Below are 72089 nucleotides of genomic sequence, written 5' to 3'. Positions count from 1 at the left end.
CATTGTCATAGTGAAAACAAACAAACATTGTCTTGTTCTTGAAAATACTTATATTAACATGCTTCTAGCATAATTACAATATTTTTAATAGACCACCATTTATATCCAGCACCCCACGTGAAGCAGCACCTCACAATGAACAGTGGTAGCACCTTATGTTATAGTTTTTTTTTACTGTATACTGTAGTTAATGAAGAATACAAAATATCTTAGACATTTGATTACATAATTATTAAAGTGCATTTTGTATGTTCATGTTTGTAGCTGAATGTGCAAAAGTGACAAATCACCTCTAATCACTGAGTTCACTTTAAAAAAGAAATGAGTAAAGTCTCTAAAAGCCATTATTAATGTGAAAGTAAGAGTAATTTCAGCATTACTTTGACATCTCTCATAAAAGGGTTACCGGTATATACTTTAATATATACACATGTGGTTAAATATATGAAAACTCACAAGTTCAAAGCACCTCCCTCCTTTAACCACATTGGTGGAAATGTTCCAAAACAATTCCAAAAATAGCAGTGAGCTCATAAATGGGCAATTTTCTGTGTACTTTGCTATAAGTATAAAATAGGGCTTTGACTAAAGCTTTTTTTGTTTAACTTAATTACCTCACTGTAAAGGGCTATGTGTTACTGGTGAGTCTGTGATACCACCAGTCAAAGCTACAATAAAAGATTTTTTTCAGTGCATGCTTTGGTTGTTACCATCACTGTCAGCATGCTGGAATACCAAATTCATGAAAAGCAAGGGTACACATGTCATGACACAAGACACAACAACTTGCATGGATGACACTCAATTGACAACAGAATCTTATTAAATGATGTAAAGGCTGTTGACTTTTTGTTTATATAGTATTTTCATTCCTGCCAGAGACAATGTTACAGACTTTGGAGAGGGATACAGTGGAGTGGTGATTTGTGAGAGATGGAAAGTTGGAAACTAGACTACAGTATGTATCTCAAGGGCTTTGCAAGAAGAGACAATTCCCCAAGTACTGTAGGACACACCAGCAGTGCCCTACGGTTCTAGGGGAATTATTCTATTCATTCAGTAAGGGCAACATGAGAGGGATGGCTCAAATTGTCACTGTGTAGATACTGTCAGTCACTTGTCCTTTGTAATCTTATAATAAATTAATTTGGAGAAGGCTTGTGTGTGTTTGTCTGTTTGCATTTCAAAATAAATAAATGGAAAACATTTATTTATGAACAATGAAGGACAAAGCACTCACATTTCCATTTTCTTATTGGGACACACCAATAAATGAACGCTCAATAATGTTAATCTATAATGTTTTTTACATTTCAAAAACCTTTGTGACAAGAACATACATAAACATTAATCAAAAATATCCTTCAATTCAACATTTAACTGTCACATTTACAGTAATAGGCAGAAACCATGGTATGAATGAAGGTTTTAGTTTTTAAATGGTTTGTCCTTTTGCTTTGAAAGCTCTATTCAAATATAATCTTTAAGTCAGATTTCTTTCCACTCTTGGAAATACTCAAGCCTTAATGGAGTCAACAACAAAAACCATCATAAGCACATGTGATCTTGCTTTGTGACCTTTGGAAGTGTTCATTTTAAGGATCATGACTAATCATTCTTAGTTTTTAGTTTGACACATACATGTCCTTCTAGTTATGTAATATTAGCAGTGGTAGGGGAGAAGAAGAAGAAGAAGAAGAAGAAGAAGAAGAAGAAGAAGAAGAAGAAGAAGAAGAAGAAGAAGGATAGTGACTGATTAGTTAGCCAACGCTTAGGCTACTGTAAGTCACAAACATTCTTCCTTGTTCTTCCTTGTGTCCAATTTATTTAACAACAATTCCTAACCTTAACCTAACCTTACAAAAAAACAACTATGCTGAACTGAACCTTAAACCTAACCATCATAACCTCATAAAAATGCCTACTGTAAATCAAACTTCACAAAAAACATGTCTAACCTTAACCTCACGCAACAATTTAGACATTTAGCAGACGCTCTTAATCCAGAGCACTATGTTTATGTTAAATTTGTCTGAACATGCGTTGTAGTCAAAGTACACCCACAGAGGGATTTAATACAGTAATAATAATAATTCATTGCATTTTTATAACGCAAGTGCCCAAGTGCTCAAAGCGCTTTACAATGGTTCATTCATTGGGAGGTAAAGCGGCGAACAGTCGACGCCAGCGTCCTCACTTCCCACACCAATAGTGGCAAGCTGACACCAACCGACTCATTGGAGGCAATGTGGGGTTCATGCTGATGATGAATCCTAAGGATTTTGGTGACCCCCAATGCAGGCACCAATATTATTGTTTTAATTTTCCCACTGGTGACAGCGAGCGAAATAGACTACGGTCAGAAGGCTTTAATGTTGGCTTTAGAGGGGAAGCACACCCACAACCTGCCAGCATTATTCAGGATGACAGCTTTCTACAACTGTTGTAATATTTTGTTTTGTTTTCACCACAGAACTGCCTGCATTGTATTCACTTTAATCAGAAATGTGCAATGAATGCTTAAGCATTATACGTGTGATTGTGTGCTTAAATGTGTGCTTCATTGTTTGAGAGCACAGTAATTGTTTAAAAGCTCAGATTCATTGCTATTCTTCTGGCACAGCATCACATTTTAGTGACTTAAGGCTCTATATACGGTACATTGTTGCACGAGCCGATACAAGCTCACAATGCATTGCTTGTAGATCGGATTTTGCAGATTTAAATCGGGATGCCATCATGCCAGGTTGAAAGTGGTTAAAGGACCATACTGGTGATTTGACATTATGCTGACCATTTACTAACAAAAGTTTAACATGTAAGAAGTACTAGATCCAAAATCCAACATGCATATCAAAAATAGGAATTGGTGTGTGCCAATTGGTGTGTGCCTGAAAAATGTGTGGAAATGTGATTACTTTGTCCTACATTGATTTGAAATTGTGGATGTGCTACCCTTTTGGGGATTTTTTCAATTCCTATTTTTGAATTGTTTATCATGGTTTGTTTGAATTTTGAGGAAGCCACTGGATACCCTTCATTTCAATTAAATTCAACTAGGAGCAATCATAATACAACATGCAAATATCATTACACAATATTATTGTGGATTTTGAAATGTCTAGCTGAAAATTCTAACTTTTTAACCTCTTTAATGATGTTAATGCACATTTACTCAGCTAATAACATTTTCATGACTTTCATAACATTTAAACAAACACAATATACAATATAATATGGAATATTTGTCAATGTGCAATAGGAACATTTAGACAATGTCTCTTTTAAAAGTATGATACAGTATAGATGGTATATGGCCCATTAACACATCAATAATATGAATTATCATGACCTTCAGATTGTTTTCTTGCCACAAAAGATCCTATAAGGTCTTTTTTCCTCCAAAAGTCCTTAAACACTGGTGCCTGACCTTAATGTCTCTGGCCTCCGCAGGATCCTGAACTGGAGGCTCAGACATTGTGTGGAGCAGCTGGTCCCAGTGTTCACTGTCATTTTTGCCCACCCTCAACCCCTATAAGGCCATACCTTCAGCTCATCCACTTTCACTGAGGAATGAGGTTACCTGCCTGAGTGACTTCAGGCCAGGTGTTAACTAAGTCACGATCAACACCTTTGAGTGCCTGGTATACTTGGCCTGTGTCACTGCCACAATGATGATGAACCCCCTTTGAATTGCATTCAGAGCAAACTAACCAATCAATGATTTATGCAGTATTGGCTTTTCTCTTAACACCTGTACACAATTCTTTTCTATTCTAGGATCCAATTTGCTCTCTCTGACACAACACCGTGATTCTGGACCTGCTCCATGGCAAACTGTGTACGCTGTCCCCTCATGCTGCAGATGGCTCTGGGACTTCCTGACAGATTGAGGGCAGTTTGTGTGGCACAGGTACACCACAAGGATGTGTGCTGTGCCACTCCAACCCTATTTTCTGTGTAGGCAATACACCAATGACTGGGCATCCGACCGCCTGTCCATCGAACCACTCGGGATTTGACTTTGCCGATGATTATCGTACACTCCTCGCTCCTCACAAACAATCAATCCATGTTCAGGACAGAGATGACTGGAAGTCTGGAAAGTCACTGAGAACCTGAACCTGAATGCTGTTAAAAATGAGTAGATGATGCCACCTTGTGAAAGAAACTGCTGTCCTGGGGACCTTGATGTCTGTCAGCTAACCTTGGGCCAATTTTGGATATCGATATCTCTATCTTCATCATACGTCTGATTTATACTTGGTCGTATGGTGTACGTACAGTATCCACTGCTGAAAATAGCTGATTTACAAGCTCACAATGTGGCATGATGCGTTGTGAGGTTGTAGATCTGCTATCCATCATACGAGTATAATAGGCAACAGCCAGATATAGCCATGGCTGTCTGTTCATGTTCCAAGGACATAGGACAAGCACCAGCATATTGTGTCCACTCCACTGCCATCCATTTAGAAACTCTATCATACCAGGGTGAAGCAAAAAGATCCACATAAACTATCTGTTTATTGTACTTCCACAACAGTATGGATAACAGTATAATAATAAGATAAGTCAAATAATAAAAGTGATAATAATAGAAGCAAAAACGCTAAATAGACACAGCCCCAGTCTATTTGTTGAATGTCCCTGAGCAAGTTATATAGGCTACAGTATATGTTTATATAGGGTTTAGCCTATACGGTATGTGTGTATAAAATGCCTATACATGCTATAGCATCTATGGCCTGTTTCTGCAAACTTTACAGTCCCCTCCCCTTCCCCGTTTAGTCTGGCCTGGCTGTGCATAAATGGTTCTGATGCTCCTGTACATTTGCCAGATGAGTGAAACAGTTCATTGCTGGGGTGACTACTTGACTATGACCTTTGATGATACTCTTGGCCTCACTCTACTCAACTCAACTGCAACTATTAGCAGTCAATAGAATAATGATGGTTGCACAAGTTCTCCACTTTAAATGGACTGCTTGATAGATACTGAGACAATAGTATGTTCATAGAGAGAGAGATGCATGTATGTAGGCCTGTTGGTCAACTAAAAATAATTATGATGACAAAAAAGACTAATAAGAAAATAAGTTAAGATGATAAAAGATCTTGAAATGATTAAAACAAAATGTTATTGTAAAGAAAGTTAGAATCTGGCTTTGAATGTGGCCTTTAGCTGCCACCTAGTGGTGGCATCCTAAAACTACCATTTGAAACAATTCTGCACTGCAGGTTTACAGTTAAACTGTATAAAAGCAGATGGGTGTTCTCTCTCTCTCTCTCTCTCTCTCTCTCTCTCTCTCTATCTCTCCCCTCTCCCCTTTCCCCCATAGACTGTAGCTCCCCCCTCTCTCTCTGCCCCCCTCTCTCTCTCTCTCTCTCTCTCTCTCTCTATCCCCTCTCTCTCTCTCTCTCTCTCTCTCTCTCTGTCTCTCTCTCCCCTCTCTCTCTCTCCCTCCCTCCCTCCCCCCCTCTCTCCCTCTCCCTCTCCCCCCCCCCCTCTCTCTCTCTCCCCTCTCCTATATATTTAGATTGTGACTTTTATTGATTCTGCCATGAATGTTAAAGGTAACAAAATACTAACTGATAGCTAGCCTAGTATAAAACAAAAGCATTGTGCCCTAGCCTAAATGTCAAAGGTTTGAATGTCAAATTTCACGAATTTCTGTCATAAAAAAACAAAGCAATAGAGACCTTTGTTAGACACACAGGGGAAATTCAGTTTCAGCTTCTCCCAGCTGATGGCTGCTCAGATGATTTTGATGAGTGGTTATGGGGAGAGCTGTTATGGGTTAAGTGTCTTTGCTCAGGGACACTTGGACACATAGGCCAGGGACCTTCTGTTTCCCATTCAGCTATGGCCACCATAGTCTGTAATAAGTATTAGGTATGTATTCATTTTTCTTTTCTTTTCTTACATCACAAACTTGAAAAAGTCAAATAGGGATTCAGCAACCCTTTCTACAACTGTTATTGCACTATATTGCCCAGCACAACACGACTCAAACCGTCATTCTAATCCGCCCAAAGATCTGGTTGTGACATCCAATATGCTGAGTGTCCAGGATGTGGTGCTCAGCAAAGCTGGCTGAACATGGAAAACTAAACAAAAACATGGAACATGGAAAACTAAACAAAAACATGGAACATGGAAAACTAAATTCTCATCACTTAAACCAAGTCAGCTGAAAATAGCAGATTGACAAGCTCTCTTGTGAGCTTGTCAATGGGTTATTTTCAGCGAAAACTTTACCCTCAATAACAGAAAACAAAACATCTTACTACTCTAGTAGGCCTATATAGCCCTGAGGAACTCCCCATACGCACAACCATATGGGGGTGTGGATGGCAACACCAGCAGCCACACAAACCTGGTAAAACATGGTGGAGGCTTGTCTTTTTTTTGGTGTTTTTATTTAGTTTATAGCCTATTTATTTTCAGCATGTTCTGTGAACATAAAGGACTGCACTTCTAGCCGGGGACCCAGTCACCAAAATGGGAGGGGACCTGTGATTTTCTGCCGTACTTTTTGTCTCCACCAGCCGAAGGCATGGGGGAGAGTATGTTTTCCCCTCCGTCCGTCCGTCCGTGCGTCCGTCCGTCCGTGCGTCCGTCCGTCCGTCCGTCCGTCCGTCCGTCCGTCCGTCCGTCCGTGCGTCCTCGCAGTTTGTGAGCACCTAATCTCAGTCGCCGTTGGCCCGGACGCTGCCAAAGTGAGCACACACACTCCCTGGATGCCAATCTAGAACCTCTGCCCTAAATTTTTCAAATGGGCCTTTTCTAGCGCCACCTAGTGGCCGATGTTCGCAAAACACATTTCGGTGCACTACTCTTACAGATTTTGGCCAAAAATCCTACAAATCGGTAGGCAGTATCTCGACAGTCATGTGATCGACACGGATATGTCCGATTTTGCATATTCCATCCTGATTGGCTAAGATTGGCTTCCAAAGTTTGTAGGATTGAGTCGTTTGGAACAAAATGCCTCAAATCCCAAACGCAAAGTGCAATCAACATGAAATCGCGCACACACGTTCCCACTAGGTCGAAGAAGAAATGCCACTTAACATTTTTGAAATCAGCCTTATGGTGGCGCTATAACAGGCCGATTTGTGGTTTTACCTATAACTCCACCGATCAGTTTCAAACTTTGTAAGCGCACTCCCTAGAGGCTAAGGATAAACCTTTGCCCTGCATTTTTCACATCAGTCTTTTATAGCACCACCTTTGGGCCGACTTATGTAAAACACATTTTTGGATATTACTTGTTCAGATTTTCTCCAAAAATAACACAAATCAGTACACAGTATCTCTATAGTCATGTGATCAAGTCTGATCCGTCTGATATTTCATATTCCATCCTGATTGGCTAATATTAGCTTCCAAAGTTTGCAGGATTGCTCCGTTTTTGAACAAAATGCCTCAAATCATCAATGCAGCTTGCAATTACCGTGAAATTTGCCACACATATTCCCACTATGTCAAAGAACAAATGCTTCCCTTTTCACATTGGCCTGTTATAGCGCCACCAGCAGGTAGACTTTAGCAAAACACATTTTTGGAACACAATGCTTCAAATCATGCATGCAGCGTCCGATTGCCATGAAAGGTCTAAGGTGAAGAACATATGCCACCCTTTTTACACTGGCCTTTTATACAGTAGCACCACCAGGACGCCTGGCCTGGTGGAGACCTGTGCTCGGAAGAGCACTGCTTCTAGTTATTTCTGTTTTATCTATTAGTTTAGTCATTAAGGTCCACAGAATGAGAGGCCTGCTCTGCTGGAAACATTGCGAAAAAATGTTATGGCCATGTGTATATTCACTGTCTCATTGACTCCACTAGAAATATAAAAAAAATAAAAATAAGTCTGCTTTAATTAGCATGTGAGGGGTCAAACTAGGGGTTCTTCGTGATTCTGAATCCATTGCAAGCATTTGTTTTGCATGAAAAACATTCCTTGGGCTAGATATCGGCCCACCAAAACAGTCAAAAGTGATGAGTCATCACTTTTTTCCACTTTTCACAGTTTTGGGCTGCCGAAAGTTAACCCAAGCAATGTTTTTTATGCAAAACAAATGCTTGCAATGGATTCAGAATCATGAAGAACCCCTAGTTTGACCCCTCACATGCTAATTAAAGCAGATGTTTTTCCTTTTTTATATATATTTCTAGTGGAGTCAATGGGACAGTGAATATACAAATGGCCATAACTTTTTTTTCGCGATGTTTCCGGCAGAGCAGGCCTCTCATTCTGTGGACCTTAATGACCAAACTAATAGATAAAACAGAAATAAAAAGTACGGCAGACAATCACAGGTCCTACCCTATTCCTTGAGCTTTTGGGCTTGTGGGTCCCCGGCTATTCACACAACTGGTTAATACTGTTTATTGCAAGTTTGATGATAAAGTTACAGTCTGGAGTGTACATCCATAAATTATCATTTGTCACGGTCAAGGTCAAGGTTAGTTTATTTGGTTTTTGTTGAGGTCTCAGTATCAGATTAGTTCTGGAGTTAGCTGGCCAAAGGACCATCTGCTTCAGATCTAGTTGTAAGGAGCTAATTAGACTGCACCATGTCTCCTTTGCATATGGGGATGGGCAGGGGTTTATTATGAGATAGAATATTTTAAGGATTTTGATATTTGATATGGTAAAAGTCACAGCAGTAATATCAAAAAATGCACAGCACACAACAAACACTAATTAAAAACTAGACCAGGTCAACCTGGTTGTGCCAGACCCCCTGTCTGTCATCATCATTTATGACATCATGCCTTTTGTAGGCATGTCATCATCATGTCATCATCATATATACCCTTTATATAGAAAACCCGGACAGACCGACATTTGCTTATGTAGGCCTACCCATTTCATGGGTCTGGCAACTAGACCAGGTCAACCTGGTTGTGCCAGACCCCCTGTCTGTCATCATCATTTATGACATCATGCCTTTTGTAGGCATGTCATCATCATGTCATCATCATATATACCCTTTATATAGAAAACCCGGACAGACCGACATTTGCTTATGTAGGCCTACCCATTTCATGGGTCTGGCAATCAAACCTCGGTTCGAAGTGAAGCGGTGAATCTTAGTATAGAATTGTCTGGAGAGCCGGTATGACAGCCGGTATAATAGGTTTTAAAAAAATATATCTTATGCGGCTATTTGTCATTGCTGCAATAGGTGAGACCTATTGCATGTACAAGACAGATAAAACCTGAAGGCCAAATTATCATGTGAAGCTTGACCAATCCTCAAAGTATCCATTCATCTGACCGGGAGGGACACCCACACATATTCTGGACGTACAGGACAGATAAAGCCTATTCATTCTGAACTGAAATGACCATATATGGACATGGGACACACATTTTGCTTTTTGAAAAAGCCTATTCATTCTGGACTGATATTTTGCACGTACGGGACAGGAAAAACCTGTTCATTCTGGCCTGGAGTGACCATATATGGACATGAGGTGACATACATTGTGTTTTTGAAAAACCCTGTTCATTCTGGACTGAGATCACCATCTATACTATAATTTTGCGAATGTCTGAGTGAGTGAGTGAGTGTCTGTCTGTCTGTCTGTCTGTCTGTCTGTCTGTCTGTCTGTCTGTCTGTCTGTCTGAAACAGCGTTTCTCCTCAGTGGCTGGAGCAATTGATCTGAAATCGCATCACCATTAGCATATGAACACACCTAACATAACTGTGAAGCCCGTTTGTCACTTTCACAAATCATATACTGTATATTAGCATTTTTATGGTGTATCTACTATCTATTCTGCATCTAGCATGAGGCACATCTATTCTGCATCTAGCATGAGGCAACATGTTTAACCAGCTCTCTCTGTGTGTGTGTGTGTGTGTGTGTGTGTGTGTGTGTGTGTGTGTGTGTGTGTGCGTGCGTGCGTGTGTGTGTGTGTGTGTGTGTGTGTGTGTGTGTGTGTGTGTGTGTGTGTGTGTGTCTGAAGCCATTAAACGAAACGGGTATTTCTTACATTGATGCTCCTACATATTATCATGCAAGCACCAGTTAAAGTTACTTTCCATCCCTCATATATACTGTATGCACAGTGCACATCCCATAACCCACACACTGCACATCATTTTGGAGCTCATATCTTTGAACGGGTAAGGGCTAGTATATGGTAATTAAACGGACATTCTGTTTTTGAAAAAGCCTGTTCATTCTGGACTAAAATGACCATATATGGGCGTGATACACACAAAGCCACTCATAGGAAGCGGTTTTCACCGCTTCAAAAAGGAGTATATAGCTGCACAGTGCACACTCATAGCTGTGATGCAAACTTTTTTATTAATTATAGGACAAAGAGAGGAGTGAACCAACGTTTTGGATTGATTGATTGATTGATTGATTGATTGATTGATTGATTGATTGATTGAAGAATTTATTAGAAGTTTGCAAAAGAAAAATGTTTCATGACAGCACAAATCACTGGTAGGCCTACAAGGTCAACTAAAAGGAGATCCTAGTAAGCTTTAAGGCTTATTTACACAACTTTATGTATCTCATATAACATTGAAAGACAGATGGATAGAACAGAGTAGCCTACGGAAGAGCATCCGTCCTCTCTTTAAACGCTTCCGCGAGTAGGCCTATACTGTAGATGATCTGGCTCCATCCATCAATGACCAAAGCAGTGGTTTTCAACCCTTTTCATAATTTATTCTGCATTTGAGCCATGGACCACCATTTATGTGATTTTGCCTCAGACCCAAAATGTAATTTGTAATCGTCGGATAATATTTGTGTCCACAATTCCATGCTGTATTGATGTGGTACCATAGAAGAGATTACAGGCAAACGTTGACCAAAATATAACATTTCCTAAATAATATTATATTGCAATACAAATAATAGACTATAACGAGGCAGGCCACTATAGGTAAAATATCACTTTGCATCATCAGTGGATCAGGAGCTGTTCCCATGTAAATTTCATTTTAATTAATCAAACCGTCAATGGTTTGCTTTCGTTCTCTAAGGTTTTTCCTAAAGAATGTAAAACAAAATCACACTTGTGTTAATTGAGTGTAAGTGAATGTTAATAATCCATTCTGTGCAAAAACAGAAGCATCTGTAGCTAAATATAAATATCATATACTTTCTGTATGTTCCTATATTGTCATTAATTTGTTACTAATAATGTTTTGATATTGTTTCTGTATATTTGTATGTTTTTAATTCAATTAAATGTTTGTGACTTTTTAGTTTTTCTTCCAAACGATCTCAAACTGACAGAATGGCACCAATGTCGAAAATCAATTCTGTGCAGAAATTCAAGAAGCTGTATCTAAACAAACAAACCAAACATTCTGTATCTGTGTCCCCTTTAGGCCTATCTGTCTGTCCATATCCCTTTTATATCCACTAGACTAGAGGCATGCACTGCCCGTGGCCCTTATATATGCCTTGATATTATGACAGTCCAATGTTGGCGAGCCTGGAAAAGACAAAGGGTAAAAACTATTTTCTCAGTGATGGGATATAATATTGGTAGCCACGCCTTTATCCACTTATTGTAGCCTAATTCTCACTCAGATAAATTACTTACAGTGTATAATTTATTACAAGGCTGCGGACTCTGCTAGCCCCCAATAATATTGACTGACGGATAGTCTACCCATGAATCTGTTAGTATTTTCCTACGCCCCACCCTGGGGAGGGGAGAGGAGGCGGAACCAATGTCTTTGACAATACACAGGACTCACATTAACGCGCGCACACACACACAAACACCCCCGCACGCACGCACGCACACGCACGCACACGCACACACACACACACACACACACACACACACACACACACACACACACACACACACACACACACACACACACACACACACGCACGCACGCACGCACACACACACACACACGCACGCACGCACACACACACACACACGCACACACGCGCGCGAGCCACAGCCCTGACGTTGCCATGGAAACGGCCAGTGCTGGAGACTTATATAATTGGCCACATCTGTCTGTCACTCTGAAATAACCCTTGTCGCGATTGGTTGTTACCACGTGGGCTGCGATCTGATTGGGGGCCTTGAGTTCAGAAGCCCGCCTCCTCGAATAATCTCACATAGAACGCACAGGCACACATTCACACAAGTTGCAGAAAAGCAAGCGGAGGAGTTGGAGGAGGAGGAGGAGGAGGTGGTATGTCATATTGAATAGCTGAGCTGCATTATAGCCTAACTTTTCTGTAGGTTCCCATCTGCCTTCTGTAGTAATCTGGAAGTGTGTGTGCTGTGCATTTTACGCTCTCCAGAGTTGGTGCACGAGGTTGTCTTCGACATGTAGCCGATTCCAACGCCGCCAGTCTTTACTTTATGCACGATGGAGCAACCTGCGACGACAAGGCAAGTGGTCGATAATATTTGCGGTCCGAACAGAGCAAGGGTCATCATCAATATGTCCATACGTACACGGACAACCTGGCAGTTGGCCTTGTCCGTTGCAAATTTTAAATGTAGATTGTACACACCATTAGGCCTATATCCTATAATGTTCTTATTTTGATCATAATATCCAATTACTCAATGTCAGTAGAGCTAGGCTTTCTTAGAATATGTATGGTATGCCACTGATATGAATATGATATGATATGTCACTTACTATGACACTATGGGTATGGCACATCAGGAGTCCACTTAGTACAGTGGTTCTTAAATGTTTTTTTTTTTTTTTTACATTACCAGACTCCCTAATCGGGAGCGTCAGGTCCCATACACAAACGTTAGAATGCAATGGTAGTCAATCAGGAGGGAATATGGGAAAATGGGACAGATCCATGTTGATGACATGACTTTAGAGATACTGTGTACCGCTTTGCGTGATTGTAGGCCAAAATCTGTAGGAGCAGTGTCCAATTTTTTTCAAGTCAATAGTAGAGTCGGGTTTGACCAGTTCATATTATACCGGACACAAGATGTGTCACTTATTTTGTAATTATGTGTTGTTGAAATTAATAGCAACAATTGCACCATCAACATTTTGTCCTCTGCAGAGACGAGGAGACGCAGTCCCTGTCAGAGGGAGCCGTCTCGGACGACGAGATGCCTTCAGCTTTACCCACGGAGGAGATCATCAGCCACAGCGAAAGCATCCGAAAGGTGAGACACCTGTGTGGGGACCCACAGTTAATGTAACTCAGGAGAGTTACACTCTCATATAGTTACAGACCTGTAAGAGCATGCACTACTGTAACTATAACTTAACTGCACACACACACCAACATAAATAATGCAAAGCTATGCCTGTGCACACAGAGATACAGACACGCACATTCAACGTGAGATCTAGTCAAGTCATGACACCAAGTCAAAACACACACACACACACACACACACACACACACACACACACACACACACACACACACACACACACACACACACACACACACACACACACACTCTCAGGCTCAGCATGCATGCTGGAGTGCATCTTTCCACCCAACGCCACCCATCCCGGTGGGGAGCTGCCAGCCAGTGCCTATAATCCACCCAGGCACTCTGAGGATTACTGGACATGCGCTTGCTAGACAAACACCTTAACTGGGTGAGAGGGAAGGAGAAAGATGAAGGAGTGAAATGCCGAGAAGTGTGGGGCAGCGCAAGTTGGCAGGGCCAGGGGCAGGGCGGGGGTGGTGGTTTTGTTGATGGTGGGGGGTAAGGAGAAGGGAGTATGCCTGCGGCGTGTTTACGATATGGCCCACTCCATCCATCATGTTACAGTACAGTTGTTTACCTTGTGAGCGTGAGGCGGATGGTTTACTCTATGATGAACTGATGGGATTCTAGAGAGCCATAGTTGGCTACGTACTGTACATGGCCTGGCGGTGGCTGTTGCTGTCACCATGGCATGAGGTCTTTCCGTGATGAGACTAAAGGACGTGGGACCTATAAGTTACGACTGTTCAGATGAGGTGCCCTAACTTGATTCAGTAATTTTGTTGTTAGTGTTAAAGTCGTTTTCCACCAGAAAGACATTTTATACATTTATACATACTAATGTAGGCCTATATACACACCACACAAAAGCTACAGTATGTTGTGCTGCTATGTGGTGGGACTGGGAAAGAGGTCAAAAAGTTCATCACTGCCCACTGCCCACAAAGCAAGTGCCACAACCACAACTACTGGGGGAGGAGAGGGGACTGATTCAAACTATATGTGTTTCATAATAAGAATACTGGACTATGTATGGATATGGATTATGAGCTGTCTGCCATTCGTACTATAGCGTGAAGTACTCTCTTCACTGGGCCCGCACATATCAACGTCCAGAGAGTCATCAATGTTTTTCTGAGAATTGTATTGCCAATTCATTCATAACTATCCGCAGGGAAAAGGCGCACTAAACCAAAGAGAAGTTTCTATTTCACATAAATATAATAGGCAGTAGGCCTTATGTGCCACGAGGCACAAAGTGGATAGGCAACATGTAAAGTAGTGAATTCTTATCTGATCTGGAAACACATACTGTATGACACCATTTGTTTCCAGTTCAAATATGCTGCCAAACCAATCAAATGAAGCTATGGGAAAATGAACCAGGACAGGTGTAAGAATGGCACGTTATAATGATATCACGTTCATAATAATATCACCTTCATAATTGTTCCTGTATGGTCTCTTTACTAGTAGTCCAGTGGCTCTCTAAGTTTTTAGCCCGTGCCCCAAAAGAGAAACATTCACCCGGGACCCAAACTAGTAAAAAAAAAGCAGATCTACAAGCTCACAACGTGTCGCGAACTAGACTGCCTATTTTCACTACTTTTTTTATGGAATTTATGGAATACTTTTTCTAATTTATGGAATTTAATAGATTTATTTTATTAATGATCAAATCACTTAGAAAAATCATGCTTTTTGGGGAATGTATTTTGAAAATGTTTTGAAATAATAATAATTAAATAAAAAAAAATATATAAAAATGGACCCATAAAAATGTGTCCGCAACCCACAAATGGGTCCTGACCCAGTTTTTGGGAAACAGTGGTGTAGTCTATTTTAAAGATTGTTTTGCTTCACAGCCAGTGCTCAGAAGGCGGGGCTTCACCGTAACTATGGTTTCACGTTAAAATGGGAAGACACAACCAGTTGTGGGAAGGTGGGGCAGAGGCCAAGATTAGTAGCAAACTCTTTCAGCAGCTCCCTCACCTGCAATACCTATTGCACACAGAAAATGCATTTTTTTTTAATGAATACAATTACATTTTGTACAATTTGTATGGCAGAGCATGTTAATACAATATAATAACTTATACAATTTGGGTGGTTGTATTTTTGTCTTCCTGCTCTTCTATTGAGACTAGGGATGTCCCGATACCACTTTTTTGCTGACCGAGTACAAGTACGAGTACTTCATTTTGAGTACTCGCCGATACCGAGTACCAATACGAGTACAATTAATAATACAAAATGTCTTATCAGATGTTCCTCACTTTCTGGCTGTATATAACACATTTTATTTTCAGGTTTAGCTCATGGAAATTCCTGTACTGTGCATGATCTTCTAGATCTGCTATGCTCAAACATTTTGTATTTTTACTTTTGATACTTTAAGAGAGAGAGAGAAAGGCGAAGTGGCGGAACACACAGGGTACTCGGGCGCTTTGTGAGATAGGCCGGTATCGGGGCGAGTACCGATACCGCATCCCTAATTGAGACAATTGGAATTGTGTGAGAGGTGTCTCACCTTGCAAAATATGACACAAATATAGACCTGATGGTCAAGATTCAGTTTATCCCCAGAGCAAGGCAGGCTCAATGGTAAACATGTCAGCACCAAATGCTATTTTGAAAAATAGTATAAAATGTCACCTTTAAGATTTTTAAGGCAACCGATTGCCTAGTTGTTTTTAGGAAAGTTCTGCTAACTTATTGGTGTTCACTTCACACACAGTGTGGTAGCATTTGGCATCACTTTAAATACAGACATGAGTTAAATGGACATTTGACTGTGTGACATTCATTTGAACGAGATGCCAACATATAGCGTATAGCTTAGAGCTGTACTGGTCTATACCGAGGCGTCTGTGACAGCTTGAGCTGCCGGCCTGCCGCTACAGAGTAGTGTGACCTGCTGCATTAGCATGGAAAATGCAGACTGTATCTGTAACACTGTAACACAGCTGATGGCTCATTGATGGCCATGCATGGCAAAAGTTTGTGTTGTGTGTGTGTGTGTGTGTGTGTGTGTGTGTGTGTGTGTGTGTGTGTGTGTGTGTGTGTGTGTGTGTGTGTGTGTGTGTGTGTCGTCAGACCAGAGCTCTGGTCAGCCTATATCAGGTGTTGTTGGGTGGAAAGAGAGAGTTGCAGAGGGAAGAGTGAGACTATGTTGAGAGTGATAAGCCATAACGTCAGACTGGGTTTTGGAGAGACAAGTAGTTAGGTTTGAGTGGCCTTCTGTCTGTTTACAGACAGGAACAAGGGTGTCTACCCCATTTCAATGCACTAGACCCTTTGGAGATGGATTGCTGAGGTGGAGCCCAACACCTACCATCAGCTCCCAGTACTTACCGCCCATCGTAGTTATCTAAGCCGTGCCACTCACGGCAAGTTGGCGGTTCCCAGGCTGGGATCGAACCCAGAACCTTGTTATCCAAAGGCGAGTGACGGAGTTACCTGGACACGTAAATAGACATATAGAACAACAGAGAGACAAATGTTGCACTGGGCGGTGACCAAAGAGAAAGGAGGACCAGAGACAGCCGGCCACGCTGCTGTGGCAGTCGGGAACAAGGTGTACTCCTTTGGAGGGTCCATGTACAACTTGGATCAGATTCGGGTGCACATCTTCAACACGTTGTCTTTGCACTGGATGCAGTTACCCATGGTGACCAATGGAAGAGGAGAACGTCCCCTTGAGGTCCCATCCATGCGCTACAGCCACACGGCTGTGCCAGTGGAAGATGTCATCTACATCTGGGGGGGTGTCACCACATGGCAGGACTGTTACACAAGGAAGTTCTGCAATGTCCTTTATGCATTTGATGTTGAAACCCACAGGTGGTTCCAGCCCAACGTTTCTGGGACTGTTCCAGAGGCGAGGTACAACCACTCAGCCTGTGTCTTGGGCAAGGTCATGTTTATCTGTGGAGGATACACCCAGCTTATACGCCCTCGACCTAATGATATTTACAAGTTGGACACTACCACAATGGTCTGGTCTTTAATTAACACCAGAGGCACACCTGCTTCCTCAAGTCACTCTGCCACTATCATTGGGACGAAGATGTTTGTATTTGGGGGCGTAGCGGAGGACGAGGACCTTTACGACAACATCAGCGTATTCGACACAGAGACCAACTGCTGGCAGAGCATGCCTTCTGCACAGCTTCTACCAGAAGGACGCATGTGTCATTCAGCCTTTGCCTACAATGGAGAGCTGTACATAATTGGTGGCGACAACTGGAACCAGATCATCACAGATTTTTGGAAATTCAATCCAGAGACCTTCTCCTGGAAGGAGGTTGGGCCCAAGGGGAAAGGCCCGTTTAGGATGTCTCGGATGTGCTGTTCCATGTTGGGAGATCGTATCATCCTCTTTGGAGGATACAGATATATATACACACCCGTTCCAGTGGATGGCCTGTACATCTTAGACTTAAATCCCAGTCTGAAGACCTTGTGCAAACTAACAGTTATTCAGTACGATCTGGATTCGTCTGGACTCCCACACGACATCAGGTGGGAACTGGCAGCCATGACTAGCAACAGCACCAATGACAACGTTCCATAAACCTCCATGAAGATATAATGTCTGTATATCTTTGTGTGTTTTTAGTTTGTATTTTTTAAATGGTTCTTTCATCATTCTAGGAGTCTTACATTTAACAAGCTGCCCATCTGAGCCAGTCATAAGCACAGACAGCAGTATTCACATCTGTGAAAACATAGCTGTTTCAGAATCTGTCTGCACAATACACTCACTGTGATGACTGATGGAGCAGTGCATGTAGAATAGAAACACACTCAGTAATGTTTTGGATTCTGTGGTAATTCCTCTCTCTGTCTCTTCTCTCTCTCTCACTATACCCAGGGATGTGACCCCTTTGCCCAGACTCAGCGCAGTAGGCTGCAGCATCGACGGGCCCGCATCAACCAGCAGATCAACAAGGAGATGCGCATGAGAGCTGGGGCCGAGAACCTCTTCAGGTGAGATGCCCGGACTATATTAAACCGAGGGTTCGCCTCTGGCTGTCGGGACTCAAACCGTCTGATTTATGGTGTCTGGCTTGTGTTGGTGGGGTATTGGTGCCGAGTGCTGTTGGCAACTCTGCAAGTACACACATTATTGCCAAGTATGAGTTACGTACAGAGGAATTGTTGGTGTGTCATACAGCGACGAGCCTTATATAAAACTGCATTTAAATATTGCATTATTACCGGTTTTCATGGCTGTACAGCACTTGGAACATGTGCACACAATAGACTACTAGAAATGGGCAAGTGTGGTTGCACTGACACAAGTCGCGAGGAATCTGCTGGGAAATTAATTCCGTCTTACCATTTATATTAGATTTAAGTGTTAACAGAAAACAGGTTTACTTTAGGTGACATAAAAGTCCTAGATCAATAGTCTGGTTGCCTATAGCTACCACACTAACGACTAGACAGCAGGCATATGATGAAATCCGTACCTACAAGTGCTATTTTAAATATTGAGGAAATCAGGTTGCAATTGTCTGCATCTGTCCACTGCATAAGTAACCAAAATGGGACACAGGGCTGTGAGCTAGCTGTTGTTGAGTAAGTCAACACAGCAACAAGTCTCTTTTTTTCATAAAGCATGGCTCGCTTTAACAGGATAGTAAACACTGTTGAACCAATCAGAGGTTAGACAGGAACTAGTATATTTGTAGTGGTAAAACCTCAGTATGTACTCCTCTCTGTATTAAAGGAGTAGTTCACCCCCAAAATGACTTTTTTTTCCTTTTGATTACTCACGCCATGGAGACTTGAGTTAAATCATAATTTTTTTGTATTTATCGCATTCCTAAGACAAAGAATGTATTACAAGAAATGTACCCCCATTGATTCTGGATGGGGACCCAAATGCATTTGGGTCCAATGGGGGTACATTTACTATAATCACATTTTGATTTAGGAATGCGACAAATACAAAACAAAAAATATTATTGAACTCAAGTATCCATGGCGTGAGTAATCAATAGAAAAAAAGTCATTTTAGGGGTGAACTACTCCGGGTACACATTTTAGTGTATGGGAGGGGCTTACAGTACATGTACAGTATGTTGCAACATATTTGTTTTTGTACGCTAAATTCTGATTTGGGCCTAACTATAGGTTAGGCCTAAATGGGTTAAGTTAAGGAACCTGTTTTAAGCTGTTTAATCTTTAAGGAAACTAGATGCATTATGTTTGAGTTGTTTTTGTTGTTGCCAGAAATATTAACTAGAGGAACTTGGGACGAATCAAAGCAGACCAGATCAAAGGTTGATGCCTATGGGGCTTTTAAGCCGTGACATCATTTTGTAGTCAGACCTCCAAGCAGATTTATTGTCAATATCTGTCCCTCGCTATTTCAACAGATCCGAGACAAAAATAACTACTAAAGTATAATTCTACCACTTTCCTTTCAATAACAAAGGGAAGAAAAATTTGTAAATAGTAAAAATAGTAAAAAGATTCGCTTTTTTGGGGGGCAAAAGTTCTCCTCTGCCTACAAAATGATGTCAGACTTAACAGCCCGGTTTAGACCTGCATCATTCAGCCATCAAACAGGATCTATTGTAGTGTCATCTGCATATTAAATTCCTGAGTGCTGCTAATTTAACCACATGAACCCCAGCAGATCCCTATTCTGGAAATGTCATAAGGGGAAGTTGTGTAGAATATAGCTGATCTACAAGCGCACGGCTCCTCTTGTAAACCAGACTGTTAATAATTATTATATGATGAATAAAGACCCTACCGTGCCTCTAGTTTTTGAGCGGTGCTGACCGTTCCTACATCCTCCTTTGTCTGTTTGTATGTACCTATGTCCCACACTTCGCGGGACGCTTAATGAAATGAACTCATAAAAGGCACAGCTCACTTCACTTTTTATTATTATCTGCTGTGTGTGACAGCGTTGTCGTCGTGTGCTAGAGCCCTGTGTTGTTGTGGCACTCTTGGTGGCAGAGGATGAGTCTGATGAACCAACAAACCCACAGTCCCATGGTGGGAAAAGGTCAGGGTTCAAACCCCCCCCCCCCCCCGCTCCTTCCCAGCACCACCCATGTTTTATGACACTTTCTGTTTCATTGTGTGACTCTTGTTTCTGCGCTCGTATTGTGTCTGTGTAATTTGCCTTTATGCATCTACAGTATTTTGCTTAGGGGGTCATTACATGAGGTCGATTTTTTTGTAGACGATAGTTTTTACTATTGATTCGGCCATTTTGACACACGGAGACGCGGTTTCATGACCCTAACCGATACTTTTCGGAATTCGGCTCTGAAAGTGCATTTCTGCGGTTTCGCATCAGTTTCGCAACGGTGTAATATCGGAATTCGGCCGTGAGGGAGAGTGCGATGATGTCATAGCACCCCCTCCTCTGCTCCCCTTCCCCTGCTGCATAAAGTGTCAGTCTGTCAGGCTAACCGAAAATGTATTATTATTATTTGTGTTGTTGTAGGCCTAATTAAAACCCAGAAAATAGCCCAGTGATCTATTAGCACAAACCTCATTTGAAAAATGTCAGGAGTAGTCTATATGAAAGCCTTTTAAAAATGTCTAATTACGCACAAGTCGTCGCACCTGGGCTGGTACCATAGCTGGCCTGTCGGAGTTGCAACAGCTCTCCTCTCCGCAAAGTTAAATTAAACCATTAGGCTATGGTATTCCATTCTAAGCAAAGCAAACCAATGATTAATGACTATTTTGCGTTCCCCTTTTTCAACTTCTCACCAAAAAATACTGGATTAATTCTTCATGCACCGCGCCACATCACAGACGCAGCGGACTTCAGGTAATGAGTGAGTTATTGTAATATGCTGAGTCTTGCTGACAGACAGACAGACAGACAGACAGACAGACAGACAGACAGACAGAATAAACATAACTGTCCAGTCAGTCAGAGACCATCACAAAAACTTCCTCCATATCCTCGCTCCCTCTCCTCCAGTCAAAGAAATCATGTCGCTTTTTCTCTCCAGTGCGTCTAGCCTCCTCTTAAGGCACGCATGTTGCTTCCAAACTAGGCAATTTACTTAAAGCCATAACGGAAGGCTATGATTGTGACTTCCAGTGAAATAACAGACTGCCAGTGGCGTATGGCGTCAGTTCATTAATTTATTCCGTTAGTTTATTTTGCGACGGCGACGGCACATCATCCTCCATTGCGCCGCATCCCAGTGCAGTGCGTCAGTTCAGTAAGAGCTAAGGTATGGCAACATGACTGTTGTCTGGTCTTGCACGTGCAAGGCACGCATGCAAGACAGTCATGTTGCCAATACTTAGCAACAGGCATGATGAATTTATTTTAAGAAGTAGGCTACATTTTATTATTTTCCCTTGTAATCAAGGTATGGTAGACTACCATACCCATATGTGCCTCTGTAGGCTACTCCGTTAGCTGCCTTGCATGGTGCGTTATAGCCTACTTCTGTGTTGCAGATAGAAGACAGAACTCACTTAATATAGCCCATCCCCGTAGATAATGTCCAGAAATATGCTCCATAGGCTATAAATGTTCCGACCTTCATCTTCCAGGTGACTTTTGTTGGTGTTTCACTTCACCTCGCTAAAAACCTCCTTTTGCGGGACTCATTGAATATGCGAACAGACGATAATAATATGGATTTGGGAGCATATAGCCTAATTACAAAGCATGTCTCATTAAAAACAATAGGCCTATATATTTTATAGTTGAAGGGTAAATACACAGTATAGGCCTATGTAGGCTGGGAACATGACACATTTTGCTTGAATTCATGCGTTGTCAACTTGTAGTATAAACACAGAAAAACGAACCAACAACAAGGTGTAAACGCGACGTTTTTTGGGTAATAAATCCAAAACGAGACCGGCAGCGTTTCCAATCGTCCTGGTATAAAGACCCCCTTAGACTGTGCTCCTGTGTGTATGCGTGTGTGTGTGTGTTGAGCATAATTTAGACGCCTGTTAATATTTTCCATACTGCGTCTGAACTGACACACACGAAACATGGCACAGCCCTGCTGCAGTTTACGTTGCATAACTCCACTGGCCTCGCGTCAACGCAGCCAGCTGTCACTCACACAGTTAACAGTTTTACTAGCGGAGAGAAAGGAATAAAAAATAAAAAATGAAGGGGCTGGCAGACCATCAAAGCCTTCTCTCCAAAAACATCAGCGTCATCTTTATCCCCCCAAGTCCAGCGGCAGCCTCCTCTGTCTCTCCGTCTCCGTCTGTATGTCTGTAGTTGTGATGAAGAGCGCGTTGGCTGCAAACATCATGTATCTGTTGTTAATAAATGACGCCTCTGGAGCAGCACACAGTCAGTGTGCGGAGCGAGCTTAATCCCTTCCTGCTGTTTGAAACTCTGTCCAGCACCTGTTGCAGTTTAGTAGGTACTGTATGTGTGTGATGGTCATTGCACCGAGTTGCATTAGTCTTCATACCGAGTGGTTCCCAAACTTTTCAGGTCAAGACCCAAAAGAGAGACTAGATGATATGTTTGCCCGGGACCCAAACCGGTGAAAATAGTCGATTTACAAGCACACTTGTGAGCTTGTAGATCGACTACTTCTTAATTATTATGATTTTTTGTTTATGGAATTCCTTAGATTTGTTTGTTCGTTTGTTTTAAAATGTTTAACATCATTAAAAAACACTAAAATATTTTAAAATTCATATATTTTTTTCAAATGTAGGATAAGAAAGTTGGATCTTTACTTGAGTTGTGACCCATATAACTTGGTCTGTGACCCATAAATGGGTCCTGCCCCATTTATAAAATAGCAGATCTACAAGCAGATCTACAAGCTCACAATGTGTCGCATCGTGACACATTGTGAGCTTGCACATCTGCTATTGCTAAGTGTGTTGGACTGTCACTGATAGCCCACCACACGTCAAAGCAGAGAAACAATGCCCAGTCTCTCTCTTTCTCTCTCTCTCTCTCTCTCACTCTCTCTCTCTCTCTCTCTCTCTCTCTGTGTCTCTCATTCCCTCTGGCTGATCTGCGTGTATACGTTCAAGTGGACATGTGACTCACTACTACTATGACTGTTGCTGTGTCAGGATCTAATATATCAACGCAGAAAACAACAGCGCCTCTAATTAAATGACAGCCGATCCCCAGGGGCCCACATCCCCCCACACACACACACACACACACACACACACACACACACACACACACACACACACACACACACACACACACACACACACACACACACACACACACACGCCCACACACATACCACCCACACACTTGTTTGTCTGTGCACCTTATTAAGTTTGAAGCAGAGTTTACTCATGGAGGAGGAAATCAAAGAATACCTCTGCAGGCTCATTGTTGAATCAGGGAGTGGGTTTGTGGACCTTTTCTTTTTTTTCTTTCTTTCGTTCCCCCGGCTATGTTTGTTTCACTTGGTCCCATCTCTCGGAAAGATCCATGACTCAGTTTAGGGGAAATAAAACAATCTTCCTCTCGCTCACACGCACACTCTCGCCATCGCGCCTCCCCCTTCTATTGGAGGGGGGGGGGGGGGGGGTGCAGACAAAGAGGCCCCCCGCACAGGCCTGCCTCTAATCAACAGGCTTTGTGTCTTCCTGTTGTTCCCATACGGAGAATCCCAAACAGAGCCATGGGAAGCTCATCCTTGGTTATTATTGGTCTGGAATGATCAGATCCTTTATGTTTTAACCTCATGTTTTAACCCTAGCCGTCCCTATTCTGTCCTGGGTGAACACTCTGCAAAAATAGCAGATCTACAAACCCATCCTCAAGCTCACATGTCGCAAATCGACGCGCGCTGAGAGCTTGTACATTGGGTATTTTTGTGAAGAGATTTGGTGTTGAGGTAAAAAGGAGCAATATCTGTTTTAACTTTTTTTTGTTTAAAAAGCTGTTATTTTTGGCGAGCAACTCTGTCGTACACCAAAAATGCTTTTCTGTTACACTCTCTCTTTGTTTTCCACTTTCTTCTGCTCCTCTCTCTCATTCTGCTTCAGTCTCTCTCTCTCTCTCTCTCTCTCTCTCTCTCTCTCTCTCACACACACACACACACACACACACACACACACACACACACACACACACACACACACACACACACAAAAACATAAACATCTCTGACTCTGGAACTGGGTCGAGGGGAGTTTAGATCTCTAATGAGACATTTGGGGTGGGGGGGTGGGAGTGGTGGTTGTAAATCATCAGAGCTTGTGATTGGCTGATGAAGACGTCATTGTGTTACGGGGGGGGGGGGGGGGGGGGGGGAGGGGGGGAGGGGGGGTTGCCTATCTGTGGCTACTCAACAAACTAATCTGGGTCTGGTTGCTGACACGCGCTAGTTTGTATAAAACAAAAACAAACTCTAACAGAAAGGGGTCATTTTCAGGTTATCTGGCACTTTTTCTTCCTTTCTCAGCAACGTCCACTCATAGAAACAGCAAGAGATTGTTTAATTATTTTTTACCCCTGAACAGTGTGTGTTGGCAATGTGTCGTATGTGTGTGTGTGTGTGTGTGTGTGTGTGTGTGTGTGTGTGTGTGTGTGTGTGTGTGTGTGTGTGTGTGTGTGTGTGTGTGTGTGTGTGTGTGGTGTGTGTGTAAAGGGGATATTTGGCAGGCCTTTTTTAAGCTGACTAATCAGATTGTCCTTGGGACTGACCCCAGAGAGGTGTGTGTGTGTGTGTGTGTGTGTGTGTGTGTGTGTGTGTGTGTGTGTGTGTGTGTGTGTGTGTGTGTGTGTGTGTGTGTGTGTGTGTGTGTGTGTGTGTGTGTGTGTGTGTGTGTGTGTGTGTGCTCGCTCTGCTCTGCTCTGGTACATCTTGTGAGGACCATATGAGGACCAAATGTCTGCAAAAACATACAAAGATGAGGAGGATTATTGTGGGAACTGTGCGTGGTGTGTGTGTGTGTGTGTGTGTGTGTGTGTGTGTGTGTGTGTGTGTGTGTGTGTGTGTGTGTTAGTGATGCGCGGTGCGGCCCGCGACCGCGGTCCCCCGCGGTCAGCCCGCGGGCCGGGGTTGAGCTGGGCCAAGAAATGTACACTTTATTGGCGGGGCGGGTTGAGGCGGTCTCGTTCGGTCTATAATGCGCACCAAGTGTCCTTCTATGCTCGTCAGCCAAACTGGTCCGTTGTCATGTAATTCTAATTAAGTCCATTACTTCCTGTAAGTAGACTTGAAAATAAAACCGTTGCCTAATCATATTATGGGAGTTTAACTATCTTATTTTGAAATCCACCGCTTGGGAGGAAGTGCTTCTGCTTTGTTAGTTTTTGGCTACTTGACACAGCCTATCTTCAGCTTAATGTAAACAGAACCCAGAACAACTCACGTGTGGACCAGTTTGGATTGTACAAGCTTTTGACTAAACTAAAGTTCATATTATGATATGAAAACAATGCTCCTTTGACTTAAACAACGTACACCCTTTGAAAGTTTGATAAACTTTGCACCTCCGCAGCAGATATAGGTAAGGAGCTGGTTAATTACCTTTTGCAGGTTGGATGCTGTCGTGCTGCGGTGAGAGCATAGATTGTAGGAAATAATATTTTCTCAACAAATTATGTTGAGAGGCGTAGAGCTGTTGCTTTGGTGTCTCGGCGCGGTGCGTGACTAATAGGCTTGTGACTCGATCCTCATCTCTCTGTGATACAGTAGTTGTGTTCCGTGTGTATAGTCATACTCATACAGGAGTGTTATCAATTAAAATAAGCATGCATGTCGTCACTCGTCATGCCGTCATCTATACTATAATTTTGCGAATGTCTGTCTGAGTGAGTGAGTGTCTGTCTGTATGAAACAGCGTTTCTCCTCGGTTGGCTGGAGCAATTGATCTGAAATCGCATCACCATCAGCATATGAACACACCTGACATAACTGTGAAGCCCGTTTGTCACTTTCACAAATGGTATGCTGTATAATAGCATTTTTATGGTGTATCTATATCTATTTAGCCTACAGTACCTTTTGTGACCACACATGTTAAGGGAGGGGCGCTGTTGTTCAGGCCATGCACAATCACACACAAACCCCACACACACACACACACACACACACACACGGGGGGGGGGGGGGGGGTGTGTGTGTGTGTGTGTGTGTGTGTTTGTGGCGGGGGGGGGGGGGGGGGGGGTTAGCCATTAAACGAAACGGGTATTTCTTACATTGATGCTCCTACATATTATCATGCAAGCACCAGTTAAAGTTACTTTCCATCCCTCATTATACTGTATGCACAGTGCACATCCCATAACCCACACACTGCACATCATTTTGGAGCTCATATCTTTGAACGGGTAAGGGCTAGTGTAGCTAATTAACTGTTCATTTCTTTTAAATGTATCGAACGATATTTTTGTATGGCTCTCTTGCACTGCACTGTTAGGCTATGTGCTCTAAATCAGTGCTCAAAGTTTCTCCTTTCTGTTTTTGCACAGCTGCCTTAAAAATCCACATTCAAAGACGTATTTGACATGTATTTAATGACGGCCGGGCCGCGGGGCTGAGCTGGGCTGTGAAAATCGATGCGTTGTTGCGGGTTGGGCTGGGCTGGGTCAGATAATTAAAATTGCGGGGGCCCGCGGTCCATAAAAATCACTAGCCCGCGCATCACTAGTGTGTGTGTGTGTGTGTGTGTGGTGTGTGTGTGTGTGTGTGTGTGTGTGTGTGTGCGTGTGGCGTGCTGCGTGCGCTGCGTGAACTACAGTACCTGTATACTAGAAAATAAAGTAAGATAATAGTGAACATTTTGCCCCATGTTTGTGAACGTTGTGCATTGTGTGTGGAAGTGTGGCCTTCCCTGAGTGTCTGTGTGTGTGCCAATGACATATTCAGTCACGTGTCCCTTAGTTACACATGTGACAATATGGAGCACTGTAGTGTACACAAAGGACAATGATTTTAGGAATATTATTTTGCCATTTTTAACCCTAACCCTAAGCAGAAAACAAGGCCTACAAGCGCTAAACGTGCCGTGCTGCCATGCACGGAGATGGGAGCTTGTAGATCTTCTATTTATGGTGCACGACACCTGTATGCCACTATAAATCAGGCCTAACTCTAACCCTAACCCCCCTAATCCTAACCTCTGAATGCCTAATATGAACCCTAATTCCCCTAATCCCATCCTCTGAATGCCTAATACTATCCCTAGTTCCCTAATCCCATCCTCTGAATGCCTAATACTATCCCTAGTTCCCTAATCCCAACCTCTGAATGCCTAATACTATCCCTAGTTCCCTAATCCCACCTCTGAATGCCTAATACTATCCCTAGTTCCCTAATCCCATCCTCTGAATGCCTAAATATTAACCCTAATTCTAATCCATCCTCTGAATGCCTAATACTATCCCTAGTTCCCTAATCCCATCCTCTGAATGCCTAATACTAACCCTAACCCCAACCTGAATCTTTCCCTTTTTAACTGCAAAACATCCATTTCTCTTGTGAGGATCAGGATGTACTGTATATTCGTTGTAGTAAAGGTCCACATTTCACACACACACACACACACACACACACACACACACACACACACACACACACACACACACACACACACACACACACACACACACACACACACACACACACACACACACACACACACACACACATTCCATATACATCAGGCCCAGAAGCCCGTCATATCAGGGCTCCAGTGATTACGTAACCACGGGGATTACCCTGGCCAGTGTATAGCATCAGTTACCATGACAACCTAGCAGTGCCTCAAGATTTCCAGGAACGTTTGTTAACATCAGACCCCCTAGACACACACACACACACACACACACACACACACACACACACACACATACCGCAACAGCGTAAGCTTTACACAAAAAAAGGCTCTCCTTTGTTTAGAAGAGCAGTGAATGGAGTGACGGAAGAGAGGGCGTGAATAACTGAGAGAGAGAGAGGTCTCAACCAAAAGGTTGTTCTGTGTGGCTTGTTTGTGGCTGGTGGAAAGTACATTATATAGTGTGTCCCTTTATGTGTCCGTTTCTTGGGAATGTCATCACAGGCAGCATTTCTTTACATTTTCAAAAATAGAAAGAAACTGTGTGGATCTACAAGCTCACAACGATGCGTTGTGGTGAGCTTGCTATTTGTTGGACAACATAGTAGTATAGGGCTGAACTTCTGAAGTGGTTAAGAATACCTATGGTTCTAGCTATACTATGTTTAGATGCTCATTTAAATCCAGCAGCATTATTAGCATAATTTACAATTAAGGCATTTAGCAGATGCTCTTTATCCAGAGAACTTACAGTAAGCAAGGTAAACACAATACATTATTGAAATGCAGAGAGACAGTGTAGTGTCTCAGTAATAGGATCATAGGCAAACCAATAACCTAGTATAAATGAGTCTTTAGCAAACTAGCCATAATGATGATCATCCATCAGTTAAGATAAGATTCATAAGACACATTTTAATGACACTGTGGCTAAAGAGAAATGGAGCATGTGGCTAAGTTTAGCAAGTTTCTCATGTCACTTTCTACACATTGTCTACTTGATGAGCACATAATGTTGCCTGAAACCTGCAGAACTCTGCTTGCACACTTCTGGCCTCTGGCTACAGTAAAGAGCTTCATCCAACACTAGCTACTGATTGGTCTACTATGATTGATTATGTGCTTTATCCAATAGCTATAGATTGCAAAGAGAACCATGCTGTTAGTGTCTTGTTTTATTCTGCTAGAATGCTAAAGCTGAGTTAGAAGAGCTGTGAGGCAGATGACAGCTAGCATAGCACCTGGAGCTTGCTGACAGCTGGGAACTAAATTGACAAATGTGATTATGTGAGTTTATAGGAAGCTGGATGTACACATTGTATTCATATAGACACTACAAAGCTGGAAGCAGTGTGCTGGATCTAAACCCCCAGCATCCATGATAATGGGCAGGTACTGTACTTCACCACTGTGATAAATCATGAGTGAATCATGACACCAAAATATTATCCTTGTGTATTTGGGTTAATCGTGTCACACATGTTTTGTGCTAATTGTATCTCTGCTTGTGTGCTGTCATGGATGGCTGTTGTTTTTGATTGATTGAATACTTTATTAACAGTTTGCAAATAGTACAGTGGTACAATAATACAATGGCGCTAAAAGTATAACACAAAAAGCCCTAAGGGCTTGTTTCCAGTGTGGTCCTGTGTTGTTATGGAGGGCTCTTTCTCCTGTTTTAGACTACAATTTGCACTAACTCTAAACCTTAACATGTAATTTCAACGATTGTTTAAAACTACAGTATGTCCATCAAGGGACTGCTGTTGGAAATGAGCTTATGTATATTGTACATCAATGTTTCTCTACCGTGCCAGTAAATAAGATCTGTGTGTTGTGTTGCAGGGCGACCACCAACAACAAGGTGAAGGAGACCGTGGCTCTGGAGCTGAGCTTCGTCAACTCCAACCTGCAGCTGCTCAAAGAGGAGCTGGAGGAGCTCAACAGCAACATGGAGGTCTACCAGACTGAGAGGTAGGGCTGCACGCACGCACACACACACACACACACACACACACACACACACACACACACACACACACACACACACACACACACACACACACACACACACACACACACACACACACACACACACCAGGGGTTGACACTAAGGTCTCAGAGGCACTTGCCCATCGGGCAAGTACAGGTCATGTTCTACTTGCCGAAGGTAATGCCCACTTGCCCGAAAAGTAAATCGTCCATTATAAAATGATAGGTACGATTTTAATTACCGCTCAATTTAACACTTATTTCTTTACTTTCTGGGGCTGTGCGATAAAATGTCATACCTCAATACCTCCAAATCCAAATACCAAATACTTTAGCTATGATTGAATATGTCTATGGTTTCACACTTGTTATTTTATATTTTTAAATGTAGCAACAGTAAAAACAGCACATTATAGGTAAATAGTAAATAGTGCTCTTATTTTATTTTACACACTCACTCACTCACTCACTCACTCACTCACTCACTCACTCACTCACTTTATTCCACGACCCCATATTACGAGGGACCCCACTTTGGCGACCCCAGTCCCCCCCCCCATCCCAACACACATTAATCTGTCATTATCGTACACGTCCAGTTAAACCGGCACTCAGGATTTTACAAACATAACGTCATCTGTATTGTTTCAATCATATTCCACAAAAACAACTACCAGTCAAAGGCTCTGTAGATCACTCTGTCTGCCATCACAGCCACATTGTGTCACATCATCCCAACACTACATGGCCTTGATCATTGTGTCCAAATTTGTGATTTATTCTTCATAGCGCATGAGTCATGCGCTGAAAGTAGCAGAGCTACAAGCTCACAACATGTCACATTGTGACACATTGTAAGCTTGTACAGCAGCTATTTTCCAAACTGTGTGTGTGTGTGTGTGTGTGTGTGTGTGTGTGTGTGTGTGTGTGTGTGTGTGTGTGTGTGTGTGTGTGTTAGCCAGGCATATAGGAGATTTTCCCTCTGCAGCTCAGGTTCAGAAGAGGGTCAAATCCCCTGATTAGAGCGGCATTAATTCTGCGTGTGTGCGCGCGCGTGTGTGTGTGTGTGTGTGTGTTTGTGTTTGTGTGTAATTGGGAGTATGGGGGTTAATGCTTAGCTTTGGATTGGCTTATTAGAGGGATTGAAGGGCGTGTGTGTGTGTGTGTGTGTGTGTGTGTGTGTGTGGTGTGTGTGTGTGTGTGTGTGTGTGTGTGTGTGTGTGTGTGTGTGTATATAGTTGACAGTTGTATTGATGACATGTTCAAAATAAGGATGCCAAATTGAAAGAGTGAATGTGAAGTACATTTGAGTGTTCGGAAAGACGCTATATAAATGCAGTCCATTTACAGTAACGTTTAATAAATGCTGCTATTTGTTCACATAATAAATCTGAGTACTACTACTGTCATAGATCTTTGAGAGCACAATCCAACCCCCCTTTGATTTTAATGGTTTGTTTTCCAGTTCATGTTAAAAACTACAGATTGAATACAAGTAAGCAATGCAGCTGCAGCTAAATGGGTTGTCAGATTTAGGTGTGCCCAGAGCCATGAGTGTGCCAGCCATGGTCAATGCTTGCATATTCACCCACCTAATATCTAACACACCCATAATCCTATTAGCTGCAGCTGTGTGTTGATTACATCACAAAGTACTATCAGGTCAATCTGACTTGTTTTTATCCTGCTGTAATTTTGTGACCTGAACTGGAATCAAACCACAATATCTGCCAAGGGTTGCGTCCCCCTTTTTAAGATTTTCTCATTTTGAATAGGATTTTCTTTTTGTCTATAGTAAGTTGATACGTGAGTCAGCCACTCAGCAGAACAGCAGAATATCTTGTTTTGGAGGTCATGTGCAACTGCTTTGCCTTTGATGAAACAATTACAGCCTCGTGTTTTGCTAGTGGCACTGCATATGGTGCTGTGACAAGCCACCAGTAGACACACCACATACTACTGACAAAGCACATGTTCACTACTGTACAGACACACATTGCAGATGCAGAACATTGTAAATTGTAGACCATACTGTACATCGGCAGTGGCTCAGGGGTAGAGAAACCGGCATTAGAACACTGAGGGTTCCCAAAAGGTTCCCAGTTCAATCTCGGGCTCCCCCAGAGTGGGTGTCGAAGAGTCCTTGAGCAAGACTTTGAACCCCTAGTTGCTCCCGGTGAGCAGGTTGGTGGTCCATTTCCTCCGCCATCGGTGTATGAATGTGTGTGTGAATGGGTGAATGTAATGCACAATCTCTGTAGTGTAAAGCGCCTTGGATAAAGGCGCTATATAAATGCACCATTTACATCAAACATATAATTATCCAAATGTCTGTCTGTCTGAATGTCTGTCTGAGTGTCTGTCACAGCGTTTCTCTTCGGTGGCTGGACCAATTGATCTGAATCTGCATCATCATTAGCATATGGGGGGGGGGGGGGGGGGGGTTGTCTGGCCCTGTTACAGATGTTGTCCAAAAATCATGCAGATCGGTACACAGTATCTCTGTAGCCATTAAACAAAATGGGTATTTCTTACATTGATGCTCCTACATATTATCATGCAAGCACCAGTTAAAGTTACTTTCCATCCCTCATATACTGTGTGCACAGTGCACATCCCATAACCCACACACTGCACATCATTTCGGAGCTCATATCTTTTAACGGGTAAGGGCTAGTCTATCTAATTTTGTAGAAGTAATGTAGCTAGTGTGTGTTTAATGTGTGCAATTCACAATGTGAAGTATCCTGCGCTGCATGTGTTTTATGTTTACATTTTCCTTTACTCCCAGTGAGGGAGTCAACGTTCCCATGATCCCCCTCGGCTTGAAGGAAACAAAGGAAGTGGACTTCACAGTCTCTATTCAGGTGAGGAGAATGTCATCAAATTATCAGAATAATTTGGTCATGTTACGTCTTGTGGCTTGTATGTGTCGGAACAATTAAAACTGTTAAAGAGGGAAAAAGTGTGAGTGTGTGTGTGTGTGTGTGTGTGTGTGTGTGTGTGTGTGTGTGTGTGTGTGTGTGTGTGTGTGTGTGTGTGTGTGTGTGTGTGTGTGTGTGTGTGTGTGTGTGTGTGTGTGTGTGTGTGCGTGCGTGCGTGCGTGCGTGCGTGCGTGCGTGCGTGCGTGCGTGCGTGCGTGCGTGCGTGCGTGCGTGCGTGCGTGCGTGCGTGCGTGCGTGCGTGCGTGCGTGCGTGCGTGCGTGCGTGCGTGCGTGCGTGCGTGCGTGCGTGCGTGCGTGCGTGCGTGCGTGCGTGCGTGCGTGTGTGTGCGTGTGCGACCGTGCGATTGTGTGAACCACATCGCCACCATTTACTAACTGGATAAAGTCATGACCTTAACATGAGGTAACGTAATAAGTCCTCCCCTGATCCGTCCAATATAACCGTAGTGCAAAGCTACTTTCAGTTGGTTTAAGGGTAGTTAGATTAAGTGTTGACAGGTCCATTCCCTGCACAAGTGAATAATCATGGCAAAGCATTTCATCAGTTATAGACCTTTTTATAGTCAGTGTAATGTGCCTCCAGGTTAGATTTATAGTTTGCAAAAGCTCTGCCAAAGTGCGCTGTTCTAAGCCAGGGAAAATGCTGTCGAGCAGAGACTGGCATGAAGACAAAGCCAGCGGTTTCCCACGGCTTTGTCAAATTGCTGACTGATCATTGAAGCACGACAAGGGTGACAGGTCAGGACAGCCCCATCAAATAATGACTCAACTCTTTATGTGTTGCATGTCTCTGCGTGTCAGGAGTTGGATGTCGGATTACTGAAAGGACTAGAGTAGGATGTCAGATTACTGAAAGGATTTACGAAGATAATTCAAGTGCTTCTCGACTTGATTGAACCTTGGAAACACGGTGCTGGATATCTTTGAATATGCATGGTGTAAATTCAAGAAATATTCTTGAATTCATTTCAATATTATTTTAAGAAATCATGGACTGTTGAATTGCATCTAGTTGTGTAACTTGCAGTTACATTTTTTGTGTGTTGGGAATACATCTCATCAAGTCCCTGCAAGTTGATCTTTCATACTGTACTGAATTGAATTGAATAGAATTCAACAAATTACCTCAAAGTACAAGGGACAGTTCCCCTTAGAATGGTTAGAATGGTTTAGTTTGCCGCTAATGTTTCTTGGATGATGCTTGCTGTGATCTTGGACAAGAGAATTGTAATGACGCCTGTGCTCTATCATGTTTGGAGAATGTTGGATATATTTAAATACTAATTAAACAGATAAAATATACATGTAAAGTCTCAAATCTTTATAATAATTCACAAAGAAATAAGACAAGAAAGTGCCCAAAGTATATTGCTGTATTAGAGAGAAACAGACGAGGTACCGGTAACAGTACAGATCAAAAGGTGCTTTCGCTCTCTGACAAACAGGGTTTTTATAATGAATTACATGTAGTTGATCACAGTGTAGTGGCAGGATGATGTCATCGTGGGCACATTGGTATCAAGCACGTGCATCTGATTATTGACCATTGGCAAAGTTCATGTCCCAAGGATGGGTTGTTGATGCGATGGTGTTATTGGTTTGTTCCGTTATCATTAGGAGACTGTCTGTGACCCGGCATGGCTGTCTTCAGCTCTGACCTACTGTACAAAAATGGTACAAACCAATACTAATAATTAGCAAAGCAGATGCACCAGAGAGAATACTATTGGCTTCATTATGAGGTTACTAATGGGCTAAAGGCTGCATCAATGCAACTCCTTGCAACATGCAAATACTTGCAACTACTCGCTACCATTATCTCCAGTTGCAAGTAGTTGCATTGGTGTGACATGTATGGCTTTAAAACGGTTTTGTTGCAAGGAGTTGACTAGTTGCATTGGTGTGGTCTGGCCTTAAGAGAAAATATGCACCAAACAGTCAAAGGATGTGCATCTCTTTGACATCCTGTCTGCTCTGTAGGATTTCATCTGCGAGCACTATGGAGAGGACGGCTCTCTCTATGACAAGGAGATCAAAGAACTGATGGAGCTCAGACAGGTGAGGCCTAACAAACGCACATCCACACATTATACATTTATCTGGTTCGGTGTTTGCTACTGTGGGGCACTGGAGGGTGACAGCAATGAAAGCATGATGAAATAGGCTGTGGATAACAAATAATGGCACTGATCTTGTGTGAAAACAAACAACGGCAGACACTGGCAGTACAACTGACAATTGCTGGTTTATTGATAGGTAAGGTGACCCATAGATGTGCCACAATTTACACACATACAGACATGCTGTTGTGGGTCAGATCAAAGTTAGTGGAGGTGTAACAACCAATGTTTTTCAAATTAGCAAGTGTCAGCAAACTCAGTATCCCAAGTGTGTTTATTTCCTACAAGTCGCTTCTTGTCAATAACTGGATCTAAGGATCTCTGTCGGTAGCCTGTTGATGTTCTCTTGTTGCTGCTGGTGTGTTCAGGCCATGCGGACTCCCAGTCGTAACCAGGCTGGCTTGGAGCTGCTGATAGAATACTACAACCAGCTGTTTTACCTGGACCAGCGCTTCTTCCCCCCGCACCGGAACCTGGGAGTGCACTTTCATTGGTCAGACACACGCACGCACGCACGCACGCACGCACGCATGCACGCACGCACGCACTTGAAGCTATTCCAGAACACATGAATATACTCAAAGTGTTGATCAGAAAATTATTGCTAAATAGATTTTATACAAATGAGAATGACTACACCATTTCCCCCCATTTATAATACATTTTAAATAAAGCAAACCTGAATAATATTCAGTGTGGAAATTAACTCAGGAACGCATAATTTTTGCACTCAAAGTGTTGATGCGGTGACGATAACAAAATGCAGATGTGAATGACGATCCACCAGTGCCCCTCATTTGCACACACAGGTTACAATGAGGACCTCCATGTGTGCCCCTCTCCTCAGGTATGACTCCCTGACTGGCGTGCCATCGTGCCAGCGTGCCTTGGCCTTCGAGAAGGGCAGCGTGCTGTTCAACATCGGCGCTCTGTACACGCAGATCGGAGCGCGCCAGGACCGATCTGTCACCGCCGGCATCGACCGAGCGATAGACGCCTTTCAGAGAGCTGCAGGTACCTTTTTTTTTAAATGTATACTTGTGAGCTTGTAGATCGGCTATTTTCCGTGAGTGACCCCATCGTATTACACGCAGCGCAACTGCATCTGTTTACAGATCGTCTCTGTCGGCTGGAAAGCTCATTATGTCCCAAACTGTTACTTTTCAGGATTCAAAATATAAAAATATCAAGCAGCTCGAAACACGTCGCTTAGCTTGTAAATCTGCAACCTTTGAGGCTTTTGTGTGGCGCTGTAGTATGATCAAGTAGCGTGTTCATTTTTAGAAAAAAAGTTACGAATATGGAGATGGGAGGTTTCAGCACGACAGCAACTGTGTGTGTGTGTGTGTGTGTGTGTGTGTGTGTGTGTGTGTGTGTGTGTGTGTGTGTGTGTGTGTGTGTGTGTGTGTGTCTGCGTGTGCGTGCGTGTGTGTGTGTGTGTGTGTGTGTGTGTGTGTGTGTGTGTGTGTGTGTGTGTGTGCATAGGTGCGTTCAATTACCTGAAGGAGAACTTCTCCAACGCTCCCAGTCTAGACATGAGTGGTCCTTCCCTCTGCATGCTGGTGCGCTTGATGATCGCCCAGGTCCAGGAGTGTGTGTTTGAGCGCGCCACGCTCACCACACAGGGCAAACCTTTCACTTCGCAGCTCTGCCTGGCGCAAGAGGCGGCTCGGGTGAGCACAGTGCACACGCACGCACGTCGCACGCACGCACACACACACACACACACACACACACACACACACACACACACACACACACACACACACACACACACACACACACACACACACACACACACACACACACACAGTGCTGGGCGTTTAAAGTGGACATTTGGGGTGCAGTGGTTAGCGCTTCGCCTCACAGCTAGAAGGTCCTGGGTTCGATTCCCGCCGGGGGACGCTGTGGGCAATGGGGGCGTGTTCCTCCCTCCGTGTCATCAGCGCCCACACCCTAGGTGGGGTTGGCGATAGGGCCTTTCTGTGTGGAGTTTGCATGTTCTGCCCGTGTCTCCTAGGGTTGATACCCTCACAAAAACATGCAGTAATCCTGGTCTCAATAATGCCTCCCCCTGGCCAGCCGGGGCGCCTGATGGAGGGGAAAGGAACTGGTTGGAATTATGTGTTCCTTCCACGCGCTACGTCCAAACCAGGGAAATCTCCACTGTCAGGTGAAAAGAAGCAACTTGGGCTCCTCATGCATAGAAGGAAGCATGAGGTCAGTCAGTTGTCTCCCCAGTTGTCTCCCCAGGCACGGCAGAGGGAGAGCAGAGCCCAGGATTCCATAGGCAATTGGCCTATGTAATCCTGAAGACTATTAACTACTCCAGTCCAGACACATCATGTCAGAGTGAAGGAACATGCTATGATATTGCTGTGTATTCCAGGTATCAGAGGTGTACTCCTTGGTGCAGCAGACCATGTCCCAGCCGCTGGTGAAGGACTACGTACCGTTCTCCTGGGCCTCCATGGTGCAGGTCAAATCGGAACACTTCCGGGCCCTGTCCCACTACTACGCTGCCATCGCACTCTGTGACAACACACGTGAGTACATGGACAGAAAAATCAGGGTTCCCACGGTTATGAAAATCCTGGAAATATTTTGAAATTAGACAAATATTTTTTCCAGTAATGGAAAAGGTTTGGAATTGATCAAGGGTCCTGGAAAAAAAATAGCTATGCATTGTCTTGGGTTATTGATTTTGTTAATACCTCTGAAATGACAAATTAAACATTGGCCAAATTGTCAAATGTTAGAGGCAGAAATTGTGAAAATAGCCGATCTACATGCTTGTGAGCATGTAGATCTGCTATTTTCACAATAGAACAGTGTTATAAAAAATTCCTCAACTCTTAGTGCTTGTCGGGGTGCCGCGTCCCCAGTTAAAACATGATTATTTCGGGGGTCGCGGCCTGAAGAGGTTGAGAACCACTGGCATACACTTCCTGTCTTTGGGCATTGCGCATAGGAGTAAGCGACCTGTTATTGAGCTGAATTATTGTTATATAGTCCTGGAAATTGGGTTAAATATTCTGGAAAGGTTTTGGAAAAGTTTCGGAAATTAATTGGTAAAAATGTGTGGGAACCCTGAAATACATCTAAATGTCACATGGAATGGGTGGGAGCCATGAAGGGAAAGTTACGTATGATATGGTGTCAATGTATTGTTTCTACACATGTGTAGGAACAAAGTAGACATTTTGCTAAATAAAAGTAAATAACATTTTCATTTCAGTCACCACTGTGTTTGGGAATTGATTTTATGGAACACTGTACAGTATATTGTGTGTTGTGTGATGCTGTGTAGATTTTGGTGAGAAGGAGGAGGAGGAGGAGGAGTTCGACGAAGAGGCCCAGAAGGCCTTCCTGCAGTTCCACGTCAATGTCCCTGCTGAACCGCCACTCTGCACTGTCCTACACGACCCAGAGGCCAGACGAAGACTAGGTACATACTCCACATCTCTGTTTAACCGTTTTGTTAATGTCAAAACAGATGTATTTAAGATTGCTAGTGGATGATCAATATATGATCTATATCTGCCATTATTGGTAGCCGCTCTATATGGAGGAGGCGCTGCTTTTTGTACCCATGAGGTAGACACGGTCTTTCTTTATTTTTTTTACAGTAATACTGTAATGCTACTGTTGCGAGCTGTAATTTTGTAAGGTTATACTGATCACTGTGCAGTCACAATGTTACTGAATGTCTCCCGAGGAATTTTTGCACTGTTAGTATTTATGTCCATGCAAACTATGTACCTATGTGGACATAAATAAATCATTTAAAATGTGTGTGTGTGTGTGTGTGTGTGTGTGTGTGTGTGTGTGTGTGTGTGTGTGTGTGTGTGTGTATGTGTGTGTGTGTGTGTGTGTGTGTGTGTGTGTGCGTGCGTGCGGTTGTGTGTGTGCGCGCGCGTTTGTGAAGGTAAAGCTCACTTGCGGCGTGCTGTGATTCGTCATGAGGAGGCCATGCGCGTCCACAGCCTGTCCAAGATCCTACGGAAGATGGACATCTTGCAGGACGTGCTGTCCCTGACGCACCGGCGCTCTCTGGATCAGTACTCTGAGCTGGACCAAGAGGACGACTTTGATGAGATCGCAGACGCTCCAGAGATACAATGTGAGTGTCCTGTATGGAGCAGGTCAATGGTACCTGGTGATGATGCCAACAAGAGCTGAACTAGAACAGTGGTTCTCAACCTGTTGGTCGGGACCAACGGGACCCCTGGGGGGTCTCCAAATTATTTTGGGGTCCCCAGATGATTCACTTAATGTGAAACATTGTTTTCTCACTCAACAGTAAAGAAACCAACATACAGTATGAGTGTATAGAGGGTATCTGCACATTTCTAAAGTGACAATTTAAGCGACTTTTTAATACCTCTAAAATGACAAATTAAACATTGCCCAAATTGATCAAATATCAAAGGCACACATTATGAAAATAGCCGATCTACATGCTTGAGGCGTTGTGTGCATGTATATCTGCTATTTTCACAATAGAACCGTGTTATACAAAATATAATGCCTCAACTCTTTAGTGCTCGTCAGGGTGGGGGGTCCCCATGATTATTTTGGGGGTCGCAGCCTGAAAAGGTTGAGAACCACTGATCTAGAAGCTCACAACTCATTGCATCACAACGCGGTGAAAGATTTAGACAGATAGGTTCTGTCTACAATCGTCATATGACCGACTATGTCAAAATAGTTCTGAATATCATCACGTTCTTTACACATCCTTGATCACACAATTCCGCAGTGTACCTCCGAGTGTTAATGGGACTGTACATGTATGGATCCATGCTAACACACTAAGTGATCCCCTTGTCTCCTGTTGACAGCTCAAACCCAGCAGAAACCAGACATCACGCCACCAAACTTCTCCACGGTCCAAGTCACTGAAATCTTCCGAAGACTGGTGACAGACACATGCTTCTCACTGAAAAAAAAAAGAAAAAACATTTAGTCCAACGTTGTGATGGTGAATTCTGATGGCACGGCTTTCCATAATGTAACGTAGATGTGGATGATGTTCTCTCCTTCTGTCGCAGGGTCCTCTGTCTGTGTTTTGTGCGCGGGCGCGCTGGGGCCCAACTCGTGTCATATGCCTCCAGAGACGGGACGGCGGCTTGGGCCTCACGCTCAGAGGAGACTCACCTGTTCTGGTGGCAGGGGTGGTGCCTGGAGGCTGTGCTGCGGTGAGAGACAAGAACCCTCTTCACTTATATACAGCTTACTGTAATATCCCAATGCTTCCATTTAGCATGCACACGCACAGTACAACACACACACACACACACACACACACACACACACACACACACACACACACACACACACACACACACACACACACACACACACACACACACACACACACACACAAAGCCTACAAACACAATGGAGTAATGGAGTAAGTAGCCTTATCTGACGACATCAAGAGTGAAAGTAACAGGCTAGTCCAGATTCAGATTCAGATTTCTTTATTAACCATTGTGTAATACACATAGGAATTTGCTTTGGCATACTCCATTTTTGCATTCAAATCAATTTTTTCACATATAACATAAACAAAAACAAAAAACAGACAAACACCAAAACACCGACAGAACGCAACACGTAGTCACCACAGCAGCCATGGGTCACCACAGCAGCCATGGGCGGCGCTATCTCAGAGGGTTATAGGCTCATGAAACTCATGAGCCTATAACAGGGTTCCCATGGTCATGAAATTCCTGGAAATATTTTGAAATTAGAAAAATATTTTTCCAGTACTGGAAAAGTTTTGGAATTTATCAAGGGTCCTGGAAGGTCCTGGAAAGAATAGCTATGCATTGTGTTTGGTTATTGATTTTGTTAATACCTCTGATATTACAAATTAAACATGGGCCAAATTGTCAAATAGCCGATCTAAATGCTCACAACGCCTCGCGTTGCGAGGCATTGTGAGCATGTAGATCTGCTATTTTCACAATAGAACAGTGTTATACAAAATTCCTCAACTCTTAACTCAGCTCTTCAGGGTGCCCAGTTAAAATATGATTATTTCGGGGGTCACGGCCTGAAAAGGTTGAGAACCACTGGCATACACTACCTGTCTTTGGGCATTGCGCATAGGAGTAAGCGACCTGTTATTGAGCTGAATTATTATATAGTCCTGGAAATTTGGTTAGATTTTCTGGAAAAGTTTTGGAAATTAATTGATACAAAATGTGTGGGATACCCTGCTATAATCTCTCCTGGAGAGGAGAATTTCCCCCTCAGTTGAGCAGTAGGTGTTTGGTATTCCATGCAGGAGGCTCAAAAGGTTTAAATCCAGTGTGAACTTGCGTTGAATATAGATCTTCTATTTTCTCTTCAAATGTAACAATGTATTTTTTGAATGTGTGTGTAATGTTTAGGAGGCAGGTCTGAGGGAAGGAGATTACATTGTGGCGGTGGACGGCCAGGATTCCAAGTGGTCTAAACACGTAGAGGTGGTCCAGTTACTAAAGAGCTGCAGTGACAGAGGGGTGCAGCTAGGTGTCGTCACACTGCACTCACATGACATACAGGTAACAAATGAATACACTGTCACAGTTACACCTACTGCATGCACTTCCTTCCGTTACATTTCTAAATATGGCAACTGGTATTAAAGGAATAGTTCACCCCCAAATGACTTTTTTTCTATTGATTACTCCATGGAGACTTGAGTAAGATAATATTACTCAAGTCGCATTCCTAAGATAAAAAAATGTATTGCATTAAATGTACCCCCATTGATTCCGGTACCCCCATTGATTCCGGAAGGGGAGCCGGATGCATTTGGGTCCCCATTCCGGAATCAATGGGGGTACATTTTCTATAATCAAATTTTTATCTTAGGAATGTGAAAAATACAAACAAATATTATTGAACTCAAGTCTCCATTGGCGTGAGTAATCAATAGAAAAAAAGACATTTTGGGGGTGAATTATTCCTTTAATATGGTTCACTATGTCTGATCTTGTGCTACAAGAGCAATAATACACAAGAGTGCGAGAGCTGCGAAAGCTGTGAGATACTGACACTTTGTGTGCTGCACAACACACCAATACACACCAATATTGAACTGTGACCTCGACTGTATGATTTTATACTACAGTTTCATTTCAATATTTATGATTGGATGAGGAGACAATGATGATGCAAGCTAATTAATAAAGTTTATTTTATGAAGAAAAGTAGTGGCTTACAGGTCCTTATTAGTAAAAGGGATAAACCATTGATTTGACACATTATAGGTGCAGTTTACTCATCACTTTTAATATTCACCCCATACCAAACTGTTGCTTTTTATGTCTGTTACAGGTAGAATAAGGTAAAATGATACATTCATATGTGAGTGCTGTTATTGGGAGATATTTGGCACAACGAAAATGCCTTGTAACAAGGCACATGTTGCAAGTTTTGCATGACACCACCACCTACAGTAAATGCTAGTAAACACGTTTTCAGTCCAAGGACCCCTTAGTTGAGAGAGATGAAGCAGGGACCCCCACAACCTGTTAATAGATCCCGTATAGTTTCATCTTTTGACAGCACAATCATCAGTGTGTTTTGGATTCATGTCAATTTGTGTTTTCAGATATTTAACCACTTGAACTGTCAAAACTTGACCTTTCACTCTGTACTTAGTCTGCTCTTTTCCCCCTCTACACCAAAGCTCTTTGCCGAACTGCGAGGCGTTGTGAGCTTGTAGATCTGCTATTTTTGGCCAAACATATGTGCTGTAACATTAAACCATAATGGTAACTTGTGCGCGTGTGTGTGCGTCAACAGGTGGACAGGAGGTCAGTGATGCTCTCGCACAGCGGCGACAAAGAGAACGCGCGGCAGCGCATGCTGGCCGGAGCCAAGGGACAGAGCTCAGCCTCGCTGCTCAACTGGAACCGCAAGAAGAACAGGGAAGGGGGCGGAGTCACCAAGAGACTGGGAAGCACTTTCAGCCTGTCGTTTGGAACCCTCCGAGACACAGAGTCCATGTACTGAGCTGCACAGGTAGCCTCGCAGCGGAGCCACTCAGGGAAAAAAATAACTTGGAGAGCAAGACTATGGAATACAACAGTGTCTTTCAAACTTTTACATTTCAAGGTCTCCCCTTAACTCTGAGAGTACACAAATGGAACTAAATGGTCATTACGTTATACTGTTAGAGTTACATAGGCTGGTGGTGCACCTCTTTCACACACTTTGTTTTGGGACCACCACCACCAGGGGGTGGTATTGCGGTCTGGAACAACCAGGCTAAGAGTTACATACTTGCATGGGTCAATTTAGACCCACCTCTAAAGGAACCCATCGAGTCCTTGGAATCCACTTTGAGAACCACTGGAATACAATGAACCGTGGACTGCTTTGCATTTGACCAAAAACATGCTTGTTTTAAAGGCAGTGGAATAAGGGATGTTTATGTCCAGGTTTTGGCAGGAGTTCCAGATTCTTCCTTGATTAATTGTCTAATCACGGTGCCCGTCTTTATTTGTCAATGTTTTTGTCTGATGATCCTGCAAATGCAAGCCAAATACAGCATCCGCCACTGGTTCAACCATCAACAACATGATTTTTCAGGAATTACTAAAAGCACCATTATCTATTGCCTATCTATAGCTAATTCATGAATTTACCAACCCATGGACCAACCTCAACCAAGATACTTACCTGGACCTTTTCTCTGTTAAACTCCAGACATGCTGACTTGCGTACCCTTAATCCATTTCAGTCTTGAAACGGTCTCTCTTACAATCATTATCAAACTATTAATTTAATTTAGCGAATGTCTGTTCGTCTGTCCGTCCTACTGACCTTGCTTGGCGTTGCCAGCCTCTATCACACACTTCGTTTTGGGAAGAGAGTCTGGGATTTCAGGAAGAGCTTTCATTTCTACGTCATTGCCCCAAACCACGTGCCCCAAGCCTACAGAAACCACGTTCCCCAAGCATACAACCCTGATTGGCCAACCCATGAAGCTGGTTGAGGAAATAAAATCTCAATGGTTTGGGGCCAGACCGTACTACAACAGCACTACCGCCAGGGGGTCGTGTTGTGTTCGGTCTGGTTTTAACCAGGCAACTACTGACCATCTGCATGCTGACATCACTGATACTACATACTACACAGTTTAGCTGCCATGGTAACCATCTGTCTGCATGCTACTCTGACGTCATAGTAGTGACATCACAGACTCGCCTGGACATGGAACACCATGTATGGGCATAAAGATCTGTCCAACGGGAACTCCGACATTACTTCTGAGACTCCTCCATTCAATCCCTTACATACTGTGCACACGTGCACACCCCAGCTGGCACAGGACTAGTATTACTAATGTTGGATTCCGTCCTCAAATTCAGTATTTTGGGTGTGACCTTGTTTTCTTTGTGTGTGTCACCTGTTTGAGATGGGTGAGACTACCCACAAGACACTCAAGTTGTTTTGTTTTAGTCTGTCATTTTCTACTTGAGTTTAGTTTTCTACTTGTTGATGCACTGTGACTCATCGAGAACAAATCGATTCTCTTGAATGCTGCGATGTCGGCGTGACGATGCTGAAAATTCTGCGCTCGCAATTAGAAGTTTAGTGTCTTTATAATGAAATATGACAGCGTCTGCTATGCCTGAATTGTAAATTGGTACTGAGGGACCCTGTGGGAAAGTCTGCACCGAGACACTCTAAAGCCTTATACCTTGTCATATGAGAACGTTGTTTACCTAAAATAACTGATCTGTAAGAGGTTATTTTCTGCAAACAACACTTGTCATAAGATGAAGTAGGAATTAGGCTTGTATATCGTCACTGTCGGGCAGAAACCTTGTATCTCGAAGTTTCAAATTTGAACGTTTATTTCGCAAAGCAAAGCCCCCGCTTCATCATACAAGGCCGTCGCACAAAAGTAGTGTAAACAGCACTTCTACAAGCACACAACGCCTCGCGGTATGAGGCGTTGTACGCCTCGCGGTATGAGGCGTTGTGTGCTTGTAGGTCGTCTGTTTTCACTAGTTTAAATCATTTTTAAAATGATACTGTATATACTAACGGTTTTGGACCTACAAGGTTTTCACCCAGCAACGACGATATGATGTCCTTTTTTTTCTTAACAATGTTGCATTGTTCTGGACAGTTTTGTATTGTTGTCATGTCTGTCGTGGTTCTGATAGTCATCAGAGAATGGGAGAAGTTGAGTCCTGCCACTGTTTGTTTGTATTTAGCTCAGAGTGGGAAATGTATTAGGCTGTTGTCCAGTAAAAAGAAAAAAGGTTGTTTCTAGCTAAAAAATTGTCTAACCTTTATTGTCTTTTTAAGATTTTTGATACAGCTGTTTTTTATTTTATTTTTAGTCACTGCTTTTGTGTGTGAGTGATTGTACTTTTTGTTAACAGTGTTACTGAAAAGACACGATGAGGTGATAAAGTCTTTTTTTCTCTTCCTTGTACTTTTCTCTTCTCCTTTTTTAACCCATTTAGGCCTGAACACATTATGACCCAATATTTTATGCTTTAAATATAAAAAAATAGCAGATATACAAGCTCACAGCGCGGCACCGAGTGCCGCGCTGCGAGCTTGTAGATCTGCTATTTTTGAAAAATCGTGAAAATTAGAATTTTGACCCGATTCTATAAGTGTCTTTTGAATCCTTCTAAGATTTTTGGAAAAGAACTATGTTTCTATGTCAGCAATCTTCAAAGAAAAGGTCCTTTTCACTTAACTGGAACTCAGTTAGTCTGTTCTTGAGAGACTACTATGTCAGTGGTTCTCCAACCTTTTCATGTGAAGGACCCCCAAAATGATATTTATTTGGCCACGGACCCCCATTTCAAAATATCTAGTTCCTTCCAGGGACCCCCCAGAAGCAACATTTTAGTTACAAACGTTCGCTTTGAAAATACATATATTCAAAGATTTGCACACATTTTCGCGACTTTTTCAAAAATAGCAGATCTACAAGCTTGCAGCGCGCGCTGTGAGCTTGTATATCTGCTATTTTTCACTGGTTAAATCATTCAATAATTCTAGGCCTAAATTTAACCCGCTGATTACTCATTACATCAGGGATTTGCACAGTATTTGTTTCCCCTTAAACACAATACAAAAAGAACTAGAAAGGTACACTCTCCACCTGGCTGTGTTGTCTACCCAGGGTCTGCAAATTCATAAGGCAGACCATTGGTTTAAGAAGAGAAATCTGACTGATCTTGATCATATTACTTCAGAGCTATTGTTATTTTGATCAACGTTTGCCCGTTATGCCACCACAGCAACACAGCATGGAATACAATCTTATCCAAGATGACAAAACGTATTGGGTCTGAGAGGCTAAATCTCATCATATCATGATCTGTGACTCAAAGGCCGAATAAGTAATGGTATAAAGCAGGGTTCCCCAATTTGCGGCCCGCGGGGGGCTACTGTCTGGCCCCCACCAACCTCAGTAATATTGGTGGCAGCAACAACACTAGTATATCGTCGTTGTCGGGTGGAAACCTCGTATCTCCAAATTTGTATGTTCTTTCGCAAAGTAAAGCCCTGCTTCATCATACAAGGCCGTCGCACAAAAGTAGTGAAAACAGCAGATCTACAAGCACACAACGCATCGCGAGGCGTTGTGTGCTTGTAGATCGGCTGTTTTCACTAGTTTAAATCATTTTTAAAATGATAAATGCAAAACAAACGGTTTTGGACATACAAGATTTTCACCCGACAACAACGATATCTGAACTGTCGCTGGAGTAGCGGGAACGCCACCGTCACCCCCTGCAAGTGGCCCTCGGCTTGGTACCCTAGACATAATTCGGCCCTTGGGGGGAAAACTAATTGGGGAACCCTGGTATAAAGCGTCTGTCGAGGGAAAAGGTTTGTACAACTAACATGGCTTATTCTTTCAACAGAGGTGCTGCCCTTCTGTGTGTGAGTGTCATCAGTGAAAACAAAGAACTGACTGCCTGCTACTACAGACTGGTGTTTATCAACGTTGCAGAATAATAAAATATGGAGGCCAATGTTGTCAAAAGTCATCTACTTAAACCAAAAGCCACAGATATACAATGAGAGGACAATAATACCAGTAACATAAAGTGTACAAATGGAACCAAATGGATCCATAATGATAAGGCTCTATTTGGTTCCATTTGTACACTCACAGAGTTATGGTGGTCCTTGCAAATGAAACATTTGAGAGCCACTAGTAGGACTAGTTGGACTCCTAATGTGTCATAGTGAGTCAGTGTCATACATATGGAACAGATAGGGGTCATGCACCATGTTGGCTTGTTGGTCATATTTGTAAAAATTCCATTTTTACCAAAGACATAGGCCAGGGGTCTTTAACAGTGGGTCCGGGACCCCTAGGGGGTCCTCAGAGTTACTACAGGGGGTCCTCCAAATCTTCCAATCCTTTTTATATTAACAACTTGAACCCTATTGTCCACATTCTGAGAACTGTAGCCAAAAATAGCCGATCTACAAGTTCACAACGCCTCGCACTGCAAGGCGGTGTGAGCTTCTAGATCGGCTATTTTGGTTTGATAGGCCTGCAAAATGAGCAGACAGTAGTATTACCAGAAACACATCAAGAGCTAGCCTTGAATGACCATAACAGATCTGCAACTCTGAGTGAACAAATGGAACCAAATGGACCCTTACCTCATGTGTTATTAGTTTGAGCTAGACAAATCAAATGTAAATCTATTTGACTCAGTTTAAATATTGTAGGCCTATTTTGGCTTTATTTCAGAAAAATTAAAAAAAGAAAAAAACAAAAGAAATAGCCTACATTGGATGTAGTCTTCTGACCCTGTCCATTGATTCTAATGGAGAAATGGCGCCATCTTGTGGCACCACATTCAATATCCTGCCTTGACACTTGACCCTACTTTGCAACAAAATAAACTGTGATTAATGAACTAAACAAGTCGAAATATTAATGATCATAATCTTGATAAACCACTTCATAAAATAACCCACATTTTAAACTAAACTGAAAATGGAAAAGTCGAAAGGAATAATGATTAACAACAACAACAATAGGCTATCAAATTCAATATTATCCGTGATCAAAGAGATAGGCTAGGTGTGACGTCATTGATAGCTGACCTACACGTACCCCTCATCACGCCCCCCCCCCCCCCCCCTCAGTCAAGGTTGCAACTTTTGACAGTTGAAAAGATGGCCGTAAGTACGCCTGTTTTCTTGAATATATGTCTTTTAGAAAACGTTTTACTACAAAATGTAGACTATAATATAATATTGATTGATTGATTGAAGACTTTATTAGAAGTTTGCATAGGAAAAGGTACAGTTTCATGACGGTACAGTTCACTGGTACAAGGTCTACTAAAAGGAGATCCATGAAAAGACTAAGCTTATTTCCACTGGAAACCATTGAAGTATCTCATATAACATTGAATGACAGACAAATAGAACACAGTACTATGCAGTAGATATGTAAAGAAAAAGAAAAAAGAAAACAGTAAGTCTAAAACAAACAGTATATACAAAGAAGGGGCAGGGGAGTTCAGGGCAATTTTAAAGGATGCTAGTGATCCACACTCCCTTATGGCCTTCGGTAAGGCTTTCCACATTTTGGTGGTATAGCAGAAAAACGAGTTTGACCCTTTGTTGGTTTTGACTCTGGGTTGGAAGTGATCTGTGGCGCTGCCTCTGGTGTTGTAATTATGGAACATCCTTCATGTTTATAAAGTATTTTGACAGGTACTTGGGTATCATAGTGGTGTAGTGTATCTTGTACACCAGGCCCATTGCAAGTATAAAACACACACACACACACACACACACACACACACACACACACACACACACACACACACACACACACACACACACACACAAAACAGACGTTAAACGTTTGTTGACATAACGTTATTACTAGCTAATTAGTAGGCCTAACTACGGATTGATATCGTCGTGAAATTGAACATTTACAAGCTCACAACGGTATAAAACGTGTGTTTGCAGATCATTGGTTTCCATGAAAATATTTGGTGTGGAGAGGGGACAAAGTGATCTTTCTCTCCTGCTGTCTCCTGCTGTCATCTCTCTCTCCTCCTCTCTCTTTCTCCCTCTCTCTTTTTCTCCCTCTCTCCCTCCCTCTTGCACGCCCCCCCCCCTCTCTCTCTCTCTCTCTCTCTCTCTCTCTCTTCTCTCTCTCAATAATAAAATATCTTTCAATGTGAACAAGACAAGTGTTATCAAAGTAGGCCTACAGGATAAACACACAGGTGCAGAGGTGTGACAATACATGACAGGCTTATAGCTGGAAACCTGAAACCACACATTACACTACAATATAATTACTTTATCTCACTCCTTTTTGGATATGTTTAGATTACTCTTCTACTTTCACTGACTTTGCACTTTTTTGTGTAATTTGTCTTTTATCCTGCTCTGTCTTGTAGGCCTACAACAACTTTTTTGTGAAGGAGAGGCTTCGCAAACCAGTAAGTACTGTATTTGCTTTATTGTAATATCCAGAACAATATTACAATATTTTAATATTATCAACATTACTTTGTTTATTTTGACTGAAGTCGAGCTCAGAAATCCTGGTCTAGTCTTTTAGTCAGTCGCCTGTCAGAGCGTCAGTGCAGAGCTAAGCTGGCTCTATAAATCATGCTGCTTACATCATTTAATCTGTTACAGTAACTTACTTGGATGTATATATGAATGAATTAATTAATTAATTAATTAATGCATGAATGAATGAATGAATGAATGGATGGATGGATGGATGGATGGATGGACGAACGAACGAACGAACGAATGAAATATATATTTATGTGTCATGCAATCAATTTGGCCCATCCCATATGGGATTATATGACACATTACACAAAAAGATTTCATTACACTGACATCAACAGTCCCTCCTGTTCATATCACATCTTATAACAAATCAAATAACTATATATACATACAGTATACACATGAACAAATTAAGAACAAACAAGACAATACTATTTTGCATGTAAATGGCCTTCCCTCTCATTGACCAAGCCTTGTCAAGAAATGAAGCAAAAGAATAAATATCATGTTCAAAGAGTCGTTGTTAGTAGTCATCCAACCACACAAACTCATGATTTGGATCTACCTTATTAAAAAGGCCTTGCCTAATAGAATTGTAGAACGGGCAATAGAAAACAAAATGCATTTCATTTTCAATGTCATTAAGATCACACAGACCACATAACCTGTCCTCCTCAACCGTTCCTACATATCTATCTGTCTCAATATGAATATAATGAATAATAAATTACAATGAATAAATCATGCTCCTTACATTTTTCCCTTAAATTTTTTCATAGAAGAGAAAAAAAACCTACTACCAGCATGAGGACGACTCCGGGTTGGACGACTTCGGAGAATTTGATGAAGATTTTGTATGTATTGTTCTTGATTGGGGTGTGTGTGTGTGTGTGTGTGTGTGTGTGTGTGTGTGTGTGTGTGTGTGTGTGTGTGTGTGTGTGTGTGTGTGTGTGTGTGTGTGTGTGTGTGTGTGTGTTTATCGGCTCGCTGAAAGGAGAGACCAGTATGTTATACCAAAACGTTATAGACCAAGATTATGCCCATATATGTTGGAGTGCCTGTTGGGTAGATCTTTGTGCCCATACATGGTGTCCCACACTGTTTCGCAGGAACAGTATTTCTAGTAATTATTATTATATCGTCTCCGCCAGGCCAAAAGGCATGGCCGAGACTATGATTTGCTCCCTGTCCGTCCGTCCATCTCTGGCACCATTTAGCGAAAGGAATCTCTGTATGGAACCTGCACTTCAGTATGTATTGTTCTTGACTGGGTGGGGGTGTGGCGGGGGAGGTAAACCAATCTGGTGTGTGGAAGGACTAGGCTCTATGTGGGATGACTTCTGGCCGGGCTCCTCCTAGGTCTCACCAGGTCCACTCCTGCTCTCACCAGGTCCAGGACCTGCAGTGTATTGCACCAGACTCCCAGTACCATACATTTCATTCAGGAGTGGTGGATTACTGAGCCACAATGGTACTGCAGGCTCCACCTGGGCAACGGGGTGGTGCTGCAGGCTCCTCCTGGGCAACAGGGTGGTGCTGCAGGCTCCGCTTGCGGCTTGCATGGCCCTCCTAAAGGCCTCACCGTGGGTTTGTTGGGCTTCTTCCTCACGGAAGACACAGGCTGGGGTATTAACTCATATACTGCTCCCGGGTGCCGTCTACATTCCGGCTGTCACCCATCTCTCCGATGGTCATATCTCAATCGGCGGAGGAAGAGTGCTTGATGTATATCGGACCAGTTACACATACCGGTATATGGAGACCCCTGGTACCCATATATGGAGATCCATGTACTGTATGAGACCCCCAAACATGCTTACTCAGTTATTCTTTATGTGAAAGTCCTATGACGTCTATGACATCTGATCTGACATACATACTAGTAAGACACCTCAGGGTGTCTTCTTGGCCATCTGGCCAGTGATGTATATGGGATCAGTTACTCATACAGTATATGGAGACCCCTTCATGATAGGTATGTTATGTCAACACATGCCCATATATGGACATTACCAAATATGGGCATTCCCATATATGTCCTTAATATTGATAACATAATATCCTTAATAATGTCCTTAATATTGACAATATAGGAATCTCCATATGGGCATAAAACGTACGTTAATTAGTAATGCCAAGCAGGGCCTTGGTTTGATGCCCATATATGAGTATTTCTATTAGTGTGGTTCCCCTAACATCTCAGTGTCAGAGGGTGATGTCAGAGCATCAAACCGAGCGATATGTGGAGACGTTACATGGAGACAAGATGTGACCTGTGGTCGCAATTCTTTCAGCCACAAAATAGTGTGCTTTTTATAATGATTTATAATAATATAAGGCTCACAATAGACTAAATCAGACTCAGAATGCAGGTTTTGTTTTTTTGGTGTATTCTTCTTCATCACTGATGCTTTTTCTTGCGTGTTTTGTCTTTTATCTACAGTACTCCGAAGACGAAAATGATTTGGCTGTAAGTATTGTTTTTGCAGCTACAGTAAACTGCATGCACACTCCCTGGACCCTGGGTGACAGAGCAGAATCACTGACCCGAAATCTTTCACATGGGCCTGTCATAGCGCCACCAGGAGGCTGTTTTGTCCAAACATCAGCTTTCTAAATAATGCTGCATACCTTATTTCGCAGGAGTCACAGAGTCGGTTGAAAGAAGAAGAGGACCGCGATGCCCATGTATGTATATAAGGATGTATTGTTCTTGGTTGGGGAGTGTATGTTCGATTCAATAAATAACTTAAATAAATATGGATCTATAAATCCATAACCAAAACTCAGAGACAGCCAAGGACTATATCTTAAATCGTTGTATTTTGAAGAGAGCAGACAAGGAAGACAAGCCAGAACTTACAGTAAAACCAAAACATGATCTCAGGGTACCAATGACCTACTGTTGTTTCCTGTTGAGATTGGCACATTTCACCCAGGTTTTTTCATCTCACTCATGTCACTTTGTCTGCTGACCTCACTCAGCAACGAAATAAACAGAAAATAAACACAATGACATCTCGGCTTGTTCAATAGACTAAATCAGACTCATAATGCAGGTTTTGTTGAGGGTGTAATTCTTCATCACTGATGTTTTTCTGTGTTTTGTCTTTTATCTACAGCACTTGGAAAGCGAAGATGATTTGGTTGTAAGTATTGTTTTTGCAGCGAAACTGTGCATGCACACTCCCTGCATGGGTGACAGAGCAGAATCTCTGACCCGAAATTTTTCACATGGGCCTGTTATAAAATGATCTGCTTTAAGTAGCATATGAGGGGTCAAACTAGGGGTTCTTCATGATCTTATAATGATTTATAATAATATAAGGCACACAATAGACTAAATCAGACTCAGAATGCAGGTTTTGTTGAGGGTGTATTCTTCTTCATCACTGATGCTTTTTCCTGTGTGTTTTGTCTTTTACAGTACTCGGAAGACGACGATGATTTTGCTGTAAGTATTGTTTTTGCAGCGAAACTGTGCATGCACACTCCCTGCATGGGTGACAGAGCAGAGTCTCTGACCCGAAATTTTTCACATGGGCCTGTTATAAAATGATCTGCTTTAAGTAGCATATGAGGGGTCAAACTAGGGGTTCTTCATGATATTATAATGATTTATAATAATATAAGGCACACACTAGACTAAATCAGACACAGAATGCAGGTTTTGTTGAGGGTGTATTCTTCTTCATCACTAATGCTTTTTCCTGTGTGTTTTGTCTTTTACAGTACTCGGAAGACGACGATGATTTAGCTGTAAGTATAGTTTTTGCAGCGAAACTGTGCATGCACACTCCCTGCATGGATGACAGAGCAGAATCTCTGTCCCGAAATCTTTCACATGGGCCTGTTATAAAATGGTCTGCTTTAAGTAGCATATGAGGGGTCAAACTAGGGGTTCTTCATGATTCTGAATCCATTGCAAGCATCTGTTTTGCACGAAAAACATTCCTTGGGCTAAAAACAGCCCCACAAGACTATGGTTTAGTGATGAGAAGTGATAAGTCATCACTTTCCACACTTTGTGTGGGCCATTTTAGCCCAAGCAATGTTTTTCGTGCAAAACAGATGCTTGCAATGGATTCAGAATCATGAAGAACCCCTAGTTTGACCCCTCATATGCTACTTAAAGCAGATCATCTTTTAGCTTTTTTCCCCCCGTATAGTAAAGTTAATGGGACACAGACTCTAGCGGCTGATAACATCAATTAAGCTGGGTCTCAGAAAGGGTTATCATACCAAAATGTAAACTAGAGACATGTAGGAAGACAAAAATGTAAAGAAAACATATGGTCACCTTGGGTGGTACCAATTTGTGAAGATATCAGAATTGGCCCCTGGCCCATGTAAGTTCAGACAGTAGTTCACAGAATTTAACCTTTATGGTCATATTTATGTATCATAAATCATATCCATCAGTGTACATCAGTGGTTCTCAGGGACCCTCAGAGTTACAGTAGGTGGATCCATAGACCCAACAATACTTCAACTCTGAGAGCTCACAAATGAAATTGAACATTTGGGTCCTTGAAATTAAAATGTATATACTTGTTTTTTTACGCACGACTTTGAGTAGGCTACTCAGAAAAGCAATATTTTGTTTTGTATTGTATTGAATATATAAAAAAAACTATACTTTGTAATGATAATATTCTTTTGTGTGATGTCTTTTGTCCTGCTGCATTTACAGCAACAACTTCCAAAACCCAAACCAGCAATACCAGAAGCAAAGGTAGGGCCGCACGTGCACACACACATGCACGCACACACACATGCACGCACGCACACTCACACGCACGCACGCACGCACGCACGCACGCCCCAACCCCAGACACCAGGTTGACTGGTGTTAGTCGACCGAGCATGTTTGCTCAACTTTCAATGCTTCCGTAAAACAGCATGCACACCGTCAATTCGACAACATATTTTCGGCCACAGACGCTTTCCTATGCTTACTGCTGCCAACGATGGTGCGGTGGATAGCAACCTTTAATGTCTCTCAATAGAAGAGTAGGGAGACCAAATACAATGAATACAACATTCCCTACCTTACATATTGTACAAAATAAAAATTTATTGTGAAAATATTAGAGATTGTAGATTTCCATTAGTTTGGGTCCCGGTGGAGGTTGGGGGAGACATGAAATTTCTCTTTTTGTGTCCTGAGTTTAAAAGTTTGGGAACCCCAGACCCTAACGCATATAAAACTGAGGGTCCTTGAAATGGTAAAGGGCTGAGAATAACAACCCTCCCCCCACCTGCCTAACATTCCACAGGGGAGCAGGCACCAAACGGGGCTTGAGCCCCTGCCCTTTTATTTGTCTGTAAAAAGTTCCCTCTCCAGACCATGAATGCAGTTTTTACTATGGTGAAAGAAATGCGAATGCCCTCTTTCCTTTCCTTTTGTCCTTTGTTCAGTGTGGTATCCAGCACTGAAAATAGCCGACCTCCAAGGCCAAGCTCAACGCGTTGTTGAGCTTGGCCTTGGAGGTCGGCTATTTTCCATATTTCACCAAAAAGCCCTTTTAGAAATGTCAGCCCATGCCTCTCTAACATTCTCTGCATGTCCCTGCAGGGGAGTCACCATTTCCCAACCTGGTTACTTGGTACTTCTCAGCGAGGGTCACGGGTGTCACGAGTGCCAGCGCCCCCGGCCCAGCAACAACGCCTACAACCAGCGCAGGCGAATGAAACTGAGGTCAGTGGAGTCCATAAAATACAAATGGTCAAAGGTGTCCGTCTAGTGCAGGGGTTTTCAACCCTTTTAATTTATTCAGCAATGAATTTCGTTTTTTAGTTCTCTTTTAGTTGTAAAACTAACACAAATATAAAAATCCCAATCTCAAAACATGAAATCAAACAGCTACAGTATTAGCATTGAAAGTACCAGATCTACAAGCTGCAGTGAGGCATTATATCAATTAAAAAACAAACAAACAAACAAACAAAGCCCCAAACCGGGCTACATCTCCACAGACGCGGCTCCACAGTGCCTCGTGCACAGGCCACTCCTTCACGGATGCCAGCCCCTAGACCACATAATGTCAAACTCAAGGCCCGGGGGCCAAATCAGGCCCTTGAATGAATTATCTTTGGCCCGGTTGATATTTAATTACTATTAGAACTGGCCCTCTGGGATATTGCACGCACCACCATAATACTACAAGTCCCACAATGCACTGCGAGTGGCACGTATCGAGGGCCCACGAGCACAAGGAAGCTTATCGCCTGTGTCCAACTTTCAGCTTTCAAGTTCAGGTTTTCAAGTCAGGTGGGAGGCAGAGTAGTATACATGTTCACGATACAATATGAAATCAGTGATTGGTGAGGATCATAGAGCAGGCTTTAATAATGTATTTTCCATTTTTAATGCATGCATTTATTAAGGGACATTAGATTTGTGAAGGATGCTGTTCAAGGTTGAAAAACATTTTCACTTGAAATTACTGACAGCCATAAGAAAAATTGCAATTGATTTCACGATTTTATGTTTTACTTAATTAATTTAATGATTCATGTTGTGTAGGGCAATAATATAGGCAGTGTTAGGTCCAGGTTCAATATGTGCAATCATTTCAATACGTTAAATATCGAACCAGTCCGGTTCGATATTCCGGTGTTGTTCTTGACTGGTGTGTGTGTGTGTGTGTGTGCGTGCGTGCGTGCGTGCGTGTGTGCGTAATATTATTACTATAATGTAATATGTAATATGTACCTATGTAAAAAGTTAAATATTTGTCTTTGTTAAATGTCTTTATCTTAAAATTATGTATACTGAGAAAGACATTATCTTGTAGATGGTGAAGAAAATCGAGATGCAGAAGAAGAAGTCTGGATAATAAATTCTTGTAAGTAAAGATTTTCCTCAAAAGGGCAAGTTTATTTTCCATTCTGAATGACAAGCCAATATTATTGCATTTTGGCTATGTGCAATAACTACAAGCCAAAGTTCAGAGGTATTGTCAGTATGTCTTTGGTAAATGGTAAAAAAAACGTATATGCATAAATGATAATAATTATTTAAATAAACTAAGATAATGATTATAATAAACAGTAAACATATACATGCATTGGGCATACTGTACATACTGTGTGATACATGTACCGGTATATCCGCCTTCTTCCGCCTTTATCTTTTCATTCCCAAACCAATATACAGAAAGAAATGGCATATTTTGGACATGGTTCGATTCGTGATTAATTGTGATTAATTCATTTTTAAGCTGTGATTAATCTGATAAAAAATTTTTAATCATTTGACAGCTCTAATGTGTGTGAATGGGTGAAGGTAATGCACAATCTCTGTAAAGCGCCTTGGATAAGGCACTATATAAATGCACTATTTACCATTTACCATATCATAAAGAAATCCTGCTGTTGAACACAGTCCAATATTGTTCCATGTTGTTCCTTCCCCATTTTTCATTCCCAGCATTGCTGACACGTTCACGTTTTCTTTTTCTTCATTATAAGGTTACATGTATTCATGTCATTGTAGAGTGCTGACCCCAAGTTAGAGTTTTCTTTTTTTTTTTTTTCTTCTTATAGTTACACTTATAGATATTGTTATTGTTATCTTGTAAGGTGTGCACAGCCTTTGTCATTAGGTGCTGACTGCTCAGGTGACAGAGGTTCAACCGCATAAACTTGTTTGCGTATTATAGATATTTTGAAACAGTATTAAACTTTTGTAAATAGCTTTTTCATATGTTTTCCACAAAGGGATGTTTCAACCCTTGGTGTTCATAGTTAATTAAAATAAATACATTAACCACTTGTTTCAACCCTTCGTACTCCCACTTGCCATTCGTCTCCATAGACTTCCATGTAATTCATAGTGCACGGATCATGCACACCCATGCCTAGATCATGCACCATGTTTGTCCACATTGCTCACAGCTTTCAAACAAAAAAAATACGAATGGAAATCCGTTCAGGCATTCATGAGATAGGAGCCATTATGTTTTCCTAAAATGTAAACAAAGATGGCTGCCATGTTTGAAAGATGGGGTTGCTATGGGGGTTAAACATGCAATTTCGCGATTGCTATCATGCCTACTACATTTTTGGGGGGTTTTCTTTTTCAAAAACGGGAAATTCTCGGGACTATCGGGCCTGGCAGGTAGAGACATTGAAATATTCTCTGGACTATCGGGCCTAGCAGGGAATGAGTTATTAAATTAATTATATGCGCAAACCCATCGCACTTATTCTTCCACCTTTTCTCCTAAAAATAAGTAAATACATTCATAATTGGATAGTGTAATACCCGAATGAATATTGTAGTTGTGGCATATCCCACACAACATGTGACAGGTTTGGGCCCACTCCGCCTGTTTTATAGTAAGATATTATGATGTAATTTGAAACTTGACCAATCATGGATATTGGCCCATTTATAGTTTGGTAGGCTGAAATGTCGCTTCAGTATCATTCCGGTGTAAAAGTAACCGCCCCCAGTAACCGGGGGCCTTTTACGCCAGAATGATACTGAAGCGTCCCAAAACTGTATTTATCTGTGGCAGAGAAAGACCTGGAAATGATGCTTTCCCTACGCTTCCAGAGAAATATGTGCCAGGCTAGCGGCTTCGTTGGCTCGATATTATGACGTCACACTTTTCTCCTCTCTGATTGGCTACGGGTCCATGGCCTAGACATAATAGAAATGTATGTTTGGCCTGTATTCCCTACTCTCTATTATTTCAAGGGTTTTCCCATTGGATGATGTAAACACAGACAGACAGACATAGATTTGTCTAATTTATATATACTAGAAGCTCGGCCGCCGAGCGTCTAGTCGGCGACCCAGCCAACTCTAGCCTGATTTCAGACTCTGCGCTGGAGCTTGAGTCTGACATTGTCCCATTGACAAGAGATTTCAAAGGGGAGGGGATTTGAAATTTGAATCTGGTTTGAATTTGATCCCTCTATGACAGGCATGAAACAGGTCGTTGTCTTTGATGTTTCATTGATTAGAGAGAAAAAATCAAACCTCGGTTCGAAGTGAAGCGGTGAACTTTTATTCTATGTGTTCTAGAGTTATGAACTCTGTGATCTATTCATTCTTTATATATTCTGAATTCTACATTCTTTATATATTCTAAATGAATATATAAAGAATGGAGGGCCAAACTATCATGTGAAGCTCGACCAATCCTCAAAGTATCCATTCATCTGACCGGGACACCGGCCGCACACATATTCTGGACGTACAGGACATATAAAGCCTATTCATTCTGAACTGAAATGACCATATATGTACAGGACATATAAAGCCTATTCATTCTGAACTGAAATGACCATATATGGACATGGGACACACATTTTGCTTTTTGAAAAAGCCTATTCATTCTGGACTGATATTTTACACGTACGGGACAGGAAAAACCTGTTCATTCTGGCCTGGTGTGACCATATGGACATAAGGTAACATACATTGTGTTTTTGAAAAACCCTGTTCATTCTGGACTGAGATCACCATATATGGTAATTAAACAGACATTCTGTGGGACAGGAAAAACCTGTTCATTCTGGCCTGGAGTGACCATATATGGACATAAGGTAACATACATTGTGTTTTTGAAAAACCCTGTTCATTCTGGACTGAGATCACCATATATGGTAATTAAACGGACATTCTGTTTTTGAAAAAGCCTGTTCATTCTGGACTGAAATGACCATATATGGGCGTGATACACACAAAGCCATTCGTTGGAAGCGGTTTTCACCGCTTCAAAAATCACTAACGAGCTATTGACACTTGTATGGCTCAATCAACTACTGCAGTTAGCAATCCCTTTGAAGTTCAAAGGGAGCAATGAAGAACTCTGGTGAGCCACCCCTCCCTCCACTGTTTCTGTTGATTTTCAAAAGTTAGACCTACCCCTCCTCCGTCTTGCATTGATTTCATTGGTTGGTGCACCAAGACACCATAGAAAGAGGCGCGTCATATGCCAATTCCAGACCAAGAGAAGCAGTCTATTGGCTGGAGCCAGGCAAGGCCAACTCGGGAACAATGTAAATAGGGAATGAATACCCTGCCCTTTAATGCAAACCCCATTATACCTGTTGTCATAGGATCCGTTTTGAGCATCTGTTTGCCTGTTTCCATTTATGCCCATATATGGAGATATATGTCTGTCTGCGTCCATGTTATGCCCATATATAGAGATCTCTGTATCTGTCTGTCTGTGTCCCTTTTGTGCCCAATCTGCCCATATATGGAGATCTCTGCCCTTCGGGGGGCCAAGCGTCTAGTCGCGTGCCGGCCTACTCGGGAACGATGTAAATAGGGAATGAATGCCCCACCCTTTAATGCAAACCCCATTATACCTGTTGTCATATGATAGGACCCGTTTTGACCATCTGTTTGCCTGTGTCCATTTATGCCCATATATGGAGATATCATGCCCATATATGGAGTTATCTGTCTGTGTGCGTCCATTTTATGCCCATATGGAGATCTCTGTATCTGTCTGTCTGTGTCCCTTTTATGCCCATATATGGAGATCTCTGCCCTTCGGGCGGCCAATCGTCTAGTCGGGGACCCGCCTACTCGGGAACGATGTAAAAAGGGAATGAATGCCCCACCCTTTAATGCAAACCCGATTTATCTGTTTGCCTGTGTCCATTTATGCCCATATATGGAGATATATTTCTGTCTGCGTACATTTTATGCCCATATATGGATATCTCTGTATCTGTCTGTCTTCATCTTGAGCAATAATACACAGCCTGCTTGCTTTGCCACCCATGGGGAATGATGCCCCTCCGGTTGTTAGGCAATCTCTGTAGAGTGCAAAGTACAGGAGTGATGTCAGAATGAGTCAGCAGAAGTGATGTCAGAATGCCCATATGGAGATATCTGTCTATCTGTGTCCATTTTATGCCCATATATAGAGATCTCTATATCTGTCTGTGTCATAAGACCCGTTTTGACCATATATGGAGATATCATATATGGAGATCTCTGTATCTGTCAGTCTGTTTCCCTTTTATGCCCATATGTGGAGATCTCTGTATCTGTCTGTATGGGTCCTTTTATGCCCATATATGAATATCTCTGTCGCTTTTTTTGTTTCTTCTTTAAGCAGAATACGCAGATGTCAGCAGCTAGATCTGTGACATCCGAACACGTCATACTGATGACATTTAATATGTAACCATGGCATGTTTTGTTGACTCATGTGGCGTAAGTGATGTTAGAGTCTTTTATGAAGTGATGTCACAATGAGTCAGCGTTTGCGCCGGTTTCCTCCGAAACATCCTGATGTCAACAATCAGCTCCGCATACAGTGATTCCGAACGTTTCGCGGCGGTTCGGAAAACCACGCGCCGTGTCGGGTCGAGGCCGGGCACGGCACTCCACGCCGCGGTGGGGAACGTGCGTGCCGAATCTGAAGCCGGTGCGGGACAAACGGTTCTCGAGATACGCGGATTACATCTACGCATACACGCACGCACGCTCACAGAGATTTGTCGCATTTATTGTAAGATAAATAGATCTATGCAATATGTAGTGGGGGTCCCTGCTTCATCTTTTATCTGTATAATATGTAGTGGTGGTCCTTGCGTTATCTCTCTCTCATCTATCTATAAATTGCTCCCTCTCATCTTTACAAAAAACGCTTATGCCAATGGGAAAACGCATAAAAACATGTACATGCTTGAGTAAACTGAAGCACAGCCTTTAATTTCTGGCCTACATCCTGGCACAAACAGCTCAAAGTTTGTTGTCTGTCCAAAAATGTCTGCCCACAGCCCAATGGGAAAACGCATACAAAAAATGTTAAAGTTGAAATGATACGCAAAAACAAGGTAAATCAATCTGTTTGGCTAATATTGTTGACAGTACAGCTACTGTATAGCTGTACTGTCTGTCGCCTGGAGGGAGAGCAGATATGCAAATTGTTATAACAAAAATTAAAACTAGCAGTTGCAGCTGTAAAAAAGATAAAGATTTCTGCAACTTCATGGCGTATTTAAAAATGTTTTCAACAAACAAGCCGTCAAAACTGTGTGTGTTCACTGTTGTTCAGTAGTGAGCACTTCTCCCCCTCTCCCCCCAACAGTAACGTGTGTGTGTGTGTGTGTGTGTGTGTGTGTGTGTGTGTGTGTGTGTGTGTGTGTGTGTGTGTGTGTGTGTGTGTGTCCTCCAGGTGTTCTGAAGATCGAGGAGAAGGAAGCCGGCCTCTCTTGAACCCTGGCTTCATTAAAATTCTTTTTCTACAGCAATTTCCCCTTCATTTGGAAATTCTGTGAGAGGACGTTTAAGTTTTTGCAGTTTGCGTCATCCTCAACTTTTATTTAATGTACAAAATACATAGTGCATTGTTTCTATGCACTGTAAATATAAATGTATAAGCCATGTTCTAGGCTTGGTTGCCTTGCTGTATGCTAATTCCGCACAGGCATTAAACCTATTCCCTAAGGTATATCTATTCCCAACGGTTGGATCCTGCACTTAGTATGGACAGTCCACGCATGCCCATTGAAGGGCTTTAATATTGACTTTTTTAGGTTATGAGTTAGGTTTGTTGAGCACTGCAGACAAGCACAGTTGGCTTATGAAACATTTTCCCTCATTAAAGCTAAAATCCAGGACTTATTTTATTGAGTAAAAGTGTATTTTACAATCTATATGGTAGTTTTTGTTTTTAAAACATATAGATAAAGAAGTAAAAGGTACAGGTATGAACTTCAGTATAACAACATGAATGCACTCGCTCTCCCTCACCTATGTAAACTGTTGGTTCAATATAACTAGAACATCTGAATTTCATCTTGTGTAGAATGAAGATGACATTATTAAATCTACCTCTGTGTTGTGAGGGGCAAACAAAAGACAAGTAGGATTCTAGCTTTAAAATATAGGGGAGCATTGTCTTTTTATCAGCATTTTATGCTTGAAAACCACTGTTGGAAATAACAGCTTTGTTTATTCTTGTAAATTTGTATATTTAGTGTCTTTAATAAACGGATGTAAAGACATTTTAATTTGCAGTTGTTGTTTTGTGTCATGATGTGGTATTCAACATGTTTCATGATGATGTAGTATTACACCGTTGACCATAAGGGGTCGCTAATAAAGAGGTTTAGTGCAAGAGCTGAAGGGCGTGTCACAAACTGGGGTATTGCACATGCACAGTACAATCTGGCCTGCACCTACACAAAGGCTCAGTAGATAGCAGCGTGTGACCATTAAATGGTAGTGTTTGTTTTGTCCCACTTTAAGTGCCTGCTGGGGACTTGCTCTTAGTTCAAATTAAATGTTCTTATGCCACAAAACAAATAGGCTTAACTATCTGGTGCCCTAATAGGCACAACTATGTGTTGCATATGATATCCCTGAATGAATATTAGCTATTGAAATCCAACAGATTCTCATCTACTGCTGTTTTACTGATATTTTGTGTGAATTTAAGTGTTTATAAATAAATTAAATGCAAATTAACAGCATAAGAAATTGTGATTTAGTCTGAACACTGTCTTGCTCAAATAAGGAGTTCAACACTGATGTCATCAATATGATGTATGTTTTGCCCAAATATGGAGTTGTGTTTGCAAGGCTGTACCAATATAAGGAGTAACGTGTGGAACAGCACTGCATTGTTTTGCAGAGACTTGAAGATTTTTGTCCACTTTGAAAATGTGGCGCTGGACCTTGCATCTGAACAGAGGAACAGAGAGATCCTTGGATGCTGCTGTAGCAGTTGGACACAAACTGTACTCCTTTGGAGGGTACTATCACTTGAATGACAGGGACCAGATTGCAGTGCATGTCTTCAACACAGTGTCCTTGTGTTGGATTAAGTTGCCTCCTGTGACAACTGCAAGAGGAGAACTTCGCCCTGAGGTTCCCTCCAATTGTGTGTTCCACACAGCTGTGCTCATAGAAGATATTGTTTACATCTGGGGGGGTTTAGTGAATTTTCAGCTTGAAGACGCAGACTATATTGACATCACGTCAGGGGACACCTCCAACATTGTTTATGCATTTGATGTCGACACACACAGATGGTCAAGGCCCAGTGTTTCTGGAACAGTTCCAGTGGGGAGGTATGGCCACTCAGCCTGTGTCATGGGGAAAGTCATGTATGTCTATGGAGGAGCCAGGAAAGCAAATGATTACTTTAATGACATCTACAAGTTGGACACCGCCGCCATGGTCTGGTCTTTAATTAACACCACAGGCTCTCCACCACCTCCTTCATGCCTTCACTCTGCCACCATCATTGGGACAAAGATGTTTGTATTTGGGGGATTTCCAGACGAGGAGAACAACATCAGAGTGTTTGACACAGAGACCAACTTCTGGCTGAACACGCCTTCTGCACAGGTTCTTCCAGAGGGACGTTATGGTCATTCAGCCTTCACCTACAATGGAGACCTGTACATATGTGGTGGCTACAGACGTCAATTGAAACAGTTCTTCACTGATGTGTGGACATTTAATTTAGAGACTTTCTCCTGGAAGAAGGTTGAAACCAAGGGAGAACAGCCTTTTCAGATATTTCACATGTCCTGTTGCATGGTGGCAGATCGTATCATCCTCTTTAAAGGATGCAGAGATGAACGCAGTGTCCTGTGCATCTTAGACTTGAGTCCTAGTCTTAAGACATTATTCAAGCTAGCAGTTATTCAGTACGATCTGGAGCAGTATGAACTCCCACATGACATCAGGAGGGAACTGGCAGCCATGACTTACCATCCCATACAGACTCTACCAGCCTGGAAGCAACGGTGGAGGGCTCGTCTGTGGACTCCTAGAAAGAAATTTAAAAATTGAGCGGTGCAACACACGTGCAGATCTCCTCATATGTGGTGAATGAGGAGGAGTTGGATATGTTGTAGGCTGTGACATTGTGGCGAGAGGGATAGCTTGCAGCTGTATACAGTAAGTCTAATGAGTTTTGTATCCATGCACTCCAAAATGGACTACACCAACAACTCCTTTAAGAGCGGTAGAGCACCGTTTCCAACCATCCTAATCCACGGTACCTCATGTACGAATGCTGTTGACGATGGTCAACTGCGTACTGATGCCCAACTTGGCCTACTCCGTCGCGCAATGTCAGGCTGATTTGCAGATCAAATTGCAGGTCAGGTGAAGCCAAGGTCAGGTTTGTAAATCTGTGGGGCTAATGATGATGGAGATGGAGAAGGTTGAACAGAAAGTGGAGGAGGAAGAGTTTGTCGCCCAGGAAGAGATCACAGCCCTGGATCACGAGGAGGTCAGAGGGGAGAAAGGCCACATGATCTCCCTCATTTATGCCTCAGCTCTCGGGTAGAGGAGGAACAGCAGCAGAGCTATTATGAAAAGGAAGAAGAGTGTGGTAGCACTGAAACTTCTTCCACAAGAACTGAAGAGAAACGTGAGGGAGGAGGTAGAGCTGGAAGACGTGGAGAAAGAGAGCTCAGTTGGCTGTATTTCACGAAGTGAAACATGCTAAAACACATTCTGGTCTGTGTTAATTTGTCGTGCTAATTTATGGACAGCTGCTAGTCCCTTTTCATGAGAATAACCAATCGACTGAGGGCCAGACAGGCAGAAAGACAATCTCAGACAGATAGTCACAGACAGACAGTCACAAACAGACAGAAGGCCAGAGCCAGACAGTTCTATGCACCTGTCAGTTCAGGACCTACGAAGAGACCCACCTGTACAGAGGACAAACAGATTTCATTCAAAAGTACTACATCAATGAGGGACAGGGTTTTGATTTCACTCCAAAACATGAAAGGAAATAGAGATTAACTTTAATATTCTCACACTATTGATATAGAGAAATAATATGCAATCCAGACCAGAAGCTCAAACTGACAGACAGACAGACAGACAGACAGACAGACAGACAGACAGACAGACAGACAGACAGACAGAGAGTCAGACAGACAGACAGACAGACAGACAGACAGACAGACAGACAGACAGACAGACAGACAGACAGACAGACAGACAGACAGACAGACAGACAGACAGACAGACAGACAGACAGACAGACAGACAGTAAGGCAGTCACAGGCAGATATAGTCACAGACAGTGACAAACAGACAGAAGGCCAGAGCCAGACAGACAGTCTCTATATGCAACTGTCACTTCAGGACCTAAGGAGAGGCCCACCTTTTGGCTCCCAAATGAAGCCTCATGTGTGTTACAGTATAAAGCAGAAGGGAGGAGTTTAGGAGAGCAAGCTCAGTTAGCTGTACTTAACAAAGTGAAATATGCTAATTCTGATCTGTGTTAATTTGTCATGCTAATTCATGTACAGCAAGACCCTTTTCGTGACATTATGGACCCACAGCTTTTGATTGGACCGTGCAAATGTTGTAACTGTCTGGGGTTTAAGCTTATTTTAGTTGAATTCTATCAGAGACCTGTGACAGTGAACACAATCTGTGCAAGTGTGGTTCCTGTTTTGGGAGTCTGCAGTTCTAATTGTCATTCCAATGGACAGACAGACAAACATACATATGGAAACATATGTCTGTCTGTGTCACTTTTGTGCCCATATATGGAGATTTCTGTATTATTTTGTCCCGTTCATGCCCATATATAGAGATCCTGGTGTAATATATGCCCATATGGGCATGCTGATGTGCCATTATGGAGATCTCTGTATCTGTCAGTCCATGCCACTTTTATGCCCATATATGGAGATTTCTGTAGGCCTATCTGTCAAACCGTGTCTCTTTTAGGCTTACTGAATATATGGAGATCCCTGATGTCATCAGTATATGCCCATATACTGGCATATCGGGGCGATTGGCGCCGGCGGTACTAGAAAATCCTTGTGCAGTGATAAACGTGTGTGGAGAATGTCTGAAGAGTGACTGTGAAAGGTGGACTGACTAACTAATCGAATGGTGTTAACGTACATAGTACATACATACATACACATACAGAGATTCGGTGCATTTATTGTAAGATCTGTGTTTCCTATTATAGGGAAACTAGAACTTTGCCTGGTGGGATTGGAACAATGTAAATAGGGAATGCATTTTGACTATTGTCATTTTTAAGCGGTGCCAACCGCCAAGCTTAGCGGGACACATAACCCTTTTACTGCCAGATGTAAAACATTGTCTGCTCTGCCATGGCCAGCAAATCCGAGTGTTCACGTACCTTTGAAAGATCATAGAATATTATGCCTTGCCTCGAATCTGCAGGTGGCGTAAAAAGATCAGATCACATGATAGTAAGTCTTAACAATGTCTTGCCCAAATAAGGAGTTCAACAGCAACACTGATGTTATCAATATGATAAGTTTTGCCGAAATATGGAGTTGTGTTTGCAAGGCTGTACCAATATAAGGAGTAGCATGTGGAACAGCACTGCATTGTTTTACAAAGACTCGCAGAATCTACTGACACCGTCACGTTGTCGTCCGACTGGCTCCACTGAACATGAATTTGTTGATATTTCAATCAAAGATGAGATGAGGATATTAGCATTATCAACTGTAGTGTTATGCCTAATCTATCTATAAATGCGACAAATCTCTGCGTGTCTGCGTGCGTGTCTGCGTGTGTGTATGTAATCCGCGTATCTCGAGAAGCGTTCGTCCCACCGGCTTCAGATTCGGCACGCACGTTCCTCGCCGCAACGCGGAGTGCGGTGCCGGGCCTCAGCCCGACCCGATGCGCGGTTTTCCCGAAACGGCGCGAAACGTTCGGAATGCGGAGATAATTGTTGACATCAGGCTGTTTCTGAGGAAACCGGCGCAAGCACTGACTCATTGTGACATCACATCATAAAAGGCTCTGAGATCACGTACGCCACATGAGTCAACAAAAGATGCCATGGTTACGTATTGAATGTCATCAGTATGACGTGTTCTGATGTTCATATATGGGCTTAAATGGACACAGGCAAACATATGGCCTGTGTCCATATATGACAACAGGTATAATGGGGTTTGCATTAAAGAGGGAACCGGCACTGTGTCTGCAACACAGTCGGAGGCACAGACAGATACAGAGATCTCCATGATGGGAATAAAGGGACACAGACAAACACATACAGTGATTTCCATATATGGGCATAAAATGGATGCAGACAGACAGATACAGATATCTCCATATATGAGCATAAATGGACACAGGCAAACAGATGGTCAATACAGGTCCTACAGAGATCTCCATATATGGGCATAAAATGAACGCTTAGAGACAGATAACTCCATATATGGGCATAAATGGAAAAGGCAAACAGATGGTCAAAACGGGTCCTACAGAGATCTCCATATATGGGCATAAAATGGACGTAGACAGACAGATATCTCCATATATGGGCATAAATAGACACGCAAACAGATGGTCAAAACGGATCATATGACAACAGGTATAATGGGGTTTGCATTAAAGGGCGGGCATTCATTCCCTATTTACATTGTTCCAGAGTTGGCCAGGTCGCCGACTGTGAGCTTGTAGATTGGCTATTTTCGGTGCACCAGCACCGCCACGATAATGTATAAAAATCTGTCTTTAGTGTTAAGACTCAGTCACTCACTGCTGACCTATTCTAGGAGGAAGAAATGAGAAAGGATCCGGAGTTGTTTCCCAGCCTGTTGTGTATTGGCCCTATACATAATTGAACCACTCAGCGAGTGTCATTGGAAGGTCAGTGGAGGAAACAAGCAACGGAATGGATACTCTAATGACATCTACAAGTTGGACACCACCGGCATGGTCTGGTCTTTAATTAACAACATAGGCTCTCCACCACCTGCTTCATGCTTTCACTCTGCCACCATCATTGGTTGGTGTTTGACACAGAGACCAAATTCTGGATGAACACGCCTTCTGCACAGGTTCTTCCAGAGGGACGTTATGGTCATTCAGCCTTCACCTACAATGGAGAGCTGTATGTGGTGGCTACAGACGTCAATTGGACTAGTTCTTCACTGATGTGTGGAAATTTAATGCAGAGACTTTCTCCTGGAAGAAGGTTGAGACCAAAGGAGAACAGCCTTTTCAGATATTTAGCATGTGCTGTTTCATGGTGGCAGATTGTATCATCCTCTTTAGAGGATACAGAGATGAACCCAGTGTCCTGTTCATCTTAGACTTGAGTCCTAGTCTTAAGACATCATGCAAGCTAGCAGTTATTCAGTATTATCTGGAGCAGTCTGAACTCCTGCGTGACATCAGGTGGGAGACGTTCATCTCTGATGGCTTGTTTGTAAAAGTTTTAGACATTTTTGTCATTAAATATTCCATGTAGTTGCATAGACTTTAACGTGCGGTTTAAAACTTTGATATAAAAATGATAATCTTCCTCCCTACAGAACACTTTGTGTGTTGTCGAGCAGTGTCAACTAGCCTATTCCACACTCATTTTAGGAAAATGGGAGCTTCATGCCCCTTGAAGTTAAAAGATCAAAACAAATGTAGACATTTTTACACCTTTTTTATAACGAAAAAACATCGCATGGATGCACCTGGGACGTATCCTCAGTGATGTAGCCCAAGCTCATCGGGGTTTCGGGTCTCGCAACATCATACCCCTCACCTGGGTGACCCAGCCGGGGTTGATCAAGTCCCGACGTACGTCCCAGTAGCTACCCACGATCAGTCCCACTAGGGAAGGACAGGACCATTCACTCCATCACTCCAGAACTACTCTGCCAAGACTAGGAAAGGAAATCTGGCGCTTGGAAGGACTAGACTCTGTGGATTTACTCCTGTCCATGTCCACTCCTGCTCTCACCAGGTCCAGGACATGTGCGTTGCACCAGACTTCAGCCCCAGACATTTCACTCAGGAGTGGTGGATTCTTGAGCCGCAACGGTACCGCAGGCTCCACCGGTCTCGCCAAACGGTGGTGCTGCAGGCTCCGCTCGCGGCTTGAATGGCCCTCCTAAAGGCCATTCACTTCACATAGAATAAAATATAAGCGCAATGATTTAAAAAGAGAAGTACAATAAAATAAACAAATCACTACTTGTGAATGGACCCAGACCTGGCTTGGATCTCGGGTAATTTCGGATCTCGGACCTACCCGAAGACCTCTAATCTCGAACATCTCAGCAGAAAGGTATATATGCCGAAGCACCTGTCTTACTGGTCCATACTAGCGACATCGATCAGATCAACTGTCCTGGAAAACCGTGTATGTGTTAAGGCCCATTCCCACTGGGCCAGATAACAGATAAAAAATCTCTTTCTCCAGATATTTTTCCATTCAAAGTGGATGGTAGATACAGATAAAAAAATATCTACTACAGATAAAAGTATCTGTGGCAAATATCTGTGGTAGATGTTTTTTTTATCTGTATCTACCATCCACTTTGAATGGAAACATATCTAGAAAAGAGATTTTATTATCTGTTATCTGGCCCAGTGGGAATGGGCCTTTAGACTTGACGCCAGGTATCACATTCCCTGGGGTCCTTGCCGATGCGATCACAAAGTTTGAAGTGGGTCATTGTGGGAAGGGGAGTGTTAGAGTAGTGCTATGCTATATAATAATGTTTAGGTGGAGTCTGAAGAGGTGAGTCTTCAGTCCACAGCGGAAACTAGGGAGTGACTGAGTCTGTATAGTTTTAATTGCAACAGGGAGTTTATTCCACCGTTTGGGGGCCAGGAGGGCAAATTGTCTATGGATTTTTGTCCTGGGGTTTTTGATTATAGAGTTGTAGGAATGAGTTGAAGACTAACCTGACTCCACCAGATGGTGGCAGCAGTGCGTATACCGCCCTAGCAGGCATACACAGTTGGAGACTGGAGTAAGATTGGGAGTAAACAAACAATAGCCTATAAGATTAGACCCAGCCAGTACAGTATTGTGTAACAATGTCCAGGACTTTAGTTTATACTACCAGTAAGACTCCCTAATCGGGAGATAAGCGACCGTCAGGTCGCAGCGTGATTTTAGGGCAAAATGTGTAGGAGCAGTGTCCAAAAATGTGGTTGAAAAAGATCGGCCTGATGGTGGCGCTATATGGGACAGATCCATGTTGATGACATGAGTGTAGACATAGTGTGTACCGATTTGTGTGATTTTAGGGCAAAATCTGTAGGAGCAGTGTCCAAAAATGTGTTTGTGATTTTAGGGCAAAAACTGTAGGAGCAGTGTCCAAAAATGTGTTTTAAAAAATCGGCCTGAAGGTGGCGCTATATGGGACAGATCCATGTTGATGACATGAGTGTAGACATACTGTGTACCGATGTGAGTGATTTTAGGGCAAAAATTGTAGGAGCAGTGTCCAAAAATGTGTTTTGCAAGAATCGGCCTCATGGTGGCGCTAGAAGAGGGCCATGTGAGAAATGAGGGGTGGGGTCTCCGCGCCGCCGAGGCGGACGAATAGGTACCGGCTCTCCCGGTCGCTCCTAGCCCGAGTTACGGCATTTTATGTGCGCTGCAGTGGCAGGGGGTCCTCCACTGGGGGCACCACCACTTTTGCATCCGTTCTGGAGCACCAGGAGTCGGTAGTCCCCGGGAATTCCCCGTGAGCAGCCCCGTTGGGGTGGTCATTTGGTCATTTTTGCAAATTTTGTCATTTTTTACATCTGGGGGTCCCCCAGGGACCTGGGGGTCCCTGGAGCTCCGGGGGTCCTTGGAGGTTGTAGTTTGGCAGGCAAGGAGTGTGTGTGCAAAATCTGGCATGGATCGGGGCAACGGTTGCGGAGATATGAGCAGGGCAAAAGTGTGACATGTGACGTGTGACAGACAGACTGACTGACTGACTGACGGACTGACGGACTGACGGACTGACGGACTGACGGACTGACTGACTGACTCACAGCTGGTGGAGGTTTTGACAGTAACTGCGACCTGACGGTCGCAACTAGTCAAATGTGTTATATCAGGCTGCTGTACAGCAGGCTACACACACACACACACACACACACACACACACACACACACACACACACACACCTTGGGAGGACACACACACACACACACACACACACACACACACACACACACACACACACACACACACACACACACACACACACACACACACACACAGGGGCGTCACAAGGGGTAGGAAAGTGGGACTGAGTTACTGGGGCCCAAGGTGGAGGGGCCCTAATAACTTTATCTATTGAAAAGCAGATATACCAGTAAGACTCCCTAATCGGGAGATAAGCGACCATAGGTCTCTTATCTCCACAAATAGGGCAAAAATGTGTTTTGCCAAAATCTTCCTCATCCATGTTGATGACATGAGTGTAGACATACTGTGTAGTGATTTTCGTGATTTTAGGGCAAAATCTGTAGGAGCAGTGTCCAAAAATGTGTTTTTAAAAATCGGCCTGCAGGTGGCGCTATATGGGAGAGATTCATGTTGATGGGATGAGTGTAGACATACTGTGTACCGATTTGCGTGATTTTAGGGCAAAAATTGTAGGAGCAGTGTCCAAAAATGTGTTTTGCAAGAATCGGCCTCATGGTGGCGCTAGAAGAGGGCCATGTGAGAAATGAGGGGTGGGGTCTCCGCGCCGGCAAGGCGGACGAATAGGTACCGGCCCCGGCTGTCCCGGTCGCTCCTAGCCGGAGTTACGGCATTTTATGTGAGCTGCAGTGTAGGGGGTCCTCCACTGGGGGCGCCACCACTTTTGCATCCGTTCTGGAGCACCAGGAGTGGGTGGTCCCCGGGAATTCCCCGTGAGCAGCCCCGTTGGGGTGGTCATTTGGTCAGTTTAGCACATTTGGTCATTTTTTACATCTGGGGGTCCCCCAGGGACCTGGGGGTCCCTGGA

The 72089-nt window shown here is 42.8% G+C and overlaps 1 protein-coding gene across 1 annotated transcript; it reads left to right on the top strand.

Annotated features, from left to right (window-relative positions):
• Positions 1-12394: 12394 nt before the first annotated feature.
• rhpn1 (rhophilin, Rho GTPase binding protein 1) lies at positions 12395-42826 on the top strand (the record flags this gene model as incomplete). Its single annotated transcript, XM_080728362.1, has 16 exons — positions 12395-12417; positions 13065-13170; positions 18107-18222; positions 29599-29727; positions 32537-32612; positions 34671-34748; positions 35179-35303; positions 35658-35824; positions 36296-36483; positions 37200-37356; positions 38121-38258; positions 38739-38933; positions 39655-39731; positions 39865-40011; positions 41215-41367; positions 42617-42826. 16 exons carry the CDS (start codon positions 12395-12397, stop codon positions 42824-42826), a joined length of 2085 nt encoding a protein of 694 aa, XP_080584488.1.
• Between the last annotated feature and the right edge of the window lie 29263 nt (positions 42827-72089).

This window comes from Nannobrachium achirus, assembly GCF_963921795.1.
Source record: "Nannobrachium achirus genome assembly, chromosome: 1".
NCBI classification, from domain to species: Eukaryota; Metazoa; Chordata; class Actinopteri; order Myctophiformes; family Myctophidae; genus Nannobrachium; species Nannobrachium achirus.
This window is presented reverse-complemented; position numbering and strand designations above follow the sequence as displayed.